Source organism: Rhincodon typus, chromosome 25 (genome assembly GCF_021869965.1).
Source record: "Rhincodon typus isolate 14 chromosome 25, sRhiTyp1.1, whole genome shotgun sequence".
Lineage (NCBI taxonomy): Eukaryota > Metazoa > Chordata > Chondrichthyes > Orectolobiformes > Rhincodontidae > Rhincodon > Rhincodon typus.
The window spans coordinates 24,254,185-24,326,273 of record NC_063356.1 but is presented as its reverse complement, the minus strand read 5'-3'; positions in this window follow the sequence as shown (position 1 = coordinate 24,326,273).

Sequence of the window (72,089 nt, the reverse complement as noted above, 5' to 3'; positions counted from 1 at the left end):
GAAGCTGTTTCCATTGGTCGGAGAGACTAGGACCCGAGGGCATAGCCTTAGAGTAAAGGGAAGACCTTTTAGACTGGAGGTAGGGAGAAACTTCTTCAGCCAGAGAGTGGTGAATCTACGGAATTCACTGCCACACAAGGCTGTGGAGGCCAAGTCATTGAGTGTATTTAAGACGGAGATAGATAGGATCTTGATTGTCAAGGAGATCAAGGGTTATGGGAAGAAAGTGGGAGAATGGGGTTGAGAAACTTATCAGCCATGATTGAATGGGCTGAATGGCCTAATTTCTGCTCCTATGTCTTATGGTCTTATGGACCACCAGTGGAGACCACAACAACAGACCATGCCAGCTTGGTCCAAGGTCTCAGCTATCTGGAGGAATGCCCACCAAAGTAGGAAGAAATTTGTTGTCTTTCTCCTCTGCCAGAGTAAGGCCCACCAGCTTGGCTGATATCATATACTCACTCTATCTCTGCTACTGTATTCATTTCTCACCAAGGCTTAGGCTCTACCATCTCACTATTGCCTGCAACATTTCCCAATCAGTCTCACCCTCCCAGACTCTCAACACCACTAATCCTGCATGACCACTGTGCTGCCTATTCACTCACTCAGGACACTTGCCCACCTCCACCAAAAGTAAGAACTGTGTCAACCACTTTCAGCTGTTGTAATACCTTCCTCTCTCTCAATTCACGAGGAAACCAGCCCATAATAGGGCTGAAAGAGCCAAAAGTTGTTCAGCTCTTCATCCCTTATGAGGAGATGATCCTGACACTGAGTGTATGGAACAGGACCGAGACTGATATAGGACACTGTCCCTGATTTACTGCGCTGGGATGCCTTGAGTAAAAGCCATCCCCCTTTACTTCCTTGAGGCCTGCTGACAATTATGACATGCTTCCTGGCTTTGTGTCCATGCTAAACAGCAGTTATATGACCCTGCTCTCTCTGGAAGAGGGGACAAAGTACAAAAAGGCAAGGCAGGAATGTAGTAAGCCTTCAGGTAGGCTCAGAGTTAGTGAGAATTTTGGCAGCAAGCCAAGAGATTGGATGCATAGTCCATGAGTTGGTGCATGTCCTAGAGTGCACAGTTAATGCTTCAACATTACAAAGCCAGTTGCAAGTGCAGCCCATGATTTTTTTTATTGTTCATTCATGGATGAGAGTGTCACTGACTAGGCCAGCATTTGTTGCTCATTGAGTTAAGAGTCAACCACATTGCTGTGGTCTGGATTCAAATGTAGGGCAGACCAGACCAGGTAAGGATAGCAGTTTCCCTCCATAAAGGATATTGGTAAACTAGATGGCTATTTTTTTCCCTGACAATTGACATGATTCATGGTCATCAATAGACTCTTAATTCCAAATCAGATTCGAACCCAGGTCCCCAGAAATTTACCTGGGTCTCTCGATTAACAATCCAGCAATATTACCACTAGGCTGATTATCTACCTTATATAGCACAGAAATGCAGAAGTGTCCTGTAAGTGGAGCGGAGATGTGCCATGAGATTTCATAGATGCTGGCGCATATTAGATGCCAATGTCTGCGGATATGGGGCTAGTGTGGTTTGTGACCATGGAGCATACCCTGAGACGTTGTGCCTAGTTTCTAACTTGGTTTTCATTCTGATCAAGTGATGAGCTGAATTCAGCAGGCACACACATGGGTTTCCTTACGTAGTTTTCCCAACGTCTAACTTATTTGTTGAGCTCAATCAAATGGAAGTGCGAATGATAATGAGGTGAGTTATGGCTTTAACAAGGTGTTTAACAATTAATAATGAGGGTCAATGGCATCTCATAGTTGTCCAGTGAGAATTTCATCACCCTGCTTGTGAAAGCATAAAAGAAGGAGCGAAATAATCCCAATGTCAAAATGAATCTCAGTGCACTTGTCTCCTGATTCTGCCACACATCTTGACATAGTCTATGCCACTCAGACTCCTATAAGATTCCGCCATTTGTATTTTTCTTAATCATTACAAACCAGAACACATAGTATATTATGTTTGAACACCCATCAGATTTATTGTCATTTGGTAATTACTTTTCAATCTTGGGCAATTAAAAAAAGGCCTGTATTTTTCACAGGGCAGACATCTGAAAAGTGACTCTTAGTTTCCAAACAGTACTTTGTCATTTCATAGTCAGAGATTTAGAATTCATTTTTGTTGACCTTGAGAGACATTCACAAGGGCAGTTCCTAACCTGAATCAGAAAATTATTTAATATATTTACCTTGCAGTGTATTTGATTAAGTGTGCAAGGCTTGCATTTAAAACCCAAAATGGAAAGAGACTGACTGTGCGTTCAAACTAGGCCTGGCCCAATTCAGATTGAAACAGACAATCTTTATTAGTGTAGATTGTGCAAAGCAATCTACTTCTTCCTGCAGTTAACTCAAAACCCTGTTGTAATACTGTAGAATTTCAGTCCATCTGCAGACATGGAGCTCCGTGTAAATGTTGTGATTTATCATAATAGCTGTGAGAGTTCTCTTGTCACCAGCCAACCTCATTCTGTGAAGTATAGTTGGTCACATATCTGCACATGCTCACTGAGGGAAAATTGAGCTGATGGAGTTGTTACCCTGCTCGTGAGTGTTTTTTTTAAATGAATATGATTAAACAGTACTGACTGCAGATTCAGTACCAAAAGCATCATAAGGAGTAGCCCATTCTGTCCTTTGAGCCTGCTGCAAAATTCTAAAAGATCATGGCTGATTTGATTGTGGCCTGAAATCTACTTTTCTGCCTGCCCTCCATACAATGTGTTTGCCTTTGTAAATTATTGTCCTCTCTAACTCAATCTTAAATATATTCAACAACCCAGCCTACACTGCTCTCTGGGGAAGCAATTTGCAAAGATTAACTGGCAGAAGAAATTTCTCCTCATATCAGCATACAAGTGAGGAGCAGAAATAGGCCATTCACTCCTTCAAACCCGCTCTACCATTAATAAGATCATGGCGATCTGTTTGTGCTCTGAATTCCACATTCCCATCTATTTCCAATAATCCTTGATTCCCTTGCCTAACATGAACCTAGCCACTGCCATTGAAATATTCAACCACTCCACCTCAGAGAAATAAAAAAATCTCATCTCTGTCCTGAAAGGGTGACCTTTATTATTAAAAAGAAATGCCCTCCCAATTCTGGGCTCACCAACAGCGTACTGGAGCTGTTATTTCTTGAATGCTACAGACATCATTGAGACTAAACAAAGAAGAAATATGAAAGATGAAAAGAGAAGAATAGATCTAATTGTCCCCAGCAGTGACTGTCCTTTACCTGCACCCATTGTGGGAGAGTCTGCTAGTCACAGATAGGCACCACCAGTCCTGCAAGCAATCAGTACAACCTTCCTAAAATCTTTATCTGCAAAGAAATGACAAGAAACCAAAAGAAATTTATATTATGCTGCAGAAGATGTTGTATGGTCAGCTGTCGCAAATATTTAACAGCAGAGTTATATCTAAAAAGCCACCTTAAAGCATCTAGAGTGCAGAGCAAATCAATATTCCTATTCCACAGTTCAATCACAACAAAAATAATGAGAGCTTCATTGTGTCTTGCAAGATTTTTCATCTAATTAACTTTAAAGTGAGAACAGATGAAAGCAAAATACAGCTTCTCTCATTTAATTGACCTAGTTGATAGTTTTGCCATATAGTTTGCTAATATATTTTGACCATAGTCAAATAAAACAGAGGGACAGGAGCAGACAAATTAACATCTTGACTCTGTCTTGCCATTATATTAGATTATGATTGATTTGTGTCTTAATTCCACCTACCTGCCTTAATTCAATAATCCTTAATACCCTTGGCTGATAAAATGCTATGAAACTTGGTGTCACAATTTTCTATTGACCTACTTTCAACTGCTTTTTCTGGGGAAAGAGAATTGCAGCTTTCCACTTCCCTCTGTGTGAATAAGTACTTTCTGACTTCATCGTTTAAACAGTCTGGCTCTCATTTCAAGGTTATGTCCCCCAGTTTTGGAATCTCCTGCAGGATGAAATAATTTCTCTCTATCTACTTTATTAAATTCTTTAATCATTTTACAGACCTAAGATTGTCCTTCAATCTTCCATTCATAATGTAATAAGAGTCTAGTCTATGAAACCTGTCCATATAATTTATACAGCTGCGGTATCATTCAGGTAAATTTGCAATGCGTTGCTTCCAAGGTTAATGTAGTTCTCCAGTGTTGCAGTGCCATTAACTGAATAATATACTCCACACAGGGCTGAACCAGGGTTCTTTACAGCTGTATCATAATTTCCACTCCTTTGTATTCTAGTTCTCTTGAGATTAAGTCCAAAATAAAAGTAGCCTTTTATATTTTTCATTAGCTTTTAGTGATTTCACTGCATGGACCCTTACTGTTGCAGCAGAGTACTTGAGGAGTGCTGGACTGGATTTTCTGTTTAGGGTCAGGACCCCAACGTCAGGGATCGAGTGCAGATCCTGACCTTGTACTGTGTTAGGAATAATCATCTGACATAATCTTCAGTGAATTGTACTATTAGAAACCAAGAAGCACTTTCAGCAACCAGTTAAGGATGGCGTGTGGGTTCTCTGGCCTTGAGCACTAGCAGGAGGCCCTCCTGAAATGACACAACAGCCGCACAATCTGCAATGGAACTCACTGTGCCTGTAAGGAGAGTATGTTGGCTCCTCACAATGGGCTTGTCCTTTGTAATTGCATTTTGTAATCAGTATTTTTGGTGTGATTGAACTGCAAAAAGGCATGTTGATTTGCTCTGCACGCTAGATGTTGTAAGGTGGCATTTCAGGCACAATGCTGCTGTTAAAATGGCCACAGCAGCCAGGCTGAAATTATAATGGGGGAGCCCCTTCACTGGATGGTCAGAGGTTGCAGCTGTGGCCAATGGCCATAGCAGGTATAAGGCATTCCCAACAGGATTTGTTTTATTTGATATAATTTATTTAATATTGTCACTTGTACCTAGGTACAGTAAAAATTGTACAATCTCACCACACTCCAGCGCCATCTTGGATGACAGAAGAAATTAATGAATAAATTACTGAGTAAATTGTACAAGTGGTAAAATACAGAATAAATTGATATTAAATTGATTTTATTGCAACAGCTATAAAAGTTCATTTTTCCCTCTCTTTAGGCTTCACCCTCTTTGCTCATCTCGTCGCTTCCTCTGACATCATCGCTGGGGTCCTGTGCTCCTTTTCTGCTGCCACCGAGTAGGAGAAAGTCAAACTTCGTTGGTCCCACAACTCTTCCGATGTTAGACATCAACCGACAGGTCCTGGCTCTGAGTTGACCAATGGGTCCTGGCTCATCTTCCGGCGACACCACCAGAGATGGAGTGGGGATGGAGGCTGAAGTATTCCCTACCCTTTCCATTTCCTACACTACCTGGGAACAGTCTCTTTTCATAGATCATGTTCCAGTCAATTTCTGGGGACTGGAAAATTCTATTGGACATGGGAGAGGAACCTTAAATAGGCCTGAGCTACACCATTGGTCTAGCCACTGCTAGTAACTCAGCCTCGTTGAAAATGGCTTGAGGATATAATGGTGTTGACCAACTGGCACACTGATCAGCACCACACAATTCTGGGCACACTTAGCTGTAGTGCTACCCTCTCCCCCCCACCGCATATTTCAAAAATCCCGCTTGCAACATGCTGATAAGGGCTCTAATCCCCAAATAAGGACATGCCCCCTTTAAGAAAATCCTCTTCAAGATATTTGCACTTGGATGGTAATTTACCTAACATGATGTGCAAAGAGAAAGGAGGTTTAGAAGTGCCTAGGTTTGAAAGAGTCAAGAATTGAAGTTCTGAGAGAGATACAGAACAGGCTGGCTTTGTGCACCCATCAAAATGGTATTTGAAAATTGGAAGTTTTTTTGTGCAGTGACTGTCTTTTGTAAGGGAAGGGAGACTTAAAGAATAAAAAGCCCCTGTAACACTGCTCATCTATCATCCCTAACTTCTTACCAATTAGAAAACGCTGCTGTACATTTTTCTGTACATTATTATGGATAGGTTTGCAAACATAAAATGATCTAAAATTTAGACTCTCAGTCTTTGAACTGGACAATCTGCCTTCGATTTAACTATAATTAGTACAGATAGCTTAGATGCTAGACATTCGCACACTTGAAATCTGATGACACACCTAAAGAACCACAAAGCAATGAGACAGATGAAGGAAAAGAATGAATTAATCATCCACTCACATTAGGCAGCAGGCTTTATTTATTTGGGATTCGACTGAATGATGCATAACATTTCTTGGTACTGATTGATTTGTGTTTGTCGCAAAAGAACACAAGAAACATTAGATGGGGAACAGGTAATTCAGTCACCTGAGCTTGTTCTTCCATTCAATTTGATCATGGCAGAGATTTAATCTATTTCTCCACATTTGCTCCATTCTCTGTTCCAGCTTTACTGAACAAAAAATGATCTATTTTTCATTAGCTGCCAAAGTTTGAATTTTTCCAATGACTCAGATTTGGCAGTTAGATTGGGAGAGTTGGAGGAAGAAGCCTCAGAACAGGTGCTGATATGATAGGCAGAAGATAAAGAACTCTTTTGGGATAACAATTGAGTGGAGGGCTGATGAGGACAGATTGCCCTGTTTGAGGAAGATTTAGAGACCATGGAATCACCAGAAAGTACATTGCAATGGAAAGTCCATTTGATTATACTTAAAGGCTTGAGTGAAGGGATCTTTGCTTAAAAGGTAATGGTAGATTGACTCCAGTCAATCAGGACAAAAGGATCCAGTAGAGTCAGGAGGAAGTTTATACATTAATCACAATGTTACAATCCTGTGGAGAGTACAGGGGAATGTATATAACTGGCATTTGATTTGCAGCATATTCATAAGTTAATTGGTAATATGGTCTAAATTTTCAAAAATTGGCTCCGTGCCAATTTCAGGGAGTCTTATGGAGGGTCACTCATGTATTATCCCATTCAATTCTCCGTCACTCACCTTGTTATGTATGCAGCATGCCTCTACGATACCATTCTCATGCTATCATGCATTTACTAAGAGTGGAAGGGTCTGTCACTAGTAGGACCATATATAATTTTCAGCTGCCAGAGCCATATTTAAAGCCCAAGTGTGTATCAGGTCAAACGTTACCAGAGAGGAATAACTCTTCACACGCATTATGGGAGGAGTGAAAAAGAAAAGCTTTCGAGGGCACACGGATGACATTGGAAAAAAACAGATAACATTCTTAAATATAGTGCCAAGATACATCATCACCTGTCTGATCAACTGTCATAGTAACTGCAGCCATATTAATGAAGCTGCAGAGGCTATTTATCGTTCACATCACATCATGCTACAAGCTGTCTGAAGGAGTGCTACTCTTTCTCAAAAGCTATGTGTAGCATCACATGCAGTAAAGCCTTCATACAGTTGTTAAATTAAGTTTAACAGGAAAAGCAAAGACAGAACAAACAAATGAACTGCATTTATGCCTGGAACTAAACAGGAGCTGCTTGTATTTCAAAGAACAACAAATTTTCAGTCAATGGATGATATCTTCACCCAACTCAATTCTATTGAAACTGAAAGTCCAATCTGGCTTCTTGCAGCCAACACTGTACCACTCTATAACACTAAAAGTGATATTCTTCTGCTCAAAGACTTCATCTTCCTCTTTGGAAGACAACTGTCACTCTCCCAGCTCTTCAACGTCCATCATATCCCCTCTTTGCCTGTTCCTGTGGAGCACAGCATGCCAGGGTTATGTGGTACACTCTGTTTGGAGTGCACTGCAAAGATTGCCAAACCAATCCAAGATTCTGAACATCACCTTCAGAAAGCTGATTGTCTGCTGCATGACAGGCTTGTTGTAAGAATGGGATGCATTGTACCAATGCTCAACCTCAGTCAGGGATTGTAAAATCAAATCATCAGCCATGTTTATAGAGAGTAGCCCTCATCCCCAGTAGCCATCCTTATAAAGCATCTAGCCTTGAAATGAAGTAAAAATGTGAGAGTTAGCAAGGATACAGAGATGGTTGTTGGATGGAAGGCTGGGGGTGTAGAGGTGGGTGGAGTTTGGATGTCGCTGCATGTGTTATTTTATAGAGGTGAAGATGATGGAGTAGAGAACTGGCAAGATGTAGATTGAAGTGTGCTTGAATGCTTCTAACTTGTAAATGCCTTTTTTAAAAGAATTATTATTGCTTCTGCTAGAGGGTCTGTAAGATAGATAACATTTTGTAAACATTTTCCAGATCCCAGTCTGTTAAATTTTAATGGTCCTGTCTTTTCAAAGTAAACAAGTCCCAAATAACAATGTCATGTATTTGCACTGAAGCACAATGGGAATTATGGGATTCAGTGGAGAAATTTCCACTGCCTGTTAGAGATAGGTTTGGTGGCTAAGGCCCGGGACATTATTCAAAAACCTTGCCAGATATAACACACACTTGATCCTAACTTAGGGAGTGCTTCTTAGAGACAGACAATCCCCGGAATTAGAGCACATTTTCCAGAAGTGCATGTAAATACAGACTCAGAAGGTCTAATTAATGACCACTCACAGAAAGGATCAGAAGTGTGACTGTGTCACATGGGACTTCCTCTCTGCTCAGAGACCAGCAACACTTGGGCAGGCTCGTGGGTGAAAGCCTGAGGAAAATTACAGACTGAAACATATACCGAGACTAATGATCCACAGAGAACAAATCAATATATTTGTGGCCAAATGCGTTCTTGTAGAGTTGTCCCTCTCTGCACTGATGGTACCAACAGCACTGGATCTCTATTTTAAATAAGTCATCTGCTTCCATTCATGAGCATTTCCATTTTGCAGAACTCCCCCCACCACCCAACTCCCCTACTGCGATCTCTGTCTGTCTCAGAAGCACATACTGCACCCAATGGTTCTGCTGGACAGCCATACAGTCTGCTCATGATCCTTAAATGGACATCAGCTAGAGGCCTACCTCTTATAAATTTGTTTCTGGTGTCTGTTAGGGAGCAGGAAATCTTCAAATAGGGGATGGATATGAAAAATAACTGGGCACTCATTTAAACTGAGATGCAAAGGAATTTCTTCTCCCAAAGGGTAGTGAATGTTTGAATTCTGTACTCCCAGAGGGTTGTGGAGGTTAGATCACTGAAAGTATTTAAGAAGGATAAAGATAATGTTTTGTAGAAAATGGAGTTGAGGGCTATGAGGAACTGGCACTGAAGAGCCTGGAGTACATCAGGCATGATCCTGTTAAAGACTGGGTAAAGTTAAGGGGCCAAATGGCCTACTCCTACTCTTACTTCTTGTGTTCTTATGTGTGTTGTCAAAAATGAAAGGCTTGGGAGATACAAATGCTCCAACTTTGGTTTCCTGCATTGTGGGAAGAGTCAGCCTTTTGACTGCACAAGCTTCATAGTCATAAGCTACCATTTTTTAAAAACTTGAGTAATAAATGTCATTATAGATACTATTTCAAGGTTGCACAAGTCTTTTTAATTTTGTATTTGGTTGTCAGCTTTCTGCAGTGCAGCAGTTTTATAGGATGTGCTTTTCTTTCTATCTTGCACCCTTGAACTAGTACTGCTACTGCAGACATTAGGTAACTTTTTTTATTGCTGTTTACGGCATATTGCTGTGAGCCAATTGGCAGTGTCTGTTTAGATAATGCATTATATCTGGTTCCTGCCCACAGACTTTCCTTCCTGTTGTTAAGATTATGACCATGCATTACAGGCAGTGTTCGATGTTGTGTATATGCATGTAATCTTTTCTTTGACAATTGACTGGGGTAGGCAAATTTCTGGTACTGTACCTAATGAAAACTGACCTTTTATTTTATTTCTGTAATGGCCCAATGTGCAGGCAAAGAGACACAGTTTAACAGCCAGTGTCAAACTGAGTGGTAAACAATGGAAAACATGACATGAACTAAAAGCATGTACCATCCAGACACCCAGCGGCAGCAGTGAGCTGACAAGTATGATTTAAAAGTTTCTGGAGACATCTTGAAACATTATAGGTTAATATGAATATTTAAGAGGCTGTAACTTGAAAACCTTTCATTCATATCAGGTTTAAGAAAAAGTGATGAGAAAACCACTTCAGACAGAAGTACCAAAATTAAGCTGAAAAGGGAAATTCTCATTAGTTAAATGAATAATTTCTATTTGTGATGCTGCACCTGTACCTTCAACATTGAAGTGCTGACAGATGACTTACAGTCTATTACCAGAAAGAAATAGCAGAAGTTCTCAATTAAAATCCAGTAGTCCTTGAATTCACTTACTTAAATAAAGCTACATCTCTGAATAAGTAGTTGAGGTGCAATAAAAACAAGAGATCCAATGAAATATAAATACTAGACTTTAAAGATGCACAGAATGCTGAATAGATTTTTAAAAAAGTACCGTGGCAGGAAATAATTGTTTCTGTGATAATAGTTGATCTAAAATGCGATTACCAGCCTACTTAAACTAGTTAAAGGCATTAATTATATAATGAAGTTGCATGCATTCACAATTCAGTTTTGATTTATTTGTTTTCTTTATTCTTTCACTGAATATGGGTCTTACTAGCAAAGCCAGCTTTCATTACCCATCCCTAATTACCCTCAAAAATGTGATTGTAAGCAACCTTCTTGAATTTTTGCAGTCCACCTTGTGCAGGTACACCTACAGTGCTACTGGGATGGTTATTCGAGGATTTTGACTCAGCGACAGTGCAGGAATGGAGATATATTTCCAAAACAGGATACAATGTGGCTTGGAGGTGAACTTGCAGTTTTGATGTTTCCATTCACCTGACATGCTTCTACTTCTAGGTGGTAAATATTGTGGGTTTGGAAAGTATTCTCAATGGAAGCTTTGAGAGTTGTGCAGTGCACTTTATTCATGATCCACACTGCTATTACTATGTCAATGGTGGACAGAGTGTATATTTAAGGTGGAAGAGGTGCTATTAATTGGGTTGCTTTGACATGGATGGTGTGGGGCATCTTTTTGGAGCTGCACTTCTCCAGGCAAGTGAAAAGTTTTCCATTAATCTCCTGACTTATCTCTTGTAGATAGCTTTGGGGAGATAGCAAGTGAGTTGCGTGATTATTAAGTCAGCTCTCTCTGAGGATCCACCTTGGACCACTTGCAGCATGAGAAAAGCCTACAAAAGTATTCTACCATGCTGTCGAATGATTCAAAGTTTTAGCCTCCAATTCATGGTCAGCACTGTTGCCTCACAGCAGCAGGGACCCAGGTTCGATTCCAGCTTCGGGCAACTGTCTGCGTGGACTTTGCACATTCCCCCCGTGTCTGTTTGGGTTTCTGCCAGGTACTCTGGTTTCCTCCTACAGTCCAAAAATGTGCAGATTAGGTGGATTGGCCATGGTTAAGACATGGTGGTGGAGTGGGATGCTCCTCATGTGGGTTGGTGCCACCCAATAGGCCGAATGGCCTCTATCTTCCCTGTAAGGATTTTATGATTCTTTTGGAATCATCTCAGGTTATTGCTGTGTTCAAAGCAATGGTGAGGCATGAATCAGAAAATTATGCTGCAATTTTTCTGTAGCAGAAATGGAGAAAATGTCGCATTTCATTATAATTATGATGACATCATCCCAACTTACATGATTAGATCTTCATGCAGATCTTAGCATACATTTTTGAAAAGTGCCTACTTTTGGAGTGCATGGAACTGTGCAAGTTGTGTAAGCTACCTAAATATCTCATTTTAGATTATAGCACAGAATTTAAGTCTCAGTACAATTATGATGTTAAATTATTTGCCAGGTGAAGAGAATTTGAATAACAATCTCCCCAGAATTATTGCATGAACACATTACAATAAATCAGAAATTTAATTGGCATCCTAAAGACCAAAAGTAGTACCTTACTTAATTAATACTATGATCATCTTCAAATCTGTTTAATTAGGTAACTTTTCTTGTTGGAAACATCGAGAGATCTGTGACTTATCAACCTAAAAATTAGTTTGCAGTCTCATGGACCATCATACAAAAGCAGACGAGCAAAAAGACAATGTATATTTGGACTTTTTGTGTGATCAGAGCATAACTGGTTTGGTGAAGACAAGAAGGTGACAATCAATTACTGGGATTGGTACTGACACGTCTAAAATGTATAGTAGAGTCCTGGGAGAGAAAAGTCGAGAGAGATATGTCGGATTGGGTGGGAAATGTTGAGCTGGTGTTGAATAGGTGATATTTAAAAGAGTAACTAACTTACCCTTACCCTTTTTGTCTCAACATTCAAGTACACAAAACAAAAGTTATTTGCTAGCTGCTCCCCACCTCACTTTAGCAACTGTAAGTTTAGCTGCCGTGTATAGTGGGTACAGTGGTCTGTTGGACTGCAATATCACAATGGAATCTACCTTAGGCAATGACTTGCACATCAATGGGCTTAATGCACGTTTCTGGTAGTCTCTTTGTGTGATTATAATATGCTGTGCATTACATAACTGTTCCATTCGAATCCCTCTCCCTCTGTTTCTCCTGACAAACTGTGTTGTATGATTCAAACTCAAGCTTATATTTTTTTCCTTAAATGTCTCACCACTCTTTATTATTTGTACATTTCTTTAAATACACAGCACACCTCATCTTAACCAACCTTCTTCTTCAAGCTTCTGGGATCTACCTTCCACATTCACATTCACATTTTCTGCTGTGAGAGTCTTTGATATTCTCTAAATATCCGGTGGCTTTAATTTTTCTTATTTTTCAGTCCTGATTTCCTCAAGATGGCTCAAAGCTCCCAACACCAAATACAACTCAACAATTTTAATATTTGCTTTTTAATTCACTCTATGATTGCTGATCTCACCCTTGCAAGAATTTTTAACAAGAATATCAGCTCACTTGGAAAGTTGTTGTTGTTCTACATTTGTATACAGGCCGTAGTAAATCTGATCAGCAGCAGTGGATTTTTTAAGTCTCTGCCAAAATTATAAACAGGGAAATGGTAATACAAACGTGCCTTGTTGAGAATCTTTTCATTGCTATTCCTTTATTATGTATTCTATTTTAGGTTTTGCTTGGTGCAGGTGCATTTGAGAGGAGCGAACTTAATTATTGGTTGCCATGTAGCTGAACGCTGAAAGCTTTGTTTTGACATTTCTGTTTACTGACCTTGTGCATTGTGGGTTTCAATTATGGAGCTATCGGTATAATTGCATTAGGAGATGTTTTAGGCTAGAATCACCTCTGTAATTCTGTTCAAAAATAAATGGGATAATGGTGGAAAATTGAGATGGTGGATGCTGCTGTCTCTTGTCCCTGACCTGGAGCTTTCCTCCTCTAGATTCAACAGAGGTCCTTACTGTTGAATCCTCCCATGTCCATCATGCATTTGATGTGGAAGCACTGATGTTAGACTGGGGTGGACAAGGTCAAAAATCACATGACACCAGGTTATATACTAATAGGTTTATTTGAAAACACAAGCTTTCAGAGTCTCACTCCTTCTTCAGGTGTCAGTGAAAGAGGTAGCATCACACACAGAATTTATAAGCAAATGATCAAAGGGTCATAGAACTGATGCAGTGTTGAACAAACCTAAGATGGCATTAAATCTTTAATTGGTTAGAAAGGATTAATATGCAAATTCCAAAATTTCTTTCAAGTCATTGTCCTGAGATAACTAAAGGTTTTATCAATTCCCTCAGTATACCAGAGGTGATATCCCAGGTCAAACAATGCATTTTAGGTGTGAGGCCTTGTTTAGATTCTGACTGTGTATCAAATTGGAGTCAGACTGGTTTTATTTCCAAAGTAGGAATTTATAAAATGCCACATTGACTGTCTACAAATTGTGTGTTTTTTGAACAAAATGGAATGTATCTGCAATTACAAATCTGCAAATGCAAATTCACCCCATAGATTTATATGTGTGTGCATGCATGCACGTGTGTGTGTGTGAGGGAGAGAGAGTTTGTATGTGTGAGAGAGAGAGTGTGTGTGAGGTCATAGTAACAGAGAATGTAACAGGTAAAGCTAAAAGAAATAGAAGAACTGGGAGTTGACTCACTATTTGAAGGTGTTGAACTCAATATTAAGTGCAGAAGGCTGTAAAGTGTCTAATCTGAAGATGAGACATTGTTCCCCCAGTTTGCGCTGCAATGTACTGGAACACTGCAGCATGCCAAGGACAGACAAATGGGTATGTGAGCAGGACACTGTGTTAACATGACCAGCTACAGGAAGGTCAGGGTCAAGCTTACACACAGACCGGAGGTGTTCTGCAAAGCGGTCACCCAGTCTGTGCTTTGTTTCTCCAAAGTAGACTAAGCGACGTTGAGTGCAATGAGTACAATGAATGGGATTGGAGGAGGCACAGGTGAAATGCTGCTTCACCTGGATGACTGTTTAGGCCCTTCAATGGTGAGCAGGGAGGTGGTGGAGGGGCAGGTGTTGCACCTTCTGTGGTTACATGGGAAAGTGCTGTGAGAAGGGCGTGTGTTGTTTGTGGTCTATGAATTGACTATGGGGTCCTGGAGGGAACGATCTCCGTGAAATGCAGAAGGGGGAATGAGGGCAAGATGGGTTTGGTGGTGGCGTTTTATTGGACTTATCACTATTGGCATTGCCTTAAGTGGCTTCAAGCAGAAATGGAAATTGAGTAAAGCAGCTGTTGATTTGTTATCTTCTGTTTCATAATATTCCCTAAAGCCTGATGAAAAGTCATCTAACCTCAAAATGTTAGCTTGCTGTCTCTCCATGGATGTTGTCTGACCCGCTGTGATCTCCAGCATCTGTTTTGTCCTGTCCCTCTCCTTTCAGAGAAACATGAATATAAACAATCTGTAAAATAAGGAGCATTTCTCCGCTCCACCTCTGCTCCAAACTTGCTAGAAAAGGATTAATGAACTGCTGAGGGGTTTGTATTAATGGGCTTTCCTAATATTAGCCCATCACTCCAAGAAGAATTAAATCTAAATATTTGTTGCAGCCTCTGATAGTTTCATTTCAATTCCCATACAGCACATATAAAGTAAGTAATTTCATCAACATGATTTTGTTTTGCCTGGTATTTCAATTTCTTTTGTCCAAATGAACTGGAGTATGTAAACCTGAAATAAGGAAAAAAACAGCCCACACAGGTCATATCAGTTGAGCTTTTGAAAACTCATTTTGCATTGGTAGAAAAGATCTAAAGATGTTAAGTGTAAGTTCAGTGCAAAAGTAATTCTCAAAGTTGCATTTGTGCATCTAATACAGAAGAGGGCACCAAAAGCTTATAGTTTCCAATTACAATTTAATTTGTACTTAAAGCAAACTATTCAATTATAATCTGTACATACAACTGATATTTCAGCAAGTAGGTTGGACGCTAATCCTTAAGTTATTAAAATTGATAAAATTGCCACGGATAGCATATGGACCCAGAGTCAGCTATCGGTGGAATAAAATCATCAAACTCGGAACTCAAAAAAACTAGCAGTGGCAGATCAATGTGAGAGTGGCACAGCTAATCTCCATTGTCCCTCAAATACAATTTAGTTCTTTAGAGCTCTTTGTGATTGTCTTGGGAGTATGGGGTTTCTGTATAATCTCAGGATACTGGTTAATTCGGCTAGTGATTTTTAATGAATTTTTTATTAAAGCTACATAAAGCTCTTTGTTATTGTTACAGTTCGGGGATTTCTCTCAGCCAGCTTTTTTGCACTCATGTCTGGGAGGCAGTTTCCTTAAGCAGACTGATTTTCCTACAGCTTCACATATAATATGATTGTGTTAGCATGCCATAGGACCAAAAAACACCTCTTCATTCCAACAAAATATACTGGTCATTAGGTAAGACCTTCCCCAGTTTTCCTGTCTTCTCCTAGAAATGGTAAATGTAACACACGTAGACCATTAAATTCTGGCTACAACCGATGTATACGTACAATTTTGATAGCATACTGCAGTGTGATAACCATTCTGCAAATATATGAAGAACCATAATGTTCTCCATTTAGATTGAAACAGTCAAAGATCTTTACTATGAAATACTTATTTCATAGGTTATATGGTGAGGCTTATGGATGAAACAAATGTAGATCTTCACAATACGCCAGTTTATGTGGCAGTATATATCACAAAGAACACAGCTGTCATTTAGAATGCATCTCAGGATTGCTCCTGGATTGCTCCCTTAGTGCTTACTCACTTTGTGATGCAACACCTTCTTCCACAGGGACTACCAAGGGCAATAGGTTCGCCCATCCACAACAGGTTTGTATGTACATCACATCTGGGGCTCTTTACTAGTGTCAGCAAGAGAGTGGAATAGGAATCTCTGCTCCAAACCACTGGCCAAAACAGGATAGGAAGTACATTCCTGTGAGCATTGTTCAATGAAACTGAGTTGTGTGAAGTCATCTTTCACTCACTGAAAATGTACTGATCCCGCTGAGGTCAACATCCCCTGTATAATCCTAACTGAAAATGTAGTTCAATGCTATTTCTATGCTACAGTGTCATACGTCATAGAAATAGGCCCTTCAGGCCACCATGTCTATTCTGACCAACTAACACCAAACTATACTAATCCCATTTACCTGCACTTAGCATAGCCTGCTATGCCCTGGCATTTTAGGTACTCACTCAACATGGTGCAACATGGAAGGCCGATCCATGCTTCTTAAATGTTGCAAGAGTACTTGTGTCCATCACCCTCTCAGGCAGAATGTTCCATATTTCTAAACCCGTCTAGGTGAAAAGATTTTTCCTCAGATCTCCTTGAAACCACTTAGTCCTCATCTTGAACTTATGCCCCCTGCTCTTAGACACGTCTGCCATGGAGAAAAAAAAATTCTCATAATCTACCCTCTTTATGCCTCTCATAATTTTGTATACCTCAAAATGATTCCCCTCAGCCTCCTCTGCTCCAAGGAAAACAGATCTAGTCCAACCAGTCTCTCCTCACAACTGAGACTTTTCACCCTGGGCAACATCCTGGTGAATCTCTTCTACATCCTCCCCAGAGCAATTACAGTCTTCTGATAGTGTGGTGACCAGAAACTGCACATGGTATTCCATCTGTGGCCTAACCAAAGTTTTATAAAGTTGTAACAAGACTACCTTGTTTATGTATTCCAATGCCCCGGCAAATGAAGGCAAGCATCCCATATGCTGTCTTCTCCACCCTTTCTACCTGTGCTGACACCGTCAGGGATCTGTGGACTTGTACACTTAGGACCTTTTGTTCTTTAGTACTCCATATTGATTGTGTATATCCTTCCCTTATTAGAAATCTTAAAACGCATCACCTTACACTTATCAAGATTAAATTTCATCTGCTATGCTAGCTGATCTATGTCAGACTGTAGCCTGAGACCATTCTCCTCATGACTAATAACACCACCAATTTTTGTGTCATTTACAAGCTTACTAATCCTACCTCCATGTTCACATCCAAGTCATTATTATACAGAGCAAACAGCAAGAGCTCCAGCATCGATTCCGGTGGTACACAGCTGGTCACGAATCATTGGCTTCTAATCACAAAAACAACTTTCCCCCACCACCCTTTCCCTCCTATTTCCAAGCCAACTTTGGATTCAGTTTGTAAACCTGCCTTGGATCCCATAGACTCTTATCTTTTGGACCGGCTTTCCATGTTGCACCTTGTCAAAGGCCTTGATGAAGTCCATGTAAAGCACATCAACTGTACCAGCCTCATCAATACATTTAGTTACATTTCCAGAAAACATAACTAAATTAGTCAAACAAGATCTGTTTCTAACAAATCTATGCTGACTATCCCTGATCCCTGGTACAGAAAGTGACCATTCAGTCTATTATGCCTGCACCAACTCTATTATCTAATCTGGCTCTATTTTCTAGTGCCAATCTCCTACCTTTTCCTCATATCCCTGCACCACATTACTATATATAAAAAACAATCAAGCATCCTCTTGAACGTATCAATTGAATCTGTCTCCACTAAATTTCCAGGTAGTACAATCCATACCCTGACTACTCACTGTGTGAAAAAGGTTTTTCTCACATCACCCTTTCTTCATTCTCATGTCACTTTAAATTTATGCCCTCCCATTTTTCTTTGTTTAACAATTGGAAACAGCCACAACCTATCAATTCTGTCCAGCCCATTCCTGATTTTTAAAACCTCAATAAGATCCCCCCTGACGTTACTTCTCTCGGGGCGAACATTCCCAAATTCTTCAATCTATTCACACGGCTGAAGTTTCTCATACTTGGAAATATTCTAGTAAATCACTTCTATACTCTTTTCAATACATTCCAACAAATGTGAGTTGAGTGATCGTTCATTGGTTGTAAACCTGTTGTTCAAAAGGCAAACAGCCCCTGCTTGTTCCCAGAAGCAAATGCAGCTCTTTTTGTTTGATTTTGTTGGCCCTTCGCTTTTGATGTTATTTAATAAATTTTACTATTTTCACTTGTATTAAGGCTTTCCGGCATGTCATGGTCCCACATTGACTGATACCAAGGTGTTGTGCTGTATTGGGGGTTGGACAAAGAGTAACAATCCCATAGACAGGGTTCTAAGGCAGTATGGTACTAAGGAGAAGAAGCTTGTTTTACTTGATTCTTGTAACTACTGATACAATGACATTCAATCACACAGGTGATGATAGAAAATAGGAATCCATTTATGAATGTAAGCTTCAACTTGCAATGAAGTGTAACCTGTGCTACATATGTGCCCACAGAAACAGTTATTTTTCATTTTCCTCTCACTAAATGTACAGTGAGTGAGTATTTGTGGCTGGTGGCTTTGACTTGGTGCATAGCTAGGTTTGAATATTGGCGCCAGGAACCCCACTAGGTGTCAGCAGAAGTGAATATTTCCACTACACGTGAGCCCAGAATAATGTGAGCATGGTGGGATAGAGGCGTGGGCATAAATAATGAGGTGAGCAGCAGAAAATTGCGTGAGAAAACTCGTTAGAGCTCAAGGAAAGAAACCCTCCATTAAACTCCTCGAAATTGTTACGTGGCCAATTCTTGGTAAAATTCAGTCCTAAAATTCTAAACTTGCAAAGGCATGCTAACTTACAAGATGTCATTACATGCTTTACTGCAGCAAAATCAGACCAATTATCTTTCGCTATAGCATAATAATGTCACAGATAATAAATTTATGTCTTCCTCCAATATGAAGAGCTATATTGTCCTTTTAACTTAATTATTTCCTGAGTAGAAGCAATGTCACTAACAAAGAAGATGAGCCAACTCTAGTTGAACAAGCTGATGTACCTTATCAGTTCTTGCTTTGGATACTCCTCATTTGAAAGTAAAACAAAAACCCTATTAGAAGAGTACAGCGAGCTGAAACCAAATTTTATTTCACTTTTCCCTCCTTGTTTAATGTCACGTAACACATCATCTTTTCTTGTTAACTGGCTGATTTCTTTATCAGTAATTTGTCTTCAAGACTGTATCAGAGTGAGGCTTATTATCTGAAAGCATAAACACAGAAATAGAGAGTTGGGATAAGGGAATGGGAGTGTTTGGAAAGAAAGAGTGAAGATTATCTGTAGGTTGTACTCCATGTCCAACAGCAGAATGAGGATGATGTGGGATTGAAGAAGATGCATTTCCCCAACATATAGCCAACCTGAATGTTTTCAAGCTACACATGTGCCTGTCCCCCACTGATCCTGCTTCCTGTGGTTATGTTCATCCTTCTCCTACAAGAGCGAGAGAAAATCCCTGTGAGTGTATTGTGCTATATTTGGGTCAAGCGCCTGCTGCAGCCAAGCCATTGATTTGTGTGAAGCTAGCAGCATTGGAATGTGTGTGAGAGTGAGATAGACTATGTCAGAGCCAGCTAGGCACGAGTGCTGATTGTTAATGTGACAGTAATGGCATTGTAGTGTGGGTGAGCCATGTGAAATGTTGGTAGAGTGATTGATACAAACTGACCTTAATCGCACATGTGAAATCAAGACTGTTTTCCATCACTGCATCTAGGTTCTTGAGGCCAGAGTCAGGGAACAGATCTCTAAATGAGCATGAGTGAATGAGCAAAAGGAGGTAGGCTATTGGTGATACCAAATGAGGAATGCAGAGACTGGTATAGCTGAGAAACAACAGGAAATTTCTGCTTCTGCAGCTATTTGTCGCGATCGAGGTAATATATATTGAAAAATGTTGTATTCCCACCTACAATAAACGCAAGCAGGATTAATGCTGATTTTTACATGATAGAAAGATAACCTCAAGTTCCATCCTTTAACAGCTAGAAAATGGTGACTTCATAGCTTAGGAGTGAGAGGAGAGCAAGAGAGTGAGAGAAACGACAACACCGAGAGCAGTACAGTTCACACTGTTTTTACAATTGTTGATCAGCTGATTGAGTTCCTAAAATAAGTACTGTGATTACAAAATGCTGGTGCTTGTCGCTCATTTTATTATTTTAAAGAATGACTTACATAGATGTTGAAACTTAACCAACTGCACAGGAGAATTGTCAGAGAGCCACTGCTGTAATATGGACAAAATTAATTAAATTTGCACTATTCAGAGATAGCACTGAAGATCAGGGAGGCAAACTGGGAGCAGCATGGGATGAAACAATGTAGCCTTTAAGAAAAGAATCTCTGAATTAAAGTTGTATTATTGTTTGGGGCCCAGATTGTTATTTTGATGCATAAAAGGATGGAGCACACAGTGCACAGTTTCCAACCATTTATAGTCAGCAGTGGGCAATGGTCTAATAATATTATCACCAGACTATTAATGCAGAAATCCAGGTAAAGTTCCGAGGTTCTGGGTCCGAATCCCACCATGGCAGATGGTGGAATTTGAATTCAATACTAATCTGGGAATAAGAGTCTAGTGATAATCATGAAACAATTGCCGATTGTTAGGAAAACCTATTTGATTCACTAATGTCCTTTAGCGAAGAAAAACTGCCATCTTTACCTGGTCTAGCCCACATGTGATTCCAGACCCTCTGGGCAATAAATGCCAGTGATGTCTAAATCCCATGAATGAATAAAAACATAAAGTCAGTGAATGAAAAGGGCTACCATACAAAAGAAAGTAGGAAATATTGCATTATATTATATCCAAAGTGCAACACAATCAATAAAAAGCATTTTGTAGTGTGATAACTGTTCCAATTTAGGAAACACAGAGGCCAATTTGCACACAGTAAGCTCCCACAAAAAGCAATGTTATAATGATCAGATAATCCAATTCAGTGTGTTGGTTGAGGGATACAGATTGAGAACGACACCCCAGGGATAACTCTTCTCTGCCTCCTCTTCACAGTACTTCCACTCGATCTTTCATATTCACTCAAAAGACCTGATGTACAATACATGGCATTTGCCCCATTGCAACTTTCCTGTAGTGTTAGCCTGGAGTTTGTGCTGAAGTTTCTGAAGTGTGACTTGAAGATGCCAAGGATCACAAATTTTATTTGTTTTCTCTTATTTCAGTAAGCCTGAGTGGTGTTAAAATATTCTTCTGGAGTACAATTGCTCACTGCCATCATGCCAATATCTCTCCTTAACCTAACCTTTCCTCTGGTTGAGCAGAAACTGAATGACTTTCCCATCTTCACACAAGTGACAATTAAGCTGCAGTGGGGCATTCATTTTGAGCCTCCAACTCTTCTGCTGGAGTCAAATAATATTGTAGCTTAAAAAATGGTCCCAGGCACCAGACATTAGATTTGGAAAGGTGGCATGTTTGTTCTGTACTCTTCATGTCTATTTCAAGCAGAAGTTGCAAGTTGCATCCCTTTGGTGTACATGCGTGTGTATGCAAATGCATCACTTATTTTAATTGGTCTCATAAGATCATTAAACTCTTTCGTACACTGTGTGGGCACATGTGTGTGATGGAGAGCATATAGGAGTCTTTGGCACCTGCCTCCATAACAACTGTGCAAACTTTGCTTGTTCTCAATCCTCCACCTTCTAGACCTGTCCTTTTCTCCTTCACAAGTGCACAGACAAATTTTGGGTCAGTACTGTTAGCACAGAAGCTGTTTCTTCCTTAATAATTCTTGCGCATTAATATGTTTGCTTGTAGGATTTCTAGAATTCTTCTGCAGCAGCTCTGTGCTTTTGTGTCTTTGTGATGTTTAGTAACTTATCAGTGGGGTTTCTGCTTTCAACTTATCATGAATATGAAATTAGCACCATCCCAGGAAAGTAGGATGGGGTAAGCATAGTTTCAAACTGCAGTGGGTGCCTTGTTATACATCTGGTTGAGAAAGATGAGTAAGAGTAGACTCCAGGCTGTAATGTTTTATGGTGAGCTTACTTTATTAAGAAAAGCAACGTATTATAACATTGTCACACAGCTCACAAGCTTGAAATACGATTTTGTGCTTTTGGAATTAATTTTTTCAGCGTGCTGTTTTATGTTCTGGAAAAGAAACACTTAATTTTACACATTTACAAACTTGTAGTTGCCTAATTCCAAACATCTCTTGATAATCTAATGTTCTTTACTGTTTCTATCTGTCATTTCTTGGCAAGATGCGCTTAATCAGACTAAATGATGCTGTTCCTTCGAACATGGATCGTTGCTACATCTTATAGCTAATAGCAAGCCCAAGTGCTTTTGTTTCTTGGGTTTGTGATATTTGTCCACTTAAAAATCTGCTATTTTTCTTTTGGCACTATGTTTTCCATCCAAATGTTTCTAGTAAAATGCACACACTTCTTGTGTAGCTGAAGCAAATTCAATTTTGGTGAGGGCATTAGATGGTATCTCTCAGTTTTAGCCCTGTTAGGTCAGAGATCAATCCTCCAGCTGATACCGTGTTGTAACCTCACCAGCTAAACACGTACGGTAGCAAAAAGAACTCCTATGCCAGTGCTATTTAATGACATCATCAATTACTTCCAGATTAGGAGTGGAGTGATACAGTCTGCTGCAGTCATAGAAGTGTTTCATAGTTTTCAGAGTTGTGGTGTTACATGAGCTGAAAGATCTGTCCTAATTTCCCAAATTCTGTGCAAGCTATCTGTTCCAAACATGACTGTGGAAATAGGCATTTGTCTTGGACAGTGAGAATATGTAGAGGTGAGCCTGAGCAGAACATCTGCTGGAAGAAGGTACAGGAAAAAAGTAGATGGGTTACAGTCAGGGGACGGAAAGGGAACAGGCAGACAGTGCAGGGATCCCCTGTGGCTGTTCCCCTCAAAAACAAGTATACCGTTTTGGATACTGTTGGGGGGGACGACTTACCAGGGGTAAGCCATGGGGTACAGGTCTCTGGCACAGAGTCTGTCCCTGTTGCTCAGAAGGGAAGTGGGGAGAGGAGGAGAGCATTAGTCATTGGGGACTCCATAGTTAGGGGGACAGATAGGAGATTCTGAGGGAACGAGAGAGACTCGCGGTTGGTGTGTTGCCTCCCAGGTGCCAGGGTCTGCAATGTCTTGGATCGTGTTTTCGGGATCCTTAAGGGGGAGGGGGAGCAGCCCAAAGTCGTGGTCCACATAGGCACCAACGACATAGGTAGGAAAAGGGATGGGGATGTAAGGCAGAAATTCAAGGAGCTAGGGTGGAAGCTTAGAGCTAGAACAAACAGAGTTGTTATCTCTGGTTTGTTACCTGTGCCACGTGCTAGCGAGGCGAGGAATAGGGAGAGAGAGCAGTTGAACACGTGGCTACAGGGATGGTGCAGGAGGAGGGATTCAGATACTTGGATAATTGGGGCTCATTCTGGGGTAGGTGGGACCTCTACAAATGGGATGGTCTACACCTGAACCAGAGGGATACCAATATCCTGGGGGGGAAATTTGCTAATGCTCTTCGGGACGGTTTACACTAATTCAGCAGGGGGATGGGAACCTGAATTGTAGCTCCATTGTACAGGCGGTTGAGAGTAGTGAGGTCATAAATAAGGTTTCAAGGTCGCAGGAGTGTACCGGCAGGCAGGAAGGTGGTTTGAAGTGTGTCTACTTCAATGCCAGGAGCATCCGGAATAAGGTGGGTGAACTTGCAGCATGGGTTGGTATCTGGGACTTCGATGTTGTGGCCATTTCGGAGACATGGATAGAGCAGGGACAGGAATGGTTGTTGCAGGTTCCGGGGTTTAGGTGTTTCAGTAAGATCAGGGAAGGTGGTAAAAGAGGGGGAGGTGTGGCATTGTTAGTCAAGGACAGTATTACGGTGGCAGAAAGGACGTTTGATGACAACTCGTCTACTGAGGTAGTATGGGCTGAGGTTAGAACGAGGAAAGGAGAGGTCACCCTGTTGGGAGTTTTCTATAGGCCTCCGAAAAGTTCCAGAAATGTAGAGGAAAAGATTGCAAAGGTGATTCTGGATAGGAGCGAAAGTAACAGGGTAGTTGTTATGGGGGACTTTAACCTTCCAAATATTGACTGGAAACGCTATAGTTTGAGTACTTTAGATGGGTCAGTTTTTGTCCAATGTGTGCAGGAGGGTTTCCTGACACAGTATGTAGATAGGCCAAAAAGAGGCGAAGACACATTGGATTTGGTACTGGGTAATGAACCAGGCCAGGTGTTAGATTTGGAGGTAGGTGAGCACTTTGGTGATAGCGACCACAATTCGGTTACGTTTACTTTAGCGATGGAAAGGGATAGGTATATACCGCAGGGCAAGAGTTATAGCTGGGGGAAAGGCAATTATGAGGCGATTAGGCAAGATTTAGGATGCATAGGATGGAGAAGGAAACTGCAGGGGCTGGGCACAATTGAAATGTGGAGCTTGTTCAAGGAACAGCTACTGCGTGTCCTTGAGAAGTACGTACCTGTCAGGCAGGGAAGAAGTGGTCGAGCGAGGGAACCGTGGTTTACTAAAGAAGTTGAATCTCTTGCCAAGAGGAAGAAGGAGGCTTATGTAGAGATGAGGCGTGAAGGCTCAGTTAGGGCCTTGAGAGTTACAAGTTAGCCAGGAAGGACCTAAAGAGAGCCAGGAGGGGACATGAGAAGTCTTTAGCAGGTAGGATCAAGGAAAACCCTAAAGCTTTCTCTAGGTATGTCAGGAATAAAAGAATGACTAGAGTAAGATTAGGGCCGCTCAAGGACAGTAGTGGGAAGTTGTGCGTGGAGTCCGAAGAGATAGGAGAGGCACTAAATGAATATTTTTCGTCAGTATTCACACAGGAAAAAGACAATGTTGTCGAGGAGAATACTGAGATACAGGCTATTAGACTAGACGGGATTGAGGTTCATAAGGAGGAGGTGTTAGCAATTCTGGGAGGTGTGAAAATAGATAAGTCCCCTGGGCCAGATGGGATATTTCCTAGGATTCTCTGGGAAGCTAGAGAGGAGATTGCAGAGCCTTTGGCTTTGATCTTTAAGTCATCATTGTCTTCAGGAATAGTGCCAGAAGACTGGAGACTAGCAAATGTTGTCCCCTTGTTTAAGAAGGGGAGTAGAGACAACCCTGGTAATTATAGACCAGTGAGCCTTACTTCGGTTGTGGGTAAAGTGTTGGAAAGGATTATAAGTGATAGGATTTATAATCATCTAGAAAGGAATAATTTGATTAGGGATAGTCAACACGGTTTTGTGAAGGGTAGGTCGTGCCTCACAAACCTTATTGAGTTCTTGGAGAAGGTGACCAAACAGGTGGATGAGGGTAAAGCGGTTGATGTGGTGTATATGGATTTCAGTAAAGCGTTTGATAAGGTTCCCCATGGTAGGCTATTGCAGAAAATACGGAGGCATGGGATTGAGGGTGATTTAGTGGTTTGGATCAGAAATTGACGAGCTGTAAGAAGACAGAGGGTGGTGGTTGATGGGAAATGTTCATCCTGGAGTTCAGTTACTAGTGGTGTACTTCAAGGATCTGTTTTGGGGCCACTGCTGTTTGTCATTTTTATAAATGACCTGGATGAGGGCATAGAAGGATGGGTTAGTAAATTTGCGGATGACACCAAAGTCGGTGGAGTTATGGATATTGCGGAAGGATGTTGCAGGTTACAGAGGGACATAGATAAGCTGCAGAGCTGGGCTGAGAGGTGGCAAATGGAGTTCAGTGCGGAAAAGTGTGAGGTGATTCACTTTGGAAGGAGTAACAGGAATACAGAGTACTGGGCTAATGGTAAGATTCTTGGTAGTGTGGATGAGCAGAGAGATCTCGGTGTCCATGTGCATAGATCACTGAAAGTTGCCACCCAGGTTGATAGCGTTGTTAAGAAGGCGTACAGTATGTTAGATTTTATTGGTAGAGGGATTGAGTTTCGGAGCCATGAGGTCATGTTGCAGCTTTACAAAACTCTGGCACGGCCGCACTTGGAGTATTGCGTACAGTTCTAATCACTGCATTATAGGAAGGATGTGGAAGCATTGGAAAGGGTGCAGAGGAGATTTACCAGGATGTTGCCTGGTATGGAGGGAAGGTCTTATGAGGAAAGGCTGAGGGACTTGAGGCTGTTTTCGTTAGAGAGAAGAAGGTTAAGAGGTGACTTAATAGAGACATACAAGATGATCAGAGGATTAGATAGGGTGGACAGTGGAAGCCTTTTTCCTCGGATGGTGATGGCTAGCATGAGGGGACATAGCTTTAAATTGAGGGGTGATAGATATCGGACACATGTCAGAGGTAGGTTCTTTACTCAGAGAGTAGTAAGGGCGTGGAATGCCCTGCCTGCAAAAGTAGTAGACTCGCCAACTTTAAGGGCATTTAAATGGTCATTGGATAACCATATGGATGATAATGGAATAGTTTAGGTTAGATGGGCTTCAGATTGGTTTCACAGGTCGGCGCAACATCGAGGGCCGAAGGGCCTGTACTGCGCTGTAATGTTCTATGTTCTATGTTCTATGTTTGTAGGAGTAATAGAAGAAGGTCTCAGCAGGTGGCCATAGATTTGCAGGAAGCAATTCCGAGACATCAACAGTTTACAAAATTTCTGCGGTTCACTCTGGACGGCCTTATTAAAATCTGCTTCCTGCTGCAGTTTCGATAAAGTGCAAGTATGGCATCAGTAGTAGCTGTAAAAGTGGCTGTGACCATTCCAGACTGGAACTCATAACCAATACACTATTTCGTAAGGGAGATTATTAAGGCTCTGCATTCTAAAAGAGCTCAATACATTTAATTTCAAATTGCCAGAAAATAGCAAATGTTTGGATTTGTGAAGATTGCTGACATCATTATGGTGTACAATGCTATTGAACACACACACAGTGTGACAGCCACATGTCAACATAGAGATGTACTAGAGTCAAAGCAGCTGAGGAGGAGAAGAACAAAAGGTGAAGGCAACCTTCAGCATCCCTTTCAGGTCACACTGTGCTGAATTGACTCATCCATTTGTCTTACTGTTAAATGTAACCTCAAAGCTACATTCACAAACAATCCTACCTGTTAGCTTCCCTCTAAAAATGCCAATCAGTCTACTTGGTACTTATGCACAAATAAAAGCCACCACAACATAAAAATCCCAAACCATATTTATATGCCATATTGTATCCAAATGTCTTCCATGTGCCTTTGTCTGTCTGAATTCTCCCAGTACAGTGCTGCTCCAGTGTTTGCAGTATCAATGGTCCAACGCTGACTTTCAGTTGGGCAAACTGCAGACACATTTGAAGAGTCATCTCTAGCTGATCTAGCCCTAAGAAATCTGGTTTGGGACTGCACCACCTCAGCATGAAGGGCAGCTGTCTGGGCTGGCTAGCTGGAGCAATGAGAACACTGGTGGTGTGGCAGTAGTGAAAAGATGAAAGTTTGATGAAATGTCATAGAGCTGAACAGTTTACTCTGTTTTTATCTCCACAGGTCCGTCAGACCTGCTGAGTGTTTCACACGATGTACCACACATTAGGCTATGTAATGAGATAAGACACATGGTGTTGGGGGAAACTAATTAATATGTTTAGAGGACTGGCTAATCAATACAAAACAGAGTTGAAATAAAGGGTACGTATTTAGAATAGTATCCTGTAACTGGTTGAATGCCACAGGCATCAGTGTTGGACCACAATTATTTCCTATATATATTAATAAATTAATCCTATTTACCTGCACTTGGTTCACAACTAACCATGTCCCAACATTTTAAGTACTCATTCAGGTGCTCCTTAAATATTTATAGAGTCATAGAGTAATACAGCATGGAAATTGGCCCTTCAACCGAAACTGGTCCTCACTGACCATGATGCCCACTCAGCTAATTCCAATTGCCCGCTGCAGAACACAAGGATTTAGAAGTTTTCATGCATTAGTTACCAAAAGCTCGCAAGTAAGTTCAGCAGGTAATAGGGAAGGCAAATGAAATCTTAGTCTTTATTTAAAGGGAATGCTGTATAAAAATCAGGAGGTCTTGTTAAAACTGTACAAGCCACTAATCAGACCACAGATGGAATAATGTGAACACCTTTGGTTTCCTTGTATAAGAAAAATATACTAGCATTGAGGCAGTCCATAGAAGATACATTACATTGATCCTGGGTATAGAAGGACTGTCTTATGAGGAGAGATTGAGTAGGTTGAACCTGTATTTATTAGAATTTAGAAAAATGAAAAGTCACCTCATTGAAACATATAAAATTCTTAGGTTACTTGAGCGAGCAGGTGGGGAAGGGTTGTCTCCCTTGTGGGAGAGTCTAGAATCAGAGGGCATAATCTGAAGATAAGGGGAAACCCATCTAAAACAGAAAGATGATGAGAAATTTCTTCTCTCGGAGGTTAGTAAATCTGTGGAATTCTTTACCACAGAGAGCTGAAGAGGGTGGGTCATTAACTGCATACTTAGATAGGTTTTTAATCTGGAAGGGAATGAAGGAGTCTGGTGAAAAGGCAGGAAAATAGAGTTAAGGGTTATCTGATCAGCCATGATTTGATTGAATAACTGAGCAGAATCAATGAACTGAATGGCCTACTTCTGCTCCTACATCTTATGATCTCTGTCTTATGAAACAAGCACAAATGTTGTCAACTTGCCAGACGTTACCAAGGTTTGTGCTTCATGCAGCCACTGCCTCGGTGCTAGAACAATACGTCAGCAACCGATTGAAAGGTAGATTGCCGGGTATCTGTGAGACTGTGCAAATGCCTTTGAATACTGGAAAGCACAGTTATTATGGCAATTGTCTGTGCTTGCGAGTTGAATTTGAATAAGGACAGTCTGAGTTTTCAGGGCAGCTCATTGACAATGCATGGCTTTGCTCTGAACTTTCACAATCAGACATTGGGTAACTTCTGCATATGCTGCAATGGCAGCTGAGGAATCAACCATAAGATGGTCCATTATGATTGGATCCATAAGTATGTTGGTGGAATTACTGACCATTTCCATGCTGGAAGGGGTGGGCACCAAACTATGCTCAAAGCCACGTGCTACATTGGTTCCAGTGCCCTTCATGCTCCTTGACATATCGCACAGGCTTTTTGTTTTAGAATCCCTTTAGTGTGGAAGCAGGCCATTCAGCCCATCGAGTCCGCATCAACCCTCAGAGGAGCATCCCACCCAGAACCAACCCCTACCCTATCCCTGTAACCCTGCATTTTTCATGGCTAATCCACCGAGCCTGCGCATCCCTGGACACTACGGGACAATTTAGCATGGTCAATCCACCTACCCTGCACGCCTCTGGACTGTGGGAGGAAACTGGAGCGCTCGGAGTAAAACCTTGCAGGCACAGGAAGAATGTGCAACCTCCACATAGACAGTCGCCCAATTGTGGAATCAAACCTGGTTCCCTGGCACTTTGAGGCAGCAGTGCCAACCACTGAGCCACCATGTTGCTTTCTGGCTGACCTTTTGTGAATTCATTCATTGGATGTGGATATTACTGGCAAGGTTACTTTATTTGTTCATCCCTAATTGGTATTGACAAAGTTTGGGTCCGCTGCCTTCTTGAAGCACTGCAATCCATGTATTGTGGGCACATTACAGGGCTGTTAGGAAAGATGTTCCAGGATTTTGATTCAGTGACAGTGAATGAAGAGTGATATATTTCCAGGTCAGGATGATGTCTTAGAGAGGAGGTTGCAGCTGATGGTGATCCAATGCTTCCACTGCCCCTGTTGTTCCATGTGATGGAGATCTCAGCTGTTGTGTATATTACAGCTCTCAGAGCTAGTTAGAGGTGACACTAGTTTCAATGAGTCAATATGTTTTATGCACAGTGCTTTAGGATGTCTACTCCACACCTAAGCTCCATCTCTTTGGTTAACTTACCTCCCTGAGTCCACAGCCAGGAATGATCAATCAAGCACAATGATCATCAATAGTATACAGACTATTACAATTAAGCATCGAACAATTTAACACCATATCAAGTCTGGAAGGTTGATGTTGAAAGGAGACTTGGCAAGTTGTTTCAGTGCGTCCTTTGGACATTACGCACTGCTGCCAATGTTTCTCGGTGGTGGAGAGAAATAGTAATTAAAGTAATGAACAAAATGCCAATTAAACTGGATGCTTATGCTGGATGGTGTTAAATCTTGTGATTTCTGTACAAGCAGTATTCATCTAGGTAAGAAGGGAGTGTCTGCTCTCACTCCTGATTTCAGATGGTGGGCAGGCCTTGGGGAATCAATGCAGAATTCCCAAACTCTGACCTGATCTTGCAGTCACTGTTCTTATGGGTTTGGACCAGTTAGTTCACTACCCAATGATGACACCCCTGGGCATCTATGGGAGAACATCTGACTATAGGAATATAATTTTCATGAACTGTGGGTATTGCTGGCTGGGCCAGCTTTTATTGCCCATCCCTAGTTGTCCATCTTGAAGGTAATGGTGAGCTGTCTTCTTGAATTGCTGTACTCCATTTGATTAGGTAGGCAGATCTGCTGTTTATGAGGGAGTTCCAGGATTGTTACCCGGTGACAATGATGGAATTGTGATATATTTCCAAGTCAGGATGGTGAGTGCCTTGGAGGGGAACTTGCAGATGATGGCATTCCCATGTACCTGCAGCCCTTGTCCTTCTTTCTGGTAATGACAATAGGATTGGAAGGTGCTGTCTAAGGAGTGTTGATGAACTTCTGCAGTGCACCTTGTAGATGATACAAATTGCTATTATTGCTCTGTGGCGGAGGAAGTGGATTTTTGTGGATGTGGTGCCAATCAAGCAGGCTGCTTTGTCCTAGATGGTGCCAAGCTTCTTGAGTGTTGTTGTAGCTGCACTCATCCAGTCAAATATAGGGAGTATTCTGTCATGCCCCTGTTTTTTGCCTAGTGCATGGTGGACAGGCCATGGAGAGTCAGGAGGTAAGTTACTTGCTGCAAGATTCTTCGCCTGACCTGCTCCTGTAGGTAAAGTATTTATGTGACTAGTCAAGTTTAAATTCTGGTCATTGGTAACCCCAGGATGTTGGTAGTGAGAATGTCAGTGATGGTAATACTATTGAATGTCAAGTGGTGATTATTAGCTGCTTTCTTGTTGGAACTGGTCATAGCCTGGCACTTGTGTGTGCGATGTTATTTGACACTTGTCAGTCCAATTTCAGACATCTTTCTGAATTTGGACATGGACTGCTTTTGTATCAGAGAAGTTGGGAATGGTGCTGATCATCAGAAAATCATTTGTGAACATCCCCTTTTGTGACCTTAGGATCAAAGGAGGTTATTAAGGAAACAGCTGAAAATGGTTGAGCCTGGGATGAGTTGAATGTCTAGCGAAGATGGTTAGATTTACACTCCTTGGAGGTGGAACTTGTGAGGTACAAATGCCACTGATCAGCACAACCCAGAATGTTTTTTGGATCTTGGTGCCAATGCACCAAGAATTTGGTTGTGAATTAAAATTAATCTGCTCTGTAGCCATCAATATCCTCATATTTAGGTTGGCAAGGTGGTTCAGTGGGTTAGCACTGCTGCCTCACAACACCAGGGACCCGGGTTTGATTCAACCCTCGGGTGACTGTCTGTGTGGAGTTTGCACATTCTCCCTGTGTCTGCATGGGTTTCCTCCGGGTATTCTGGTTTCCTCCCACAGTCCAAAGATGTGCAGATTAAGTGCACGCTAAATTGCCCATAGTGTCCATAGGGTTAGCTATGGGAAATTAGGGTTACAGGGATAGGATAGGGGTAGGTCTGGTTGGGATGCTCTTTGGAGGGTAGATGTGGACTTGATGGGTGGAATGGCCTGCTTTCACACTGTGGGGATGCTATGATTCAATGGATACTACGATTCATATGAGTGCCCTGCAGTAGAACCTGTATGACCTTTCTCTCTGGCAAACTGGAATCTGTTTTTCCTTTGTCTCCTGCCCTGGCGGAAGGCTTTTCATATCCATTCAATCGCCATGTACAGATCCTGTCTCTAAGCTACCATCTAGTAGAAGCAGTGTCAGTACTCAGGCCTACACAGTTTTATTATAGCTTTCAGGGCCCTCCTATTGTACTGGTACCTGCAGTGTGGAAATGGTCTTTTAATGGCTTTGTAGTTTAATTTTCACAGCATTAATGGGAATAGAAGACTTATGAGAACAGAAGAAAGAGGACCAGAAGGAGACCATTCAGCCTTGCAAGACTGCTCCACCATTCATTATGATCATTGATCTTCAATCTTGAATCCACTTTCCCTCCTGCACCCTGCAGTTCTTGACTCCCTGAGAGAAGAAAAATTTGTCTATCTTAGCAATGCAGCATCCATACCCATTTGGGGTAGACAATGGCAAAGACTATGAACAAAGAAAGACCTTCACATCTCAGTCCTAAATGATTGACAATTTATCATGAGACAATGCTCTAACATTCTAAACTGCAAAGTGAGGGGTAACTGCCTTTCAGTAAGCTTCTTCCAAATACTGTCTTTCAATGACTAAAAGTGTAGCGTATGCTTGTGCTCTTCTTCCTTGTTTTAGCTTGATTCTAATTATTTTAGTATGGTAAATGAGATTCTCAGGGAATCGTAGAGTTAATTTTCTCTAGATACATTAGCAATGAAGTTAATCAATTTGTGGTAGACATCAGATTCAGGAAATGCCAAACTATAGCAAATGCCCTTAAAATTGATGAAGGGTAAACCAAAAGTCAATTCTGCCCCTTTCACTTATTGCCCATTCTCTCCTTACCTCTTGTTGGAATTCATAGAAAAAAAAACAATTAAAACTATGGTATATAGATTTTGTAACTAAAGTGCCTTTTTATTTAAATAATGGCCTATTTAAAGTGGATTCCTGAGTCAAAATACAGCTCAATGTTTGACTCAGCATAATAAAGATTCTGTCAAATATAAATTACGCAGAAAAATCTTCTCTGTGACGAAGTTCTTGGGTTTTTTTCTGGGAACAGCATTAAGGTAATGGCTTTCTTGGCATCCTTTGAACTATTTCAATTCTGAAGAGTTCATAAGACCCCATACTGCTCCCACTGGCAGAGAATCTGTGTCAGAATAATTCAAGTGCACTGTCTTCATTTGCAGTTTAGAGCTCTTTTGTATGGTTAGTTGATTGTAACAGTATAGCAAAGAAACCAGTTTTTAATACAATTTATAATTAATGGTTGATTTGTTAAACAGATGATCTAAGTATAGTAGCCCAATGAAAGAGTGAAAAAAGTTTGTGAAGTTCCTTTCTAACCAATCTAACTAGTAGATTTGAAGAAATCTTTTATGTTGTAAGATCATTGTTATTTAATCTTAAATATATGAAGTAATTTGTTCTACAGGGTATTTTATGAAAGTAAATAGAGTTTTAATATACAATTATGTTGTTCTTTAGGTGGGGAAACAGCATGAGCCACACATTTACACCAATTGCAGTTTATTAATCAGAAGCGATTGTAAAATGAAGGGATGAGTGGGGTATAAAAAAGTGGAATTGATATAAAGATACAATTATTGTTGATGGTTTCTGTCCCACCACTGGTTACAGCCTCAGTCAAGACAAAATCCATTATTATACGAAATCTGTAAATCTTACTGATAATTTCAGGCAAAGGAGGGGGAACTGAGTGAGAACGTGGAAGGAAATTCTCTCAAAATCCACAGGCTCTGCATCTAGTAAAAAAAACAGCAAAGACAATCACTGCACTATATTGTGAGAAAGGTGAATAACACCATTAAGATGTGAAGTACGCAAGGTTTGTGTGATATTTCATTTGTAGTGGTGTTTCCAGACAGGATGGGCGGTACCGGCCTAGTTCTCATTTCATACACTCCTGAGTCAGAGGTGATAAGTGGAACAGTTAGTTAAGAAGTAAAGAAGGTTGATTGTAGAGGCTTGGGAAATTGAGGGCAGAGAGGTTGATGTTTGAAGGATTGACTAGGGGTCAACTCCATTAACTCTTGCAGTCTGTCATTCTCAGACATTGCACAGGCACCATTCTTATCCCTTATTCACAGTTTCTGACACTATTTGGAATTGTTTTAAATAATCCATTGGCAAATTTTTAAAGTTGCTACCCCAGTTCAAATTGTCAGAAATAACTTTTCTCATAGATACAGGAGTTGTGACTGGTTGAGTGATTTATGCATTTAAACAGGTCTGACCATTCTCCATTGAGTTTGAATGGACACCAATCAAACAAACAGACCTTATGGTTTTGGTGATGAATTAGACAATTTTGTTCCAGATAATTATTTTGAAGTAGGTTGTATAAGTGCATGCCGCTGCCTTGCAAAAAGTGTCAACAATTCTGTACACTGCATAATTGATTCACAACACAATGACTTCTGCTTTCAGCTTTATTGTTGTGGGAGATGGAAAACAGCAATCGAGCATTTAACTGCAGAATAAGAAAAAAAATATTGCCATTAACTTTTCTATCCTCTCAGTGGAAAAATTACATGCCAGTGACAGGTCTGTGTGGGATTAGACTGCATGTTGTGTTGGCTACAGATGGTGCAGAATGCACAAAGAACATTTCTTGCCAAATTGAAAAGTCTTATGTGAAGCATTTTAGCATTCAAAGCATTCTTTGAAACTAATTTTAGTAGAGTGTAAATATTGACTGTTGGTTTTGCCGACTAATCATTGAAACCCTGAAATATCAACTTGTTTCCTGATATGTGAGGAAATTAGCTTGTTGGCTGCTTCACTAATATTTTCTTAGGTTGGCAAAGAAAAACAGCCACTTTTACTGCGAATGGCAGTCCAGCGATTTCTAATATCTTGCAATGCTTTCTGTAGTGATTGTAATGAGGTCAGTCAGGAACTCATAGAATATGAGTTCCCTGATTGGGGCTGTTAATCTGGTTGGAACAGGGAATTCATATTGTATAATGTCCACCAGGCTGACCTCCTTCCAATCACTACAATTTCCATCTTAGATAGCAGGAAGTCTAGTGGATTTAAGAAAAATGTATTATCAGTGAGCACTCTAAATGTAGCATCTAGACACCATTACAAGAATATAAGGAAGTATTAATATTTTATTAACTAACTTTTAACTACTGAAGAAACTATTAATTCCCATTAAAAAGTCCCAATATTCGTACTCTTCCGATATATCAGGTGATCTTATACAGAAGCATAATAATACCACTGTTTCTAGAAGACAATTGATTTATTCAAGAGGGAGTTTGCAATTTTTCTTGAGACACCAGAGAACCCTAACACTGACATGTACAAATGTTTAACTACATGACTGAAAGAACTTTCATTATTATGTATTTGACAACCTCAATTCAAAGAAATACTTTATGAAAAAAATGTAATCACCATTGTGCTGTAGGCAAACATAGCAGGCAGCTTGCATAAAACAAGGTTCTATAAACAGTAATGAAATAAACAGCTAGATAATGTAATTTTAAAGATAAACTTTGGAAGAACATTTCTGCTCTTTTGCAAGTAATACTAATGAATTTCTTCGGAGGAAAGGTGGACAGGATATTAGTGTAGAAAGGCAACATGCCTTACAATGTTACACTCCCTCAATGTTTGACGATATTACCAGCCTACAAAAATGCTGAATGGACTGGGGATATAACATAAGACACCCTGATTCAGATGTAGATGTGGTATGATGGAACTTAAGCTGAATTTTTTATTTGGATTTATTTTTACTTTGAAACGGTAGGCCCAAATTAATCTTGTTCCCTCATAGATCTATGACAGAATTGATTCTGCAATGGTATTGACCGTGACTATTTGTATGAGGTCATTGAACATTTTTCACCACTGCATCCAGGTCCATTGTGCTAATCTGCTGTTGTGCTTTACAAGTGTTCCCATTATTCCCAGCCTTCTGTTAACTAGAGTACATCCAGAGGTCCTTTCTACAAGCTCCTCCTCCAAGACCTCCAGTGCAACATCCGAGATTTTGGATCTTGCTCCCTCCCGCTGTTTTCTGTGATCTTTCACTGTTTTCTAGTGCAAACTCACTTGCAGCTAACTGCCATGAACGTTCCTTGCCTTTAGGAGGTACAAGCTTGTCTTCGACCATTAGCTTTACTTGGTGCTAACAAATTAGAATTTGAGGCCCCCCTGCTGATGAATGCAGACAATGAAAGACATGGTTAGTGGCAGCTACACATAGAAATGATGCCAAAGCACAGGCAGCACCAAGATGGCATGCTGATTGCAATTCAAACAATCAACATGAGTTAATTGCACTGCATGATCTCCGTGCTCTTTTTCAGGGGCTATCCAATTTAACTCCCGATAAGCTATAAAAGAGAGTTGGGGATTGTTATTTATATTTGGTTTCAAACAAATTAAAATTGAGCAGATCCAGCTCCTGAAGCAAGTCTGTTTAGTTTAATGCCACCATGGAGAGTGCTCAATGTGACTGAATTAGCATTCTGATTGCTCATCACTTGTTATGTGACTAGAGTGATTTCCTTTGAGAAAGTGTTCAGAAATTGTTTGAATGTTCAGTAATGAACTCAAGATCTTTAAGAGATAGAGGTTTTAACAGCGAACACTTTGGAATGTTTAATAAACATTACGGTTTTGTTCCAAACTGGAGTAGAGACTTCAAAATCGCTACAATGGTTAATTTCATAACTTTAGATATTAAATAAAAGTGCCATCTAATAGATTGCAAAGGATATATATATATTTCAAAATCATCTACGGCTAGGAAGAGAAGATAATAACGCTGTATGATGACTCACTGAGAAAGACCTTCAAAGAGAAGCTGCCTGATAATACAAATACACTATTCAAAGACAAATGCAATACACATTTATGGTCACCATACAAAGAACAACCTTACCAATGAATATTTAGCAGTAATGTGATGAATATAGATTGTAAACTGTACCTCCCTAAACTTTTGTGGACAGTCAACATATCTTTGTTGCACAATTAAACAAAATCCACCTATTGCAGATATACAATACAATTCAGCTTTAATTGTGCTTTTGATGAACAAAGGACTGTTAATTGATGTTAAGATCAACCTACTTTGTTAAAAATGCTGAGCCTCAAGATAATTTTCATCTTATTGATTTAGATGCTGTTAATGCATCTCATTGAAGTTCCTTATTCATGAATGCATGTTGTTTTCAATTATTCCTTGTTCGAGTTGCCTGATCTGGCTTTAATAACAATTAATGAGAATGAAATTTATCTTAGGTATTCAAGAAGATTGAGCGATAATGAATTGGAGATGTGTTCTATAGTGATCCTTGACTTTCCTTCCTAATGATGTCAAATGAAAAATAAGGTTTGTGTCCCAAAATCTTTGAGCAGAATTCTTAGGCATATCTTTTCAAATTTATTCACTGGAAATGTACATCTATCTTCCACTTGCACGCACAATTATCTCTGAACTCTTCATAAACAATGAAATGAAAATTCCAAGATTATAACAATAAATGGGTATGTCATATGCAAGCTTCTTACCTATCTTTCTTAATGTCACACTTCTGAAAGGCACATGCCACCAAGATTGCAGGGGATTGGCAGAACAGTGTGAGGGCACCTGCCCACAGCTCAACTGCTCTATTCGCTTTTACATTTCTTTCTTCTTTCACTGTTTTCTTTGCAAAATGCAATCTACTTACCTTCTGCAGAGAGTGAGTTTGTGCAGCACAGAAGAGAGTGAACCCAGTGCGTGGGAGATTGAGCCATCGCTGGAAGAGTGAGCCCAACATGGCGGCAAGAGAGCTGCCCCACCTGCAGCGCCGTCAAGAGCAGGCAGCGCCAGGTCTCCCAGCATCTGCGGAGGTGGCAAGCATTGGGGAGATCAAACTTACCTTTTAGAGAGAGCTTGATCATGGAGGCAGTGGCGGTAACAGCTTTGTGGCTTTGTCTGGTCTGGAGTGTGTCAGCAGCTGGGGGCCTGGATCAGGACATTGATAGTCAGAGATTGAGCCCAATAGGAACAGTGTGGCAGTGAGGGTGGCTCTTCAGCATCCGCCCTGGTGGCAAGGGCAGGCAAGTCAAGGTCTCCCAGAGAGCAGGCCAAAGCTGAGGAGGGAGGGGCAAGCGATGGCCTAGTGGTAATATTGCTGGTCTGTTAATCCGGAGGCCCAGAAAGTGTTTTGGGGATCTGGGTTCAAATCCCAAAATGGCAGATGGTGGAATTTGAATTCAATGAATATCTGGAATTAACAATCTAATGATGACTGTGAATCCATTGTCGATTTTCAGGAAAAAACCCATCTGCTACACTAACGTCCTTTAGGGAAGGAAACTGCCATCCTTACCTGGTCTGGCCTACTTGTGACTCCAGACCCACAGCAATGTGGTTGACTCTTAACTGCCCTCTGGGCAATTAGGGATGGGCAATAAATGTTGCCTAGCCAGCAAAGCCCTCATCCCATGAATGAATAAAGGAAGAAAAAGATCAAGTCCTTGTAGGGAGTTCAAGCTCAGCTTGGTTAAGCATTCAAGGTAAATGGTTGAACTTTTAACTTTAGTTTTCTTTAATTTTCTACTTTACATTAAGAAGGACTGTATTGTTTAACTTTTAACTTTGTTTGTTTATTTTTCTACTTTGTACCTAAGATTTTGTACCAAGGTTCCTTTGACCTCAGATAACAGGTATGGCAATATTCTTGCACTTTTCACTGTAGTCAGGTACTTCTGTACTTGAGTACACAAAGTCTAATTCTAATTCTAAAATCACATTCTAATTCTAAAATGCATCAAATTTCTATGGCAATGCCACACCAGTATAATGAAACAGAAACACAGATGTTTGTGTTTCCTCACAACTCGTGCCAATCACCATTTTTATGAAAGGGATAAACTATAATTTGAAGGACATTTCAACTTAAACTAAAACTGTATTTACTTAACACAATTAAACTATTTTGCCATAAATTAGTATAGCTTTGCCTCAGGCATATAGAGAAGCATTACATTGTATAACTCATATTTATGTACTAGAATAATTTCCCTCTCTGCCTAGCAAGAATTCTGTAGGATGTGGGACCAACCTCCAGATCCAACGTATCATCCTCCGACACTTCTGCCATCTGCAATCCGACCCCACCACCAAAGACATTTTTCCCTCCCCACCCTTATCTGCTTTCCGGAGGGACCACTCTCTCCGTGACTCCCTTGTCCGCTCCACACTCCCCTCCAGCCCCACCACACCCGGCACTTTTCCCTGCAACTGCAGGAAGTGCTACACCTGCCCCCACACCTCCTCCTTCACCTCCATCCCAGGCCCCAAGAAGACTTGCCACATTAAGCAGATATTCACCTGCATATCTGCCAATGTGGTATACTGCATCCGCTGTACCCGTTGTGGCCTCCTCTACATTGGGGAAACCAAGCGGAGGCTTGGGGACCGCTTTGCAGAACACCTACGCTCGGTTCGCAATAAACAACTGCACCTCCCAGTCGCAAACCATTTCAACTCCCCCTCCCATTCTTCAAACGACATGTCCATCTTGGGCCTCCTGCAGTGCCACAACGATGCCACCTGAAGGTTGCAGGAACAGCAACTCATATTCCGCTTGGGAACCCTGCAGCCCAATGGTATCAATGTGGATTTCACAAGCTTCAAAATCTCCCCTCCCCCTACTGCATCCCAAAACCAGCCCAGCTCGTCCCCGCCTCCCTAACCTGTTCTTCCTCCACCTATCCCCTCCTCCCACCTCAAGCCGCACCCCCATTTCCTACCTACTAACCTCATCCGGCCCCCTTGACCTGTCCGTCCTCCCTGGACTGACCTATCTCCTCCCTACCTCCCCACCTACACTCATCTTTACTGGCTCCATCCCCAGCTCTTTGACCTGTCTGTTTCCTCTCCACCTATCTTCTCCTCTCTCCATCTTCTATCCACCTCCCCCTCTCTCCCTATTTATTTCAGAACCCCCTTCCCCTCCCCCATTTCTGATGAAGGTTCTAGGCCCGAAACGTCAGCCTTCCTGCTCCTATGATGCTGCTTGGCCTGCTGTGTTCATCCAGCTCTACACCTTGTTATCTCTGGCTATTTAAATGCTGCTTTTTTCTTGTGCATTGAGAGGTCTGCCTGAATCAGGTAGGAGTCTTGTGTATACATAGAGCCATAGAGTTGTACAGCACAGAAACTGACCCTTCAGTCCAACTCGTCCATGCTGACCAAGTTTCCCAAACTAAACTAGTCCTACTTCTCTGCGTTTGACTCATATCCCTGTAAACCTTTCCTATTCATGTACCTGTGCAAATGTCTTTTAAATGTCGTAACTGTACCTGCATCTATCACTTCTCCTGGCAAGTTCATTCTACATATGAACCACCGTTTGAGTGAAAACATTGCCCCTCAGATCCCTTTTAAATCTCTCCCCTCTCACATTACAAACACACCCTCTAGTTTTGAACTCCCCTACCCTAGAGAAAAGACCTTTTCTTTTCACCTTATCTATACCCCTCATGATTTTATTAATCTCTTTAAGGCCACCCCTCAACTTTCTATGCTCCAATGATAAAAGTCCCAGCCTATCTAGCCTCTCCTTGTGACTCAAACCTTCCAGTACTGGCAACATTCTGGTAAATCTTTTTTCTGAACGCTCTCCAATTTATTAATATCCTTCCTATAGCAGGTGACCAGCACTGTACATAGTATTCCAAAAGTGGCCTCACCAACATCCTGTACAACATCAACATGATGTTCCAACTCCAATACTCAATGGTCTGACCAACGAATGTAGAACTGTTCCAGCCTATTGAATAAAGGGTCTGCATGGATGCTCTATTCAATTAGATCTAGAAGGCAAGAAGCAGACGCCTTCACAATTCCACACTGTCAGTAGAGACCAGTCACTGACCTTTACATAAAAAAAAACCAAAATCCCAGTTATTTACTGAAAGATTAAACCAGTTATTTACTAAAGAATAAACCTAAAAGATTAAACGAAAAGCCCAAAGAACTGCAGATGCTGGAAATCAGAAACAAAAACAGAAATTACTAAGAAAACTCAGCATGTCTGGCAGCATATATGGAGAAAAAGTTAACATTTCAGGTCCAGTGACCCTTCTTCAGAACTTACAAGCCTACAAGATTCTTTGGTTGATGACAAAATAAATTTATTATACAAGAGCCAAACAGTAAATACTAAATATTATGTCAGGCAGCATCCTAGTTCGTGTTGGGATTACTGTTTGTAATCTCTTGTACCATTTTCTCCTTTGTCTTCAACAGTGTAACATGTGCATGTGGTTAAGTCATAAATGTGAGATGGAAGGACTGTGTTAATCTGTCTTCCAAGTATGAAAGCTGCTGGGGAAGATAAACTTTGCCTTGAGGAGTATCACATAGTCACCCGAAAATCTTGGTAACAAGATTTATTTGTAACGATTTTGGACTTCACCACACAAAAACCACACATTAGATTGAGGTTGATGTGGAGATGTCATGATGTTTTGAATTCTCCACAAATCTTGGAAGAGCAACTCTTGTATTGAGGCCTATTGATGGACACAATCTCTTGAGGAAGCCAAACAGACTGAGCATGGCAGTTAAAGTATCAACAACTGTTGCACTAGTGTCCCTTTGATTTGTTTCATAAAAGGATATTTGATGAAATACTCAGTCATCAGAAAGTATTCATATCCTTGGATATGGAAATTCTTAGTTTAATCTTGCACTGAGGCTCAGAAGAAATTTTGTGTGGAATTAAAGGCTTATATGTTTGTTGAAATTGATGGATTTGACCTGTTTCACATGACTTGATGACCTTTTTTCCAAAAAGAAGCAAATGTGATGACAGAAAAAAAAAATCACACAGCAAGTGGCTTGGATATGGAATGCACCGTCTGGAAATGTGGCAGAAGCAAGTTAAGTTGAGTTATGAAGAGAATTAGGCTCTTTAAATAGAAATGATGTCCAAGGGAAAGGGGAAAAGACAACAGATTGGCACTACATCATGATGCTCATTCGGAGTGCCAGTGAGACATAGTGGGCTGAATGGCCTCCAACTATTCTGTGATATGTCTGTAATTCTTCTGTCAATAGGCAAAGAACAAAACAGTAAAAATCCATCATGTAGGTGAATAAAACTACAGATCTATAAAGAAAAGTTAGTAAGAATTGGCAATAAAGCAAAAGGAAAACTAAATGCATCAAACAACTCAAAATATTTTGAGCCTGGTGTGAGCATGTTTGATTTTCCACCAGAAAACTTGCAGTTAAAAGTAATATTTATATCACGTAAAAAGAACATTCAGTATAAAATGTATAGAATTACGAGTGATTCCCTGACTCTCCCTTGGAAGCACTGGCACTGGAGTGGGTGCTGAAGATGTTCACTAGATTGACTCCAGAATTGAGAGGTTTGGTTTATGAGGAATGATTGAGTAGACTGCGACTGTACTTATTGGAATTTAGATGAATGGGGGGAGGAGTGGATATTATAGCATCATATAGAATTATGAAGGTAATAGATAAGATAAAGGCAGGGAGGTTGTTTCTGGCAGATGGAAGTATGGGGCATAGCCTCAAAATAAGCGGAGCAGATTTAGGATTGAGTTGAGGAGGAACTTCTTCACCCAAAGGGTTGTGAATCTGTGGAATTCCCTACCCAGTGAAGCAGTTGAGGCTACCTCATTGAATATTTTTAAGGCAAAGATAGATAGGTTTTTGAACTGTAAAGGAATTAAGGGTAATAGTGAGCAGGTGGATAAGTGGAGCTAAGTCCATGAAAAGATCAGCAATAATATTACTGAATGGTGGAGCAGTCTCAATGGCCTACTTGTGCCCCTATTTCATATATTAAGATCACAGATTCCCTACAGTGTGGAAACAGGCCCTTCAGCCCAAGAAATCCACACCAACCCTCAGAGCATCCCACCCAGATCCACCTAGTCTATACATCCCTGAACACTATGGGCAATTTAGCATGGCTTGTCTTCCTAGCCTGCACATCTTTGGACTGTGAGAGGAAACCAGAGCACCCAAAGGAAACCCGCACAGACAAAGGGAGAATGTGAAAACTCCACACCGACAGTCACTTGGGTTCCTGGCACTATAAGGCAGCAGTGCTAACCACTGAGCCACCGTGTCGCCCAAAGTTGGAAAACACTTTCTCATGTCAGGTGACCTTAAAAGAAATTCAGTCACATTTTAGGAATTTGAAAGAGGGTGGGTGTTGGGGAGCTGTAAGTTATGTTGCATGGTCTGACTTTGTGGTAGTTGAATTTTAAGAGGTGGAACTTGAATTGTCCAAGGACTAAGGTGGTTCTGGCATACAAGGATTCTTCATTTACTTACACATCCACAGTAGCTAACTCCTAGAGACCTCTGAATTAGTTGGACTTTTGTAGATATGAAAACCTGAAAGACTGTAACCCACAAACACTCAACATATAGTCTGTTGGCAGACACTAGCCAAAATACCGATTGTATATCAATGGCTTACCTGGTATTTGGTAAGCTTTCTCTTCACAGTCTTCCAGTAGAGAATTTTCACGATGTGCATAATGAGTAGAGTTGATAGACGCATTAATTTAAAAAGTTCAACAATTAATTTGATCAAATATCAAAACAATTTGAAGCATGCTTTCTGTGTCTATTTTCTTTTTTTTTCATAAACAACACAAGTTAAACTCAGCATGATTACTTTTTTAAGTATGTTTTCACAGAAAATCTATTTTGAAATACTAGCCACAAGCAGGATGGCCTGGAAAAGAACCAAAGCTGGCTGGGAGAGGAAAAGACAGAGTGTGAAAGATGTTATTGCCTACTATTTTCATCTCTTCTTGTCCATTAAATAGTGGAAGAATTTGCAAACTTAACACAATTCTCTGTTCTGTGTTAGAAGTGTGCCTATTGCTCTTTTATTAAAACTCTTAAAAGTGTGCCTAAAACTCTTTTATTACGGACAAGTACGATTGTTGCATCTTGCATGCAGCTTCTAAGCTGTCATGCTGTTATGGTGATATTTCAGATACCCATTCTTGGAAGATAAGCATTGACGATATTGTGCTGCTCAGAGAAGCTTTAAGATCCTTATAATAAGTTTAAAAACAACTTTTGGAGGCTTCTAATGAAATGTATATTTCCTGTTTGCTCTTAAGTTGTAAAGAGCCTTTGGGATGATACTCTTGCCTGGTGGGTGGGGTGAGATGCAAACACTAAGGATGCAACTGTTGTAGAATGCACACCATCAAGGACTCCATTATCAGGACAGGGATGCACACCGGGATAGGGGTGTTTTAATTATTGAAAGTGGAAGTCAAGTAGAAAAAGGTTTACAAACACATACGATTCTAGGCTTTATCCATATGAGACAGAATACAACAAAAGTAAGTTATGATAAATTTGTATAAAGCAGTAGTTTTACCTCAACTGAAGTATTGTGTCTAAATCTGGGCACCAAACATCAGAAATAATTTTAGATAGGGTGCAGAAAAGCTTTATGAGAATGATTCCAAGGATGAGGGACTTCAGACTTCATACATAGATTGGAAATACTAGCATTGTTCTCCATGGATAAGAGAAAGTTAAGAGGAGATAATATTGGAGGTATACAAAATCAAGTGGGATCTTCACAGAGTAGAAAGGGAGTCACGGTTCCATTTCATAGAATATTGGACAACCAGGGACACAATTTTGGGCTGATAGGCAAAAGGAGCTAAGACAAAATGAAGAAACATTTCTTGCACAGTGAGATTTGGAATGTTCTTTCTTTAAGGTGGAGGCAGATTCAAATATGAAATATTCAAAGGAAAATTAGATAATTATCTGAAGAGAAAAATATTACAGGACTCTGGGGAAAGTGAAATGGGGTGGGTCTGTTGAGTAGGTCTTGCAGAGAGTCAACAAGGGCACAATGAGTTGAATGGTCTCTTTCTGTGCTGTAACCATCCAACAGTTCTGTTACTGAGTGGGTAGACTGCCTCTTTTGAGTTTCTTTCAATGTGTTATCAAAGAGTAAGCCAGATTTCTGTAAAGTTCAATGACCTCTTGGATATTTAAAAATGGTGGGCAGATGCAGAAATCCTACCCCATTTCCACCAAATTTTATTCTTCCTGGTCAGGAAAGGAGACAGGCATCATTCACATACAAGAGGGCAAGAAGAACTCTGAAGGACATCCTTAACTTATGTTAAGTTGTAAAAGATGCAAATTTGCACTGGTATAACACTCAGTACTCTTTAAATTTATTCACCTTGTTCTGACAAGCACCAGGAATGGGAAGTTGAGGAGATTTTTATCCCTCTTGTCCTTTCCAGTGATGTGAAAACCAATTTTGTGTCTTTACTCCTGTCAAATTGAGATCAACTGATTTAGCACAAACTGAGTTTTTTTAATTCATTCTTGGGACTTGGTCATTACTGACTGGCCCGCATGTATCACCCATCCCCAGTTGTCCTTGAAAAGCTGATGGTGAGCTGTCTTCTTGAATTGCTGCAAGCCCATGTGCTGTGGGTTGACCCAGCAACAGTGAAGGAACAACAATATATTTCCAAGTCAGAATGGTGAGTGGCTTGGAGGGGAACTTGTGGGTGGTGGTGTTCCCATGTTTCTCCTGCCCTTATCCTTCTAGATGGAAGTGTTTGTTGGTTTGGAAGGTGCTGTTGAAAGATCTTTGGTGAATTTCCGCAGTGCTTCTTGTAGACAATATATACTGCAGCTACTGAGGGTGGTGGTGGAGAGATGGGTGTTTGTGGATGTGGTGCTAATCAAGTGGACTGCTTTGTCCTGGATGGTTCATAAGATTCTTGAGAGGTGTGGGAGCTACACCCATCCAGGCAAGTTGAAAGTATTCTATCTCACTGCTAACCTGGATCTTGTAGATGATGGACAAGTTTTGGGGAGATTGGGGTGATTTACTTGCAGTATCTTATCGTCTGACCTGCTCGTTTGGCTACTGTGTTTATGAAGTGAGTCCAGTTGAATTTCTGGTTATTGGCTGGTAACCCCAAAGATGTTGATAGTGGAGGATTCAGTGAAAGTAACATTACTTAATGTAAAGGGGTGGTGGTTAGATTGTCTCCTATTGGTAATGGTCATAGCCTGGCATTTGTGTGTCATGAATGTTACTTACCACACACTAGTCCAAACCTAGATATTGTCCAAATCCTGTTATATTTGAACATGGACTGCTTCAGTATCTCAGGAGTTGTAACTGGCACTAAACATTATTCAATCATCGGTGAACATCCCCAATTATGTCCTTATGATGGACGTTAGGTCATTAATAAGGCAGCTAAAGATGGTTGGACCCACGACACTACCCTGAGGAACTTCTGCAGGAATATCTGGGAGCTAAGATGACTGACCTTCAACAACCATGACCATCTTCCCTCCCCACCCTTATCTGCTTTCCGGAGGGACCACTTTCTTCGTGACTCCCTTGTCCGCTCCACACTCCCCTCCAGCCCCACCACACCCGGCACTTTTCCCTGCAACCGCAGGAAGTGCTACACCTGCCCCCATACCTCCTCCCTCACCCTCATCCCAGGCCCCAAGAGAACTTTCCACATCAAGCAGATATTCACCTGCACATCTGCCAATGTTGTATACTGCATCCGCTGTACCCGGTGGGGCTTCCTCTACATCGGGGAAACCAAGCGGAGGCTCGGGGACTGCTTTGCAGAACACCTACGCTCGGTTCGCAATAAACAACTGCACCTCCCAGTAGCGAACCATTTCAACTCCCCCTGCCATTCCTCAGACGACATGTCCATCCTGGGCCTCCTGCAGTGCCACAACGATGCCACCCGAAGGTTGCAGGAACAGCAACTCATATTCCGCTTGGGAACCCTGCAGCCCAATAGTATCAATGTGGATTTCACAAGCTTCAAAATCTCCCCTCCCCCTACCGCATCCCAAAACCAGCCCAGCTCGTCCCCGCCTCCCTAACCTGTTCTTCCTCCACCTATCCCCTCCTCCCACCTCAAGCCGCACCCCCATTTCCTACCGACTAACCACATCCCGCCCCCTTGACCTGTCCATCCTCCCTGGACTGACCTATCCCCTTCCTAACTCCCCACCTACACTCACCTTTACTGGCTCCATCCCCGCCTCTTCGACCTGTTTGTTTCCTCTCCACCTATCCTCTCCTCTATCCATCTTCTATCCGCCTCCCACTCTCTCCCTATTTATTTCAGAAACCCCTTCCCCTCCCCCTTTTCTGATGAAGGGTCTAGGCCCGAAACGTCAGCCTTTCTGCTCCTATGATGCTGCTTGGCCTGCTGTGTTCATTCAGCCCTGCACCTTGTTGTCTCGGATTCTCCAGCATCTGCAGTTCCTACTATCACATCTTCCTTTGTGTCAGGTATGGCTCTAGCAAGTGGACATGTTTCCCCCAATTGCCACTGACTCCAGCTTTGCTAAGACTTCTTGATGCCACACTCAGTCAAATGCAGCCTTGATGTCAAGGGTTGTCATGCTCACCTCATCTCTGGAATTCAGCTCTTTTGTCCATGTTTGGACCAAGACTGTAATGAGGTCAGGAGCTGTCTCAAAATTAGCAAGCTTGGAACCAAGACAACACTGGATTTCAGATTGTAGCAGTTTTTACAATGAACTGAATCAGTTGAGGTCAAGGATCACCCAGACCATAGGAAAAGTCACATGCAATTCACTGTTAACTAGGTGATGCAGCACATAGCTGAGCAATCCATTGAGTAATTTTGTTCTTCTAATAATAATTTAAATTCATGCATGGAAGCTTAAAAATACCCAGTTTTTTCACATTGCTAATTTTTGAATAGTAGGATTTGAACCACTTTCCCTATATTGCAGCAGATTGTGTATTAAACAGCCAGTGTGGAAAGTTTTGGGAGTTAGATAGGAGTGAGTTTTGATAATAAATCAATTTTAATTATATAATAGAAGTAACAAAAATGAAGAGGTTGTGGTTTTTAAGCTCTGTGCTATAAATGAGTTTTACATATTGATAAATAAGATATATCACCGTCACTGTTTACTGCTAATAATCTTTCTGGAGAGTTTAATTCAATTTGATTAAAGTATTTCTATCAGAATTAGATAATGTTATTGGATGATTGGTAAAGATTGTTATCATATCTTGCCTCTACTTGATATGGAGTCTGACAGTGTCAGGATATACTTCAACTTTGTAAAAAAAAAACTGGATCATTTAGAAAAGAAAAGAGGTTTTCTTATCTTGTCAACCACCTTTTTACAGATTTGAACTAGCCAATAGATCTGTTGTTAAAGTAAATGGAGATATTATGCTTGTCAATAGCTGTCACTTGAAAAAAATGTTTTATTTTACCTCAATTGAATTTCCAGACAGGCACTAACCAATGATGCCCATCAATTTTACTATTTTCTTTTTTCTTCAGAGATTATTTGAACTGATTTCAGTGTTGAGGAAATTCAAGTTGAAAACAAAAGCACAATACACATTATACGATAAGACGCTCTGCTTTACGTGACTAATTCTCATATATTGTGAGTGACGGGCCAGAATATTTTCATCTATTCAGCTTTCAAAATGAATAGATAATATGAAAGCACTATCACTTGGCTGAGCAAATAACAGAATTTTGAGCCCTTTTTCACCTCTTAATCAGGTGAGGAAGAGGTTTTTAAATATTTACAGCTAATATTTGTCATTGTACAGCTGAATTTTGTGCAGGCATGCATATATTTTAACTGGGATATGCTCATCATTTGCAAATTCATTGGAATGTCAATCCTGTGTAATTAGATTTGCCCTTAGCAGACTTTGCATGAATTAAAAGTTGATTTTTCAAAACAAGTGCTTGCACACTTAAGGAAAGCAAATGTTTACTTGCAAGGCTTTCTTTAGGCTAAATTCTTTTGAGCACGCACTCGGTCACTATAAAACTTGTGAAAATAATGCTGAGGTTAATTCAGTTGGTCTGTTTGCAAACTTATATTGTGATGGAGGGATTCATTTGAATTAAAAAGTACAGGTACTTGTGAATGTTGTGAGCATGGCAGGAAAGCCATTTTAGATTCTTCAGCATTTATTTCTCCCTTTTAAAAGTTAACTCTAAAAAGTCCAATTGCTAGACCATTTAATATAACTTCCAACACTGGCTTATGTGGTTTAAAATCAGCATTAAATGGGAAACAAAATGCAAAGTGTGAATGTGATAACTCTGAAGTAAATATGCAATTATTGTTGCCCATAAGCAAAAACTGCTTGATTTACATTTTTTGGTTAAGAACAAGTTTAAGACAGTATTCAAAGACCAAATCAGAAATGCTTGCATTAAATAAACCCCAAATTGTCCAGAGTTGTGACTGTTCCTGTCGGTAAACATAGGAATGCAATAAATTAAAAGTACTACCTAATGACTATGAATGTAGGCGGCATGGTGGCTCAGTAGTCATCACTGCTGCTTCACAGCACCAAGGGCCAAGGTCCAATTTCAGCTTCAGGCGATTGTCTGTGTGGAGTTTGCACATTCTCCCTGCGTCTGCGTGAGTTTCATCTGGGATCTCTAGTCCCTTCCCATAATTCAATGATGTGCAGCTTAGGTGGATTGGCCACACTAAATTGCATGTAGACTAGGTGGATTAGCCAGGGTAAATGTGAGTTTATGGGGCTAAGTTGGGTCTGGGTGCTGTTTGGAGGGTTGGTGCAGACTCGATGGGCTGAATGGCCTCTTTCAGCACTGAAGTGATTCTATGAATGACCCTTGTTAAATGTGACTATTTTAAACAGAACCTAAGTCTAATATGTGTAAACTGGAATTCCATTCCCCCCAGGTTATTATTTAAATGAGAAGTATTTCATAAAGACTGCTCTATTCAGTACAAGAATGTACATACCGATTCTCCATAAAATTTTCATTGTTGTTTAAATAGAAACAAATGCATAGCAGACTCTGCCTTGTTAAGATATATTTGAGACTGAGAAACGTCTGGGAGTTTGTTTGCAACCACAGGTGAGATGGGTGAAAATGATCTATTCCAATAAGAGCAAACATATTCTATATAGAAGGCAGGTGTGGCACTGGAAATCTGCAATTTTTTATGTATAATAGGGAATCTATACACATTATTGGACCTCAGCTTCCATCTGTAAAGGACACTAACTACTCTCATAACTTTCAATCTATCCAGACAGCTCGAGATAACTTGAAAATTGTTGGAAAACACTTATTGACAATGCAATAAATCAGACAGTCTCCTTACTTAATTGCTACGTTATGTCAATGTAGTTTGGAAAACACTACAACCATGCAATATTTAATAGACTGTGAACTCGGGCACTATATAACATGTAAACCTCAGGAGGTCAAATTTTATGTGTCATTGGAAAACAAAACTTTGCATTTAATGCTAATTGCTGAAGTTAAGCAGCGATAAATGAGGATTTGGGTTACCGTTGACTTTTGTGGTATTGAATGCATTGCTGGAGCCTAGGATTCTTGAAGAATGTTTCTGCAGTTAGAAACATCATGTTGTGTGTTCTTGTACACTTGTAACTCATTTAATGTTATTTGTCACCACGTATTGCTTGGAATTAAAATTTGGGCCTGTATTTTTGTTTTGAACTTGCCACACTCAAGATGGGCCCTTGATAGCTTTGCATGATAGATTTTGCACAAGATTGTACATTGCCATTGCACAAATAGGAACAATATGTAGTTTGTGAATCACAATGCAGTGTGGGAGGAACATGGTGTGCTGATGTGGACTAGCCAAGAGGTCCACCTCAATTTTTGAGCGCAGCTCCCAATATCATTCTTATGTCCGTAAACATCATTCCTCAATCTTCAGGGCAACCTCATACTACTAGGTTGCATGTCCCCCAAGTATCTTAATGAAACACTCACCCAGTAGTAACCATGAACGATGCAATAGACATGAGTGCAGATAGAAAATAAAGACCTGTAGCAATCGAGAACACAAGTCAACAAATAAGAATAATGCAGAGCAGAAAACACAAATATTGTATGGTCCTTACAACAATAATCCTAACACAAACAGGAGATGTGCATTGTCACTGGAGACCTTTCATGAAAAAGATGGACAAAAATGCTGTGGGATTAGGATGGCAGAGGAAAGTTGTTTACCCAACAAAAATAAACTGATTCTGGTGATTCCAGTGTTTCAAGATCGGGAGGTAAAAATCTCGCTCCTTTGATGTGCAAGCAGAAAACATATCAACCTATGGATATACACACGTGTGTGTGTGTGTGAACATACCAACTATCTTAACACTAAGATTATCTTGCTGCACCTTGTACGCTTTCCTCAGCTGGCCTGGTGACATTCCCTCTGGGCAGCTGCAAGTTTCCACGTGATGCTCATTGTCACTTGCTAAATGCTTTGTTAACAGATTAATGAGTTGTGATCTTACCAAACTCAACATGCAAACTAACTGTTGGGAAAACTCAATGTGGAAAACCAGAGTGAGTTCTTTTCAACTTGCCATTTCCTCCAAAACACCTCCTTGGAAACTGGGTATCACCATCTCAGGCGTACTCCATGGGCACCCACCACATGCACCCCGTGTCCACAAACATTGGCATCTGTTAATAGGAAATCGTCTATCCAACAGGGCTCCAGAGCCATGCCTGCAAAGCCCTATTCCCCAGGTCCATGGCAAATGTCAGGAACTGTGTAGGGCAGCACTGCACTGACAGTTCTTATCTGGATGCATGGTGACCTTTTAAATATGGCACTGGATCCCTCCAATAAACTCAATGCATTTCGAACTTAGCCTAAAAAGTAAAAAAAGAGCTACGTGATGAATGAACATTCAAAACTTATTTCTGCCAAAAGAGTCCTCTGATATCAATGTTGATATGATTAGCTAGATAATAACTCTTGGGATGAGTCATTTAAACGTTGAACATATTGAAAAATATATAATGATAGGAACAGATTTAAGAGATTAGTTTGACTAATTTATGGATTAGCCTGCCACCTGGTATAGTAAATATTAACATAATTGGAGAGAATAAGACAGATTCCGAAAAGCAGAAAATGAAGGTTAGGAAAGGATTACAATCAGATTAGGAAGGCTGCATCTACTTTTCTCTTTTCTACCTACCCAGTTGGTTGCAACAAAAGTTTGAGATTTTTAAAACCTACTTTTCTAATCAACTTGTTCAGAGATATTACTACACACCTCTGGAGCAGATGGGACTTGAACCTGGATCTCTGGTCCAGGGACACCACCACTGTGCCCCAAGTGGGCCCCACAGGTTTTTTTTTTTGTTTTCTAATCAAACTGTTCAGAAATGTTATTAGACACCTCTGGAGCACATGGGACTTGAACCCAGGCCTTGGTCCAGAGAGAGCAACACTGCCTCTGTGCCACATGAGGGCCCCTCACATTTAAGTTCTTAGGTTTAGGTTTAATATTTTGAGCAGGTGCCCATATGCTTCCCCATATAAAATGCAGTTAACTGTTTCACAGCAAACAATAAAAAGCCAAATACAAGGTTTTCTAGAGTGAAGGAAACTGATTACCTGCATATCCTAAGAAAAAAATAATAAAAAGCAACATTGAACGAACATGAATACAATTTAGAAGGAAGATAAAATGGAAGATCAAAAGAAAATGGAGTTGGGAGTCATTTTGCACGACTGTGTGGTATATGCTTTTAACCAGAGACAACAATTGGCTTAGAAGGTTTCTTGGGCTGTCAGCAGTAGATGATGTTATGGTTATCTTTCAGGTTCTTGGCTTCCTGATGTTCTATCTAATCACTTTTGTTCTTGAGAAGAGAGAGAGAGAGAGAGAGAGAGAGATCTCATCCAGTGTACAATGATATATTGTTAAGCCCATCATTATTTTTCTTTTACTTTCCCCATGCTTTTGGTTTTAAACTGTGAGTTGAACTTTGGACAACTTTTACTTTAAAAGAAAAGAGAACAAACACAGATGTCATCTGTTGTGAATTAGCCTTGAAAGGGATTCAACTTACTTAGTCTCCTAAGAACACCGTTGATTAATTGGCACCAAATGGTTATTATACTCAGGGCTCGCAGGTGATTGGATATTGAATTGGCCAATCAAGGAGGACTGCTGCTAACTAGACAATCACAGAGAATGTTGATTAAAAAGAGACAGAATTGGTTCTAATCCTTTTTTGTTGCAAGAGGCAGAATAGTTTTGGGAAGCCTCTAGACTGGCTGCTCTGTTTTGCTCTCTCTAGTTTTTTACCCCAGTTATTGAATTGTTGATGTTCCGAGAAAAGAATTCCAGTTTGTAAGAACGTGGTGAATATTCCTGTTCCTATGTTCCTAAAATGAATAATAAATACAAATTAGGCAACTAAAGCAGATATTTGGAAGCGAAGAGGGCAAGTCATAATTCACAGTTTAGACAGGCGATGTTTAAGGTACATAGGAACTGGAATAGGTCATTCAGCCTCTTGAGCATAGTCCACCATTCAATAAGATCATGGCTGATCTGTGGTCTAAATCCATATGCTTGCCTTGGGCCCATATCCCTTGATATCCTTGCTTAATAAAATTTGACTATCTAAGATTTAAATTTAACAATTAAATTAACATTGACCACCATTTGAGAAACAGAGTTCCAAATCTCTACTACTCTTTGCATGTAGAAGTGCTTTCTAATATCTCTCCTGAATGGCCTGGCCCTAATTCTTAGATTATGCCCCCTGTTCTAGAAGCTTCAGCCTGTGGAAATAGTTTATCTTTATCTGCCCTAGTTATATCGTTCATATACTGAAGACCTTGATTAGATTACACCTTAACCTTCTAAAGTCTAAAGAATTATGGCCTAACCTCTCCGAGTAATTTAACCCTTGAAGTCCAGGCATCATACTTGTAAATCTGCTGTGAAATCCCTCCAGGGCCAAAACATCTGTCCTAAGGTGTGATGTCCACCCTTAAGTGAGGTCTTAACTAGGGTTTTGTATGACTGCAGCATAACGTCTGCATCCCTTATACTCCAGCCCTTTAGATATAAATGCCAGCATTCCAATAGTCTTCTTGACTATTTTCTGCACTTGTTTGTGTCATTTTAAAGAGCTGTGAACCTTATTCCTCAAATCTTCTTTGACATCCACTGTAGTTAACTTTGTGCCTTTTAAAAAATTTCCCATACTTATAAGCCACTTTGTTGGTTTTATTTGTCCCATTCAGTGGAAATAGATGAGGCGGATGAAAGGTAATACAGGGTTTTATTGAAAGGAAAAGTGATCCTTTTTCTTCAGGAGAGGTAGCAGAACCATACTGAGAGATACAGGAGTAATATGATCACTTTTACTGGAGAAAAACTTAGTTTTCCCTCCGGAGAGGCTGATGGGAGCTAAGGTATTAATAAATGGGATTGGTGGAGAATACATTCCAGTTCCTTTATACAAAGTGTAACTGAAATGTGATTTGTTGTCAGACAAAGTAATTGTCAAAGTATTAAAGATATCACCTATTGAGGGATAATACTTACTTTTGGGTAACATTTCGGAAGGAATAAAGGTCATAAAATAAGGGCCAAATGAGTTCTGGAATTCTATAATGTGAAGAATGGAGTACTGATGAGGAAATGGAGACCTCTCACAAACACACAGATGAAGAATGCACAATAATTCATCAGTCAGTAGTGCCACCCAGCTAACAGGGTGAGATATTGTGAGCAGAACATGAAATTCTCATGGCAAAACATGTGGGGATCTGAAAAACTCAGGCACCCATTTTTACCTGGCCAAGATTGCAGAAAGGTATTGTACAGTTTGGTAAAACATGCCATACATGTCAACTTATAGGTAAACCTCAATATGTAGTTAAACCAATGCTCCTGATTCCCAAACCACTTTGTCAGGAACCATTCAATTGTGTATTTGTGGATTGTCTAGGACCATTGCCTAAAACAAAAGCTGAAAGTGAATATATCCTTATAATTATGCGTATGACCACTCAATTCCCAGAAGCTATTCCCTTAAGGACAATCGGAGCTCAGGCAGTGATGGGAGAACTAACAGTTTGACACCTATTGTTGTGTACCAGTAGAACTATAGTCCAATCAACGATCAAACTATATGTCAAAACATTTTCAGGGTGTCACTAGTAGTTTTGGGATCAAGCAGCTGAAATCGATTGCATACCATCCACAGATGCAAGGTGCTTTGGAGAAATATCACCGGACTCTTAAAAACTTTGATGAAAGCCTGTTGTTACGAGCATCCAAAGGATTGGGAGAAATGATTAGATTTTCACTTATTGTGACCAGAAATTCTCCAGATAAATCTGCAGGCCATTTTAATTCATTTATAGTCTTGCAATTAGAGATGAACTTTCAAGCCAGAAAAGTGAATCTTCAAAGTTAGCATATGTGTTCCCATTTCTAACTAGGTTGACAGATGTGTGTAGGATTACACAGGAACATTTGTAAACTTCAGCTAAACATTTGGCAGTTAGAGATTTCAAAGCAGGAGATTACATTTTTGTACTGTTGCCTTTAAATGGTGAACCACCTAAAGTGAAGTTCAGTGGTCCCTACAAAGTAGTTGTTGATGAATGGTACAGAAAAGTCATTATAGTATGAGAAAGTAGAGGCAGAGTGAAATGTAGACTTGTGATGAACACAAAGTAGTAGCTCATCTTGATGTTCTGTGCTAAATATTTTTTACATCAGAACCCTTAAGTCTATTAAATGTAATCATCAAAGTGATGCTTTTTGTTTCTTACCGCTTTGTAGCTTGAGTCTCCTGCAGACATAATTGTCCTGTCAAATTCTGTTCTTGAAATATTAAGGTTTACAGTGCACAAAGAAACTTCAATAGAAAAGACATCTGACAGCAGGAGATAATGAAACACTTCTGCTTCTTTGAATTTGGTAGTGACAACTAGAAAATCATTCAACTTTAATAACATATATGGAGCCTGCGTGAGTTGCTGTAGTGACCTGAAATTGTGATTTAAGAGCTAGCATGTTGTACAAAGGAAAATACAGCTGAATCTTAAACTCTTTTAGCTGATCCGAGTTGTATTGATTTCATTTTTGGAAGATTTTTTGCCACAAGACCTAACAAGATTTTTCACCCTGTCTTATCAAACGCATCTCATTCAATATCTGGCCCACCAGTAAGGTGTCTCTTATATCCAATTTCCACCCCATTTCACCACATGCTAATCCTGGAGCAACTCACCACTCAGCGGATATCCCAGAATTCACAGGCATCCCTTGTGCTCGTATTATCTTTAAATGCCTGATATGTACCCAGAGGAACACTGTCAGTCTGAAACTACCCTGCGTGATTGCTGATATTTGCCCTGAACATGGCAGGCTGGGGGAAATCAATGTCCCACTTTGGGAATAGGGTACTGTTGATTCTCCTGGATGGGGTGATACAGGACTACCTGTTCCCCAGGACCAGCAGTGGAATACATAACAACATAAGAACATAAGAACTAGGAGCAGGAGTAGGCCATCTGACCCCTTGAGCTTACCCTGCCATTTAATAAGATCACGGCTGATCTTTTTGAGACTCAGCTCCACTTACCCGCCCATTCACCATAACCCTTAATTCCTTTACTGTTCAAAAATTTATCTAGCCTTGCCTTAAAAACATTCAGTTAGGTAGCTTCAACCGCTTCACTGGGCAGGGAATTCCACAGATTCACAACCCTTTGGGTGAAGAAGTTCCTCCTGACCTCAGTCCTACATCTGCTTCCCTTTATTTTGAGGCGATGCCCTCTAGTCCTAGTTTCACCTGCTAGTGGAAACAACCTCTCTGCCTCCCCCTTATCTATTCCCTTCATAAACTTATATGTTTCTATAAGATCTCCCCTCATTCTTCTGAATTCCAATGAGTATAATCCCAGTCTACTCAGGCTGTCCTCATAATCCAACCCTCTCAACTCTGGAATCAACCGAGTGAATCTCCTCTGCACCCCCTCCAGTGCTAGTATATCTCTTCTCAAGTAAGGAGACCAAAACTGCACACAGTACTCCAGGTGTGGCCTCACCAGGACCCTATACAGCTGCAGCATAGCCTCCCTGTTTTTAAACTCCATCCCTCGAGCAATGGCAGACAAATTTCCATTTGCCTTTTTAATCACCTGCTGCACCTGCAATCCTACCTTCAGCAATTCATGCACAAGGACACCCAAGTCTCTCTGCACAGCAGCGTGCTGCAATTTTTTACCATTTAAAACATAGTCCATTTTGGTGTTATTCCTACCAAAATGGATGACCTCACACTTATCAACATTGTACTCCATCTGCCAGACCTTTGCCCACTCACTTAGACTATTTATATCCCTCTGCAGACTTTCAGTGTCTTCTGCACACTTTGCTCTACCACTCACCTTAATGTCATCTGCAAATTTTGACACACCACACTTAGTCCCCAACTCTAAATCATCTATGTAAATTGTAAACAATTGAGGTCCCAACACTGATCCCTGAGGCACACCACTAGCCACTGACTGCCAACCAGAAGAACACCCATTTACCCCTACTCTTTGCTTTCTACTGGTCAACCAATCCTCTATCCATACCAATAAATTATCTGTAATACCGTGCAACTTTATCTTATGTAGCAGCCTTTGGTGTGGCACCTTGTCAAATGCCTTCTGGAAATCCAGATACACCACATCCACAGGTTCTCCATTGTCCACCATGCAAGTAATGTCCTCAAAGAATTCCACCAAATTAGTTAAACATGACCTACGCTTCATGAACGCACGCTGGGTGTTCCCAATGGTATAATTTATATCCAGATGTCTTGCTATTTCTTCCTTAATGATAGATTCATACGTTTTCCCCACTACTGAAGTTAAGCTAACTGGCCTATAGTTACCTGTTTTTTGTCTACTTCCTTTTAAAAACAGTGGCGTCACATTGGCTGTTTTCCAATCTGCGGGAATCACCCCAGAGTCCAGTGAATTTTGGTAAATAATTACTAGTGCAATCCAAGACTCCAGACCATATAATCTGGCTCGAAGTTGCCATCCAGATAAAAGCAGTTTCAGTTCTCTGGAAGAATGCAGAGCACTGTAGGAGAACAAGTCAATGACCTTCTTCACTCCACCAGTGTGAGGGCTACCATTTCCTCTTGGATACCTTACATTCACTACACAGCCAGCAAAACAGTAGCATTTTGAAACACATAAAAACAGAAATTGCTGGAGAAACTGAGCAAGTTTGGCTGCAATTATGAAGTGAAAATAGACTTAACGTTTCAATTCCAGTGACCCTTCCTCAGAACAGATATGAAGAAGGGTCACTGGACTTGAAATATTAATTGCTCTTTCTCCAAAAAATGGAGTGAGATCATCTCAAAATTGAGATGGATCTCACCATAAAAGTCTCCTAATTCAGTCACATATCTCGCCATAGTCAATGCTACTCAGAGCCCTATAAGATTGTGCCCATAAAAATGTTAACACATGCATTATTATAAACTCAACAAAACATCATCGTCATCAATGTGCTAATTCTACAATACTCTGAAGGGAATAGTTATGAGATAAACACTTACACCACCTGAATTTTGTTACATAAATGCATCATGTGTCAGTGTCTCATGAAAAGATGTTGTGCTAAAGGAAGTCTTCTACCACATGATGAAGAATGTGATGAAGAAAATTGTGGTGGTCTTCTACTATTTGACAGAGAGGGCAAAAGGTTTTACTGTGTCGTGTTTCAGAATTCCAGTATAAGCAGGGGCTACCTGCTGGATACTAACTCCAATTTGTATCCTCACTTTACCAGTCATAAATAGTACATAGATCTCTTAATTATATAAATGATGTTAAATTGCTTGCTGCCATAGATATTTTGAAAAGCACACTTATTGTGCTTAAGGCATGAGCTATTTGAAACAAAATTCCAAGATGACATAAATTCAAAAGTTTTGTCAGCATCTGCTAAAAGAAACTATGTCTAGAAATGTTATCAGAACTGCAAAAAGAAAATGTCCACTTTCTTCAGAGACTGAACAAGTCCTGGCTCTGGGGACAAAGCAGGGCACTGAGTTGATGATTAGCCATGAGCATATTGAATGGTGGGGCATGATTCATACATTCTGGAGCACACCTGAGAGCCTTACAAGGCTGGTTACTGGGGGACAAAGGCCACCTACTGTCACCATAGCTGATGACACCACTGCACACACCCTTAAGCAGAGCACATCTTAAATGATGTCTATACCTTGAACAAGGCCACGGTGTAGCAGACAATGGGATTGCTGATGATTCTGTGGTTTTGTTACTTTGACCTGTCTGGGTGGCTGTCAAAATAGTCCAGAGAAAGGGTGCTACATTATCCTGGCATGCTGTGCTCTGCACAATTAGTGCGGCAATGCTGCAGTGTGTTGGACATTGGGGGAATGGGAGCAGTATTCCAAGGAGTTGGACAAGGACATTGGACGGGTGATGTTCTCCAACTAGATAATGACAAACTGGGGGGTGTCCAGTGAAACTGGAGACAGTGTAGCAGTGACCGCCAGAGGGTGGTTAGACAGGATGTGGCTACATCGAGTTAAAGTGCGTGAATTGGTGGTTAAACAGTGTCTAGGCTGAGAGAGTGAGATGGTATGTCTGAGGGAGTGCCAATCACGCCTGCTATGTGTCATGAACAATGTGGCTTTGGAGCTTCTGTGCCTTGTTATTGTCAATGAGTTGCAGTGCAAGACTGCCAATGTTTATCCAGGTGTACAGCAGCCTTTTAATGATGGCATGAGTGCAAAGGAGGCCAGACTTTCAGCAGATATCGACTAAGTGGTGAGTTGATGCAGGACTGGTGTATGGTAGAGTGGAAATCAGATGTGAGGGATATGGTAGGTAATTAATGAGGCAGGTTTGGTAAGATACAATGAGAGAACTCGCTAGGCCTCATGAAGAATAACTCTCCGAAAGCTGGATGCAATTTGGACTAACATTTATTTGGCTAAGATTCAGCCCATTGTTCCTCACTCATACTCGGGTAGGAGAATTGCTTTACTATGATTGAATAAGTGAATAACCAATGAGTGTAATTCTACAGAGATGGACAGTGGAGGAGAAGGAGTGGGTTGTTTTGTAAATGAATTAAGACGTTCATTGGAAACATCCATTGTCAGGTTGTTGGGCGAGAGATGTTTTTCAAGTTTGATTGATAGCCAAGAGTTTGCAATTGTAGGCTTCGATCACCTAGAGCCGAGATTGGGTCAATAGGAGTGCTTTGTGGTAATATACTGCAATATAAGAAGTGAGACATCATAGATTCAAGGATCAATTCAATGCTGAAGGTTATTGTAGAATAGGAATCTTGTTTGTGACATTGAGATGAACAGCAAAGTCTGAAATTACTGTAAATACTATAAACGGAGCTTTATTCATTGCCTTTTTTCATAGTTTCTATTTCATATTAATCTATTAGTTTATCATTCTAATACAGGGTCTGGAGATTGTTTATGCTCCTGCCATTTTGGAGATAGCATCTCATCATATATTCTATTAATTCTGTTCTGCATTTGATCTTTCAATGTTATTTTATTTACTTAGATACTGGGCAATTCAAGAATCATGATGTTCCTTATGGAACTTGTTTGTGATGCTGAATCTAAAAAGAGTATGTAATGTACAAACCTAATTGCATAACTTTGAATGCTCAATTTATTCTGACGAGAAAACGTTCTGTTGCTTTGTGAGAATATACAAACCTTAATGTTTCTAAGCTTTCTGTTCAGACAATCAAAATGACCAGCTCCCAAGTAATGTTTAGATTTTTAATATTATAATATAATGGTGTGTTACATTAAAAGCCAAATGGCAATAACATAGTTGAAGGTCACTATGACACTGTCTGGGTGTCTGACTAATTAACAGTAATAGCCAGAGATGCAAGTCATCTTCCAATTAACTTGGATATTTATGAGTGTCACATCACAGACTGTTGTCACTAACTGGCTTTTGAGCACATTTCATATTTGCCTGATGTTGTCTGACATTCTATAACCTTGCACATACAAATTGTCACTTGAAATTATTACTTATTTGCACACATCCTTGCCTTTGTAACCTCTGTGACACCAACAACCTCCTGAACACTCCCCACTCCTTTAATTTCTAGCCTGTTGCTCATCCGTGATTTTCCTTTCTCCACCATTGAAAAAATCCAAAATACAGAGGCTCAGATCCACAGTGACTTTCAGAGCTAGTTGCAGGGTACACCCAAGAAACTTTTAGGCATGAGATGATCTTTAATGAGAACAGGTATGTCAGAAACCAAATACCTAGATAAGTGCAGCCTCCTGAAGTACTGATGCTCTGATATTCCTAGGAAAATTGTTCTTCATTAGTTTACCATACTGTGAGAGTATTGCCTTCATTCTTGTCATGACCAAGGTTATGCCTCTGCTGCTGGAGTTCCTCCTTGATGTTGTTTGTCTCAAATTCAGAGAAACTAATGTCCCTTTGATGGAATATCATGGCCTCCTGGAACCTCGACTGAGTCCACATGATCTTTATGTTCTTATTTCACCCTTCTTCCACCTCACCATTGCTCCAATGTGCACTAAGCAATCTCTCAGGGAGCAATGAAAATGGAATGCTCATTGTATGACAATGAATCAGGTAATCCCTGTGCCATTCCCCATTCTGACTAACATGCACATTGCCAGCTGGTTCCCTGCTGTGAAGATGCTTCCTTTTCATGGATGAACTGGAGATATTCAGCGTAACCCCTGCCTCCTTCAAAAATTGCAAAGTGCCCTTCAATGAGCTGATAATGAGTTCATTTTCATGTCAAATGGCAGAAACCCCATTTTAGGTGATTTGTCCTTTCCTGACTCTCTTTTCAAAAAAATGCAGTGCATCAAAAGAGTCACGCATGTCAACAGGAGGATTTCTCAGGCTCTCCCTTCTCTGTTCCTGCCTTTGCTGCCTGACCAGAATTCAGACCATAATATCCAAATCAGTTCTGGATGCGCACACGAGACATGGTCACCCTGGTTCCTCTTATGCAGTGTCCCACCTTAATCATGCGGTATAACTGCTATAAATGTGAGTTAGGCTCCGAGGAAAGCAAAGACTTGTGACCTATGCGCCTTGCAACATAACAATGTTAAATTATTCGGATTGGGTCTGAACAATTAACATCCAAAGTCCTGTCAGCCAAAAGATATCTCTTGCTCAACTCACAGATTTTTATTAATTGTGAAATTGTCTCCCCTGCTGTCCATCTAGGGAGGATCTGTTACTGCAGTGGTCTTGAGGCAAATGAATAGCAGGAGATCATGTATAGGTTCATGCTGCCTAGAAGAGCAGCTGTCCATTTTATTATCTTTGAACCTCTTTTCTTCCAAGGACTATCATTTAAATTTTGTTGACGAGAAGAGAGAAAAATCTTGCAATTTATGTAGTGTCTTATAACCTCAGGATGTCCCAACCTGCTTTATAGTGAATCAGCAAATTGCTTGTTGAAGTGTATTTTGTACAAGCACAGCAAAATCCCACAAACAGGGTCACTTCACCCATTTTGGTGTTATTGGTTGAGGGACAAATGTTCTAAATGTTATCTGCAACACCCCTCTGTTCTTCCATTCAACCTCAGTATGTTTTGCATCTGACTGAACGAACAGATCTTAATGTTTCATTTGAAAGAAAAGGCACTTCTAACAATTATCCACACCTTTAGCAATTCACTGAAGTGTTTGGCTCCAGTTTTGGAATCTCGGGTGGAGGTTGAAGAATCAGGAGAAATCCTGGCTCCTTGGCTTCAACCAATAAAAATGGTTTGGGGGTCAGGCCAGGTCAACTGGGAAGGCCCAGAGGGGTTGTCCAGCTCCCAAGGTGGACTGGTCTGCCTAGGGATTCAATATACAGAAAACATCCCTTCTGCTCTCACCCCCTCATTCCTTTCACTCTCTGTGCTTTAGTAATGTCAATTTATATCCCTGTAGCCAGACCCAAATTCTCTCATACCAATTGTGACAAACTAATCTCATCTACCCATTCCCCAGGGTGTCAATCTAGGTGACTCTATGAATCTACATTCCCACTCATACTTGATATACCAACCTTTGCCATTGCACCCATTCTCCATGGCCCTTCAAACACCCATGCCAACCTATTCCTCTGAAGCAACCCCCGTGGCTAATCCATCATATGACCATCTACCCCTTCCCCATGGCCTCTCATACACCTTGTACCAACCTCTGACCCACACCCAATGCTAATGTATCACCTAATATCCTGTAGTCCCACTTATGTCTACCTACCCATCTCCATGGCACCTCATAATTCCATGCCACCAATGCTCTCAACCTATCCCCATGGCTCTCTCATACCTCTGGCCCATCTGATGCCCATCTGTCCTTCTCTCCATGTCAATACAACTACTATGTAACAGTAATCCGGAGGAATCAAGCAGAATTATTAATTTATTGGTTGTGTCACTACTGAAGAAAACATGCTCTCATTGACACAAAACAAACTTCCAATACAGTGTAATTGAAGTACAAATCCTTCATGAAAATACACATTTCATTGAAGAGCTCAATGTCGCTGCAAACAGAATTTTCTTTGAATGAACAGTTCGAGCTACCAATCATAAGACACCCCATTGTGAAAATAATACATTTGTGAATCAAATCATGCACCACAAATCCTATAATGCTTTTATCTGAGAAGACACTCTCAAATACCTAGCAGTTTTTTTTTCAACTGTACTTTCTTTTTGAATACTTTCTTGACAATTTTACTGGTTTTAGTGCTTTTTACACACAGGTATGCTTTTCACAATTCCCAAAAGGTGATTTACCTCTACCAAAGGTGTCCATGGGCAAGATCCAAAATGGGAGAAATAGAAAATATTTCTCTGGCACACAACTTCATCAACATTCTTCATGCTCCACCCTTGTCAAACCATTTAGCCCAATGCCCTATGCCCATTCCACATGGCTCCTTATACCTGCATGCCAACTTAATACCTACTTCCACCTGCCAACTATACAGTTTGCACCTATTATGACAACTTTTTAAGTAACCTGGATGAATACAGCTCCTACAACATTCAAGAAGCTCTCTACTATCCAGGATAAAGGTGCCTGCTTGATCGGCACCCAATCTAACACCTTAAACATTCACTCCTTTCACCACGTTTGCAGCAGTGCATATTATTGACAGGAAGCATTGCAACAATTCAAGAGTGCTCCGTAGACATCACCTTCCAAGCCCAAGCCCACAAGCTCTATAACCTAGAAGAAGAAGGACAGCAGATACATGGGAACACCACCACCAACATTCCCCACCAAGCTACACACCACACAGAGTTGGAACTATTTTGCTATTTGTTCATTGTTGCTGGGTAAAAATTGAGGATCTCCTTCCCTAACAGCACCGTGAATGTCCTTACTCCCCAAAGACTGAATTGGTCTAAAAAGGCAGGTTACCACAATTGCTTAGCCAGTGATGTCATATCCCAAGAATGAACAAAAATAAATCCACAAGTACCCATGTTCACAGGAGAAAAATTGTAGGTTAATTACTTAAATTTCTGTGTTGTATACCACACTGTATTGGGAAAAGCACTGTCTTTAAGTTTTTCTTAAAAATTCATTCACCGGTTGTGGGTGTCACTAGCTACTCCAGTATTTATTACCCGTCCATAATTGCCTTTTGGAAGGTGGTTATGAGCTGCATTCTTCAACCACTCCAATTCTTGTGGTGTAGTACATCCATAGTGCTGTCATGGAGAAAGTTTCAGGATTTGGGGGTTGGACTTGTGATTCCAGACAAATTCCGGCATTTTTGCCATGATGGTGGCATACTACATCCAGGTGAAAATGGGGTCTTAGTTTATTTATGATGTGATGTTATGCTATGATATTCTGCGTCAGAACAAAAGTGCTTCCAGTGAACCAAAAAAGTGATGGGGGGTTGGGGGGGAGGGGTGGGGGGGTGGTGGTCGGGGTCGGGGGCGGCTGTTGGAGGGGGTGGGTAGCACCACACAATCCACCACCAATGTGTACAGGGCTATGATTGCTGATCTGTAACAGAGGATCTGGGAGCCAGCTCCAGCCCAATAAGTCAAAAACAAACATCATTGCAAAAGGTTCAATGGAAAGGATGTAACCCTTGAATATGTTTAAGTTGTTAAATCTCCATTCATAAAACCTCCACCAATATTCTCATCACGTTTCTTAATTTATTTTATACAAATGGTGATTTTGAGATTTTAAGTTTGAATTTCTTGCAGTGAACAGGATTTAGGAAGACCAAGAAAAGCTTCATGAACAGAGGCCCCAGACATTTTGCATCAACAAGAAAATATATGGACATTGTGAGATTCCTCATTTCTCTGACCTATAATGCTCTTAATCTCAACAGCAATATCCTAATGCTTGAGCTGGCAGGCATTTCACTGCCTCACTTTCAGTGCATATGAATCTAAATTTACATGTAATTAATGAAAGGACAAAACGTTCCCTGCCAGACCTCTTGCGATTATTTCAAACCAAAATGCTTTAATTTCTGAACTAGCGTCATTGGATTCAGATGCAGCCAGCAAAATAAGTTAACGCTTTAATGTAGAGCAGTCCAATATTGTATTCACATTTCGTCTCTGCTGGCAGATTTTACTGAAGTCTAATTTCATCTCCAATCTTGAAAAGCTCAGAAGACTTACCCCAGTGATTTAGTCCATATAGAATGGGATTGACCAAGAAAGGGAAGTGAGTAAAGTTTCCATTAGTGAAGTGATGGAAGTTGTCAACAGAAGTGTTATCAAGTAGCACTTGCTAAGCAATAAACTGCTCACTGACTCACAGTTTGAGTTCCGCCAGGGCTTCTAAGCTCCTGATTTCATTACGGCCTGAGTTGAAACATGTACAAAAGAGCTGAATTCCAGAGGTGAGATGAGAGTGACAACCCTTGACATCAAGGCTGCATTGCATCAAGTGCGACATCAAGGAGCCCTAGCAAAACTATAACCAATGGGAATCAGGGGGAAACCTCTCTGCTGGTTGGAGTCAAGCACAAAGTAAGTTGGCTGTTGTTTTTGGAGGTCAGTCATTTCACCTCCAGGACATCTCTGCAGGAGATGCTTAGGATAGCAACTAGGCTCAACGATTTTCATTTGCTGCATCAATGACCTTCCCTCCATGATAACGTTGGAAGTGGGGATGTTCGCTGATAATTGCACTATGTTCAGCATCATTTGTGACTTCTCAGATACTGAAGCAGTCCATGTTCAAATGCAACAAAATCTGGACAATATGCAGGCTTGGGAATGACAAGTGGCAAGTAGCATATGTGCCACACAAATGCCAGGCTGTTACTATCTTGAACAAGATAGAATCTAATCAGCGGCCCTTGACATTTAATGCCATTAAAATCACTGAACGACACCCCTCATTACCAACATACTATGGGTTGCCTTTGACCGGAAACTGAACTGGACTAATCATATAAATACTATGGCTACAAGAGCAGAGCAGAGACTAGGAATCCTGCAGTTAGTAACTCACCTCCTAACTCCTTAAAGCCTGCCCACCATTTAACAGGCACAAGTCAGGACTACAATGGAATAATCCCTATTTGGCTGGGTGGGTGCAGATTCAACAATGCTCAAGAAGCTTGACATCATCCAAGACAAAACACCCCACTTGAACGGCACCACATCCATAAGCATCCATTCCATCCACCACCGAGACACACTAGCAGCAGTGTCACATCTACAAGATGTACTGTATAAATTCACCGATGCTCATAGCACCTTTCAAGACCGTGATTAACTCAAAGGACAAGGGCAGCAGATACTTTGGAATGTCAACCCCTGCAAGTTCCCTCCAAACCACTCAAACTGCTTTGAAAATATGTTGTTGTTCCATCTTTGATGCTGTATCGAAATCTTGAACTCTCTCACAGACAGCATTGTGGAGGCACATGCACCAAATGGACTGCAGTGGTTCAAGAAGACAGTTCACCACCACCTTGTAAAGAGCAATTAGGGATGTATAACAAATGCTGGCCTAGCCAGTGATCCTGACACCTCACACATGATTACAAAATGTTCATACCTTTTCAATTTATTCGAGGTGATTTCTATTGATGTCTCTTTCTTGAGTGGGATTCTATTAGCGCAGAGTGATGTTACACATTTATTGGCTATGTCACCACCAGTTTGTCCATGTGTCTTATTACTGGAAGATTTCTAATGTGACTTTGAGTTAAGTTGTGAAGGATCTATCTATGACTAAATGACTTAACTTTTCAGAATATGAAACAAGCCTTTTTACTTGGAAATAGTGAGATATGATACATTTGATTTTATGGCAGAAATGGGAAAAGGAATAAAAGTGAAAGTATTCTATTACCACTCTGAAAATACTGTTTATGTCAGAAATACAATTTTGAGGAGTTGTATTTATGATTTCTACACGATATCCATGATAGCATGGTACTCATTTGAAGAAAAATATAAATGCTTTAAATACAAAACCAAATTTTCATTGGAAGGAGGGAGGGAGGTAGATAGTGCAGTGAAGAGAGCTGTGTAATTTAGAAGCAGACCAGGCTGTATGGAATAAAAAAAGTTGCTGGAAAAGCTCAGAAAAATCAGAATAAAAGTTTCGGATCTGGTAACCCTTCCTGTTCTGAGGAAGGGTCACCTGACCTGAAATGTTAACTCTGATTTTTCTTCACAGATTCTGCTAGACCAGCTGAGCTTTTCCAGCAACTTCTGTTTTGTTCCTGATTTACAGCATCCGCAGTTCTTTCGGATTTTAATCGGGTTGTATGGAATCTTTGCCTCTGAGGAGAATATAACAATACCTTGTGCAATTCTCTCCTCAATCTGATGGTTTTCTTTCCTGTTTACCAGCTTAACTTATTCATAGTTTTTTTTTCATTTCGTCTTTCTATTATGGAGCCAGTGAGCTACAAATTGCAGCAGTACAAAACAAACTGTAAAACTGCTGGGATCTGTTAAAGGAAATGTGGTTATAGCCTGTAGGTTTCTGTAATACAACAGTACCTCTGGCAGCAGAGGTTGCCTTGATGTATGAAGCAGCAGTATGGTGTAATTCTAGGTAACGTCAAGGCCTGAATAGCAATAAAAAATATTTTTAAACCAAGGAAGTGTTAAAACTCATACCCAAGAAGCTCAGAATTATTTGCCATGTAAGGATTAGAAATATCAAAGGGTGTTTTCAAATAATCCTTCACCTTTTGATGTTACATAGGCAAATGCATGTATTCTTATCTGCTATGAACCTTTTGCATTGATTTTGTCATGTTTATTCCAAGAAAACATATTGACAATATTTATCCAGATTCATGCATTCAAGATCAATATATAATGAATATTATATTATAAATGTAAGGAGAGAATATCCAGTCTGTCAATAATGCAGAAGTTTGCTTACAAATGAAGGTATATTGTGAAGATGACATTTTATTTTCAGTTCTTCTGGCAATTTTGCTAAAAGTAAACCTGCTGAAAACACAGAGGGTGATGTGTGTATGGAATGAGCTGCCAGAGGCCAAGGCATCTTGATGGGTACATGAATACTAAGGGTTTAGAGGGATATGGTTCAAATGCTGGCAAATAGGGCTAGATTAATTTAGGATATCTGGTTGGCAAGGACGAGTTGGACCGAAGGGTCTGTTTCCATGCTGTACATTTCTATGACTCTAAAACACCCACAATTACAGAAATGGAAGAGCCCTGTCTGTTTTCAAAACATATCAAGAGGAAAGAAGTTGGTGTTTTGTTTATTTGCTTATTCCTCTTGTTCAGAACAGAGGAACTTTGGGACAGGAGTGGACCATTCAGCCTGTGAAACTTGTCTCACCATTCAATATGATCAAAGCTGATTGAATACTTCAATGCCTTTTACTCACTCCACCTCATGACCCTATACACTACTGGTAATCAGAAATCTGTAGAGATATAACTAAAGTAGCTTTTGATCCTCTTGCTCTTCTACCATTGCCTCCATTAATTTTCCTTGCTGTTCTCCTTTGAAGCTCTAGCATTTTCACTTTAAAGACACCTTTCAAGGGACAGATGTTGTGAGTGAGACAAATACTGTAAGATCCTAATGCAGCAACAGATAATTTAATTCTCTGTATAAGAGTTGGACTTGCATGTAAATTACATCACCTCCTATAGTGCTCTTTATGTTTACTTGCAAAGTCTAACTGCCACTTCAGTTATCCACGACTTATTAATATAGGTGTGTAAATTTCTAATTTTGTTAACTGCTAGTCTAATTTATTTATGCACAAAATGTTTAGCACTTTTGTTTGGTCAGGTGGCAATCCAGCTTAATTAGAAACCCATGTCACTGTGTAAACACTTCAAAATCAGACTGGTAAGCAAGGGTCCTGACCCGAAACGTCAACTTTCCTGCTCCTCTGATGCTGCCTGCCCTGCTGTGTTCCTCCAGCTCCACATTGTGTTATCTCTGACTCTAGCATCGACAGTTCTTACTATCTCCGATAAGCAAAGTCTGTCGCATTTTGCTTGCACGTTATAAAGTATCCACATTTTCAAAACAGGGACTCAGCCCACTTGCTGAGAGCCCATGTGTGATTTGGCAAGAATGAAGGCTTGATATTTAATCAGTTAAATCATACAGTTCACTGGCACTGAGCAGTGTCCAGATTGCTTAGTTAGCCCAGTCAGGAATATCTCACTCTGGGTCATTAAGCTTTTGCCTTTTGAGACCATATCAGTGAATCCCACGGATATTTTCAGGTCTTGATAAAATTCAGATTCCCATTAATTTGAATATATCTCGAGTTGCGATTTAAAGCACACTTTGCCAAATCAGTTTATTATTTATCTATTAATAGACTAAGATTCAGTCATCAAAAAAACTTACGTGATTTTCCTGACTTCTGAATCATATCCTATATTAAAAAAAAAGACCAATATGTTTGCTTCCGTGGTCCTGGAGAACTGTGCTCAGGTAAAAAAAATGCTGCTTCTCACCAGTGGTTGTACATCAAAAATCAACTACTGTGATTTGTGCTCTTCATATCTGCCAAATAATGCTTTCAGAATATTCTGCTACCTCAAACAAAGGTATAATATTTGCACTTGGAAAGACAACTGCTTTAACGGTGTTCTGATTTCACTATTTGTTCTTCTTTTTCCAGTTATCTGAACATGAGGTTTAGCTAATCAGTGTTAGAAACTAAACCTTCAATCTATGACTTTAATTGCAAAGGTAAGAAAATCATTAATCACAGCATCTCTTACTGTCAAATTCATTGTTTAGTAGACTCACAGATCCAGTCCCAAGCTATTTGATCGGAGTACTGAGTGGACAGAGTCTTGCATAGAGTATTCATCATGCATACAAACTGGTTGATATTAGTATTCTGTGATCAGATGACTTCAATTAATCAAGTTACACTCACCATCTTACTGTTAATGACATTTAAAATAGCATCTTTCTAAAGAGAAAGATTTGCATTTTTAGAGGACTTTCCATGACCTCACAACATCCCAAAGCACTTTATAGCCAACGAGGTACTTTGAAGTGTTCAGCACAAGTTTTAAGTCGGAAATGTGGCAACTGATTTTCATTGCATCAAGGTCTCACCAACACAGGCAGTTAATGACTAGTTCATCAGATTTAGTGATGTCAGATGAGGGCTAATTATGGTGCAGAATACCAGGGAGAAATTACCTTTGAATAGTGGCATGTGATATTTTATGTACACCTGAAGGGGTAAATGAAGGGATGATTTAATGCCTCATCTCAAAGCATTGCATTGATCTATTGACCTTGATTTTCCCGTGTGCTTTGGGCATAGGACTTAAACCCACTGCCTTCTGACTGAACAGCAAGTTTACTCCCCACTGAGTCACAGCTCACACACTTGATTGATTGTTTGTTCAATTGACCTTGTGCCATCAACCACAATGTAGTCATCATAGATTAGCTCAACATCACTGCTACATCTGTCTGAATGACAGTGACTTCAAAAATACAACTACCTTCACAGAGAAAATTCCCTTCTGTCTGAGTGTAGCTCTGAACAAATCATCTTATTTACATTTGATCAACTCTTCCTGTTTTCTACGTTTCCAGTTTTAACTGTACATATTCAATTCTGGGTTAGCTTATACTGGCTTTTCTGTTCTGAGTGGAAATACAGGAACCTATGTAGTAAATGTGCTCCCATCAAGGTTAAGCCTGCACCTCCTTATGCAGCAGGTTTGCCTCAATCATTCCCTTTGAGAGCAGGTATCTGTAAGGTTTGCTTGTTCTAATGTGGTGGAGGAGAACACTTACTGATTGAACTGAAAAATGCTCTTGTAGATATTTTTAATCAACCTGTACAAGTATGTTATGACTCACCTCAGGAGCTTGTGGGACTTGAAACCAGGCCTTCTGGTCCAGAGGCAGAGACACAACTGCTGTTCTATAAGAGCCCTCCAAGAGGCTCTTGTACTGAAAAACAAATAGTTAATTGCAAGTTAACAATCAGTTATATGTTACATTATTCCAGAGACTAAGAGGAGGACCTGGATGAAAGGTGTCAATCCTTCAAAATCTTAAACTGTCCTCGCCTTCCAGCCTCCAATTTGCCTTTTAGCATTCCTAAAAGGCCATTACATCATTGATATTGTGCTCTATTCCTAAGTCATTCCCAACATCCCATTCCCTCTTCCCATTGCACCTTGCCATATAACTACCGGACTCATTGTCTAAGGCCTCAGACAACAGTTGCAATGAATTAATGATTTACCTTTTTTTTTTGAAACACTGAAGTTTTGAGGGCAATGAGGAGAAGTGGTATGAAAGTGGAATTTAGGTCTGGGCCAGATCAGCCATGATGTTATACAATGGCAGGGCTGAATGGCCTACTCCTGCTCCTATTCCTTACATTCTTATTACATGGAATTGTTTCAATCTCGGCTATAAATTCATTCCTTATAATGTAGTCTACTCTACACTGGGCAGACAAAACACAGGTTACTTTGTAGAAAACC